This window comes from Macaca nemestrina, chromosome 9 (genome assembly GCF_043159975.1).
Source record: "Macaca nemestrina isolate mMacNem1 chromosome 9, mMacNem.hap1, whole genome shotgun sequence".
In the NCBI taxonomy this organism is placed as follows: Eukaryota; Metazoa; Chordata; class Mammalia; order Primates; family Cercopithecidae; genus Macaca; species Macaca nemestrina.
This window is the reverse complement of record NC_092133.1, coordinates 139,551,563-139,623,651: the sequence shown is the minus strand read 5'-3', so window position 1 is coordinate 139,623,651 and position 72,089 is coordinate 139,551,563. Positions and strand designations below refer to the sequence as shown.

The window sequence follows — 72,089 nt, the reverse complement described above, 5'->3', positions numbered from 1 at the left end:
TCTGACATGTCTACCATCCAGTGGTTGTTTCTGTGTCCTGGAGGCAAGAGTAATTTAAAAACTCATTGGAGATTTATAATCTAGTTCAGACAGGTTTTGTTAATATTCTTTACAGACTATACCCATTTATTAATATGTCACAAGGTCTCTTTAAGCTATATTTTTTCTCATCAATTTAATCTGACAAAACCTTCAGTTTTATAATTTCATATTATCCCTAAATCTGATTATGTCACAGATGTACAATGAACAAAGAGTCATTATACAATTTGCTGCTGTCCTGTTGCATTTGAGAATCTGTCCATAATACATTCTTCTTAAAATCATCCCTTAGTATCAGAGTGATGCCTTCCAGTTTCAGAAGGGGACAGTATTTCTGAATAGCTTTTCCTTTTGTTTTTTAATTGAAAAGTTCCTTTCATTACAGATGAGTTTTGCTTTTAATTACATGTGTGCTATAAAAACATTGTTTCCTTCCCAGCAGTTATGATGTTATGAGTGGGACTGTAGCACCTCCCTCGATAAGGTGGGGTGACCTTTCAGATGGTGACATATTGACATATTAGGGATGAAGCTGTGCATGGGAATTTCTCCTTCTTTTACAAGGTGTCTACTCTTCATTGCTACAATTCAATTATTCTGTCCCTTTCTCAAGACAATGGTCAATCTATATGGTCTGTGACTATGACCCACATTGAAAAATGCTAAAGGTATAAAATAACAGTTTTGATCCTTTGATCATCATGATGTATTTAAAGAAGAATTTTACAAAGTGTTTTATGTATTCAAAATAAAACAAACTTTTGCTAAAGACATTATCATTCTTACTGAAAAATATATTACTTTTTAATGAAAAGAATGATATTGATTTAAATAGTGAGCTCCTTTAATTTTATTTTACTTTTCTATGAGAACTAGATAAGAAAAAACTTGATGTTCAGGAAGCTATAGGAGCCTTTAGCACTTAAAAACAATTACTGAAAGAAGAAAAAATGAAAAGCATTGTAATACAGGTCTAAAATGTTGTTTTATTGAAATACTCTGCTACTTGTCAGCATGATTTTTATTATAAAATGAGACACACATGGAGTGTAGAGAGAAATGAAAAACATTTCAAGCTTTGCCTTTTCTTTTATTGCTAACATACATAAAATATGTCAGTGGAACGTTTAGCACTAGGTTTGGCATAGTAAGTGGCTGATATTAGTTTCATTCTCCATACCAAGTTTGTAAAAAAAAATTTTTTTTAAACATACATCCCAAAGTTTCTTTTATAAGAAAATATTTCAATGCAGTATGGTCAATATTTTGACTTTTGCACAGAGATTGATGGCCTGGCTCTGCCCCATGGAGTGCAGGAACCCCCAGGGAGGTTGTCTTACCTCAAAGGGGTGGGTGAGCCAGGGCTGCTGACCCTGTCCATGCTAGACCCCTGTCCAGCTCCACAAAGGGCGCTCCAGGGCTGGCAGAAGGGTGCTGGGAGAGCTGTGCTTGGGAGAGAAGGTGAATGGACTTGGGGAGTCCTGAAAATTGGTGTACCAGGTCCTGGACACTTTAAACAAAACTGCTCAAGACAAAGTAGAAGCACACCTCATTTTACCTCACTTCAGTTGATTTCACTTTGCGATAATGTGTTTTTTACAAACTGAGGGTATGTGGCAACCCAGCATTAAGCTCGTCAATTGACATTATTTTTCCAGCAGCATGTGTTCACTTTCTACCTCTGTCACATTTTGGTAATTCTCATAACATTTCAAACGGTTCTATTTTTATTGTATCTGTTATGGGGATCTGTGATCAGTATCTCTGATGTTACTATTTACTTTGTTTTGGGGCACCATGATCCGTGCCCACGTAAGACTGTAAACTTAGTAGATAAACACCATATTTTCCTACTGCCCCACTCACTGGCCATTCCCCCATCTCTCTCTGTGCTTGGGTCTTACTATTTCATAAGACACAACAGTATTGATATTAGGCCCAATAATGGCCCTACAATGGCCTCTAAATGTTCAAATGAAAGAAAAATTGTACATTTCTTACTTTAAAACAAAAGCTAGAAAAAATTAAGCTTTGTGACAAAGCCATGTCAAAAGAAGAGACAGACAAAAAGCAAGGCATCTTGCACCAAGCGGTTAGCCAAGCTGTGAATGCAAAGAAGTTCTTAAAGGAAATTAAAAGTGCTACTCCAGTGAACATATGCATGACCAAAAAAACAAAACATCCTTATTGCTGATATGGAGAAAGTGTGAGCATCCTAGATAGAACATAAAACCAACCACATTTCCTTAAACCAAAACTGAATCCAGAGCAAAGCCCTAACTCTTTTCAATTCTACGAAAGCTGAGAGAGGTTAGGGAGCCACAGAAGAAAAGTTTGGAGCTAGCAGAGGTTGGTTCATGAGGTTTCAGGAAACAAGCCAACTCCATAACATGAGTATAAGGTGAAGCAGCAAGTGCTGATGGAGAAGCTGCAGCAACTTGTGCAGAACATCCAGCTAAGATCATTAATGAAAGTGACTACACTAAACAATACATTTTCAAGGTAGATTAAGCAACATTCTTTTGGAAGCAGATGTCATCTAGGACTTTTACAGCTAGACAGAAGTCCAATGCCTGACTTCAAAGATTCAAATAACAGGCTAGCTCACTTAGTAGGAGTTAATGCAGCTTGTGACTGTAAATTGAAACCAGTGCTCATTTTCCGTTCTAGAAGTCTTAGGGCCCTTAAGAATTACACTGAACCTAATCTGCCTGTGTGTTATAAATGAAACAACAAAGCCTGGGTGACAGCACATCTGTCCACAGCATGGTTTACTGAATACTTTAAGCCCACTGTTGAGACCTACTGCTCAGGAAAAAAAAAAAAGATTCTTTTCAAAGTATTAGTGGTCCTTAACAGTACCCCTGGTGACCCAAGAGCTCTGATGGAGATGTGCAAGAAGATTAATTCTGCTTCATGCCTGCAAACACAACATCCATTCTGCAGCCCATGGATCAAAGAGTAATTTTGACTTTTAAGTTTTACTGCTTAAGAAATACATTTGGTATAGTTATAACTGCCATAGATAATGAATCCTCTGATGGGTCTGGGCAAAGTAAATTGAAAACATCTGGAAAGAATTCACTATTGATTGGTACCATTTGTAGCAATAAAATATTTTTAGTTAACCTATGTACATTTTTTAGACTTCATGCCAATGCACACTTAATAGACTATAGCATAGTGTAAGCCTAACTTTTATATGCACTGGGAAACCCAAATGCCTGTGTAAAACTTGCTTTATTTAATATTTACTTTACTGCAGGGGTCTGGAACCAAGCCCGCAAGACCTCCAAGCTGTGTCTGTGTTGTCAAACACAACATCAGAGGCTCAGCTTGCTTCTGCCCCTGAAGGGAAGGGAAGCCAGTGCTATCAGCCTTCTCGTGGGATGCTGCTGTGTCTCCATGAATAGCAGTTCCAATGGATAAATGCAAACACCCATCATACGGAAATGGACTTGCTTGCCCTGTCTGAAATATTTCATTAATCCATTTTCAGGTCTGCTGTTTCTAACTAAATTTATTTCTATGTGTAACATTCTACCACAAGAACAAGCTATCACATGTATTTGGAAAAGAAGAGAAAAGGTAAAATATGAGTAGAAAGTTTTATGTTTCTTAGCTGAAAAAGAAGCATTTACATTTTACACAGAGAAGTCCAGGCACGGTGGCTCACACCTGTAATCCCAGCACTTTGGGAGTCTGAGGAGGGCGGATCACCTGAGGTCAGTTCAAGACCAGCCTGGCCAACATGGTGAAACTCCGTCTCTATTAAAAAAAAAAAATACAAAAATTAGCTGGGCATGATGACACACGCCTTAATCCCAGCTACTCAAGAGGCTGAGGCAGGAGAATCGCTCGAACCCAGGAGGCAGATGTTGCAGTGAGCTGAGATCACACCACTGCACTCTAGCCTGAGCGACAGAGTGAGACTGTCTCAAAAATGAAAAATAAAAAATAAATAAATAATAAAAATAAACAAATAAATAAATTTTACACAAAGAACCATATCTGAAGTAAACTATAAGTAATACGTGAATTATCGCAAATAAGGAAACCTGGCATAGCATAGTTTATATTGATGGTGAAGAAAATTGTGTGTTAAAATTGTATTAGCAAGTGTGTAATACAATTTTATTTTTTGGAAGGATTTTTTTTTTAATTTCTGTTTTTGACTGCAATACAGTTGACCCTTGAACAACGAGGGGGTGGGGGTGTTACCCTTGAGCCTTGAAAACCCACTTACAAATTTTATCTCTTCAGAAATGTAACTACTGCTGTTGCTGGCATAGCTGTGGTTATGGCCTCTCCAATGTCCTTTTCTTTTTTTTACAATGATCTTTAGGCTGATTCATTTATCTTAAAACAATGGGAAACCCTAGCTGCAGACCTCAGTCCACAGTGCATATGAAGCAATTTAACTGACTTTGTAATGTCGTGAATTTTCTCTGCTTCTTGGGAGCCTTGCAACACCACCAGTGGCCCTTCGTGTGGGTTTCATGGTGCTATTCTGTGTTTACCATATTACGCTATACACGGAAAATATGCAAGAACTGCGAGAGCACTTTTTACTACGGTATACAATTAACTAGAGAGACAAACTGCCCACGTGGCAATGATCAGCATTGCAGGGCTGTATGCGGAAACTCACAACACGTGGGCTCACCACAATAGCAGTGGGAGGTACCTGTGAAATTATCACAATAGTGCAGTATGTGCCACAGTTACTTTCATGCAGTTATGATTTAATACTGCATTTTCACATTGGCTTATATTTCTTTTGCCTGTGAAGGGTGCCATGTACAAACGATGAGAGTTCGTGACCTTAGACTTTGATAAACTTTAACCTCATATAATAGATTTGCATATATTTATAGTAGTAAATGATAAAATGGAATAATATCTACATATATTTTATGCATTCATGCCATAACTGTTTCTTAACTTTTTAATATTTCTAGGCTACATGGCTCGTCTACAATATTTTTCAAACTGTTGTAAATTTCCAAAAACATTTCAAATATAGTTATTGAAAAAGTTATTGTCTAAGTGGATCCATGCAGTTCAAACCCATGTTATCCAAGTGTCAGCAGCACTGTGGTAGGTGAGGTTATAGTTATCTCCTTTTGTAGTTCTGTGGTCATATAAATTTAACATCATGCTAGATGCTTAGGTCTGTTTATGCATAAACCTCTATGCGTGGGTTCTCCTCCCAACTCAAATGGATTGGTGAATTAGTGGAGTCTGTGCCACAGTTGGGATTCAGGCAGGTCAATGATTGTTTCAGGGAATCTAATACGTCCTCTTCTCTTAATCCAAATAAATAAATGTTGTTGTTGCCACATTCCTAGCTCTCAAATGCACCTGGCGAGGTGCTGCCCATTCTTAACTGCTGGTCTGTTTCGCAGAGGGCTGCCCTCTTCACCTTCCCGGGGGGTTCTACCTCAGTCAGAGAGCGCTGGGCTCAAACTGTCCTCACATAATGATCTGGACATTGGGAGCCTTTGACCCAAAGAAACACCAAATGTGTTCAGGGGACAAGTTTCATTACAGAGACTTATCAAATAAGCCATAGTTTAGAAAACTCTCTCTGCCTTCTGCTTTCTTGGACTTTACAGTTCCCTTAAAAGTGGCTTAGCTTACCAGGCTTTGAGGTTTACATGGATCAATGCCTCTCCATTGGAAAAATGAATCTCAAAACCTTTCTCGTTGGACAACATCTTCCAATCCATTTTTTGACCAGAAAAATTAGGATTTGAGAAGCCAAATCACTACTCTTGTCACTTGCCAGAGCAGCATCCCCAGAACTTTCCACTGGCACTCTGGCAAAACACCTTCACTCACAATGAATGGGGACTTAGGTGTTAGTTTGATTGCTCTTGACAGTCTTGATTCTTCCAGGTTGGCACAGCGAAACTGTAACATGACTCCAGAGCAGCTGTTTTCCCTTTTCCTGACAGCATGTCACGTCAAAATTCTTCCAGGCACCACTACTGATCAGGCATAAAAGCACTCTGAATAATAATAACGTTTTATGTGGTTCTTATCGCAAGAGGTGGAATGTTTTTGGGGGTGAATAGAATTTACATTTGAATTTAGATTTCTGTTCGTTTGTATGTTGTGAGTGTGTAGGTTTTTTGTTTTTAACACCAAGTATATGTTACTCAATAAGGCAAAATCAGTAAAGATATTCAATTTTGAAAAAAAAAAACCCTGTAATTAAATTTGTTAACCGATATTTAATTTATGTGGATAAAATGGTGAGCAAAAGCAAACCTTAGAATTACAGTTAAGACTGAGACAGAAAGCTAACTCTTCATTGACCCTTCCTTAAGAGAAAGATTCTCTCTCTCAGGACTTCAATCTGACACGGTTCTGAAAACAAAGATGTGTTGTTTTTTGAAATTAGAGATTGAAAAATGGTTATTTTAGGAAATTGATTGAAACTATTTTAAATTTTTTTTTTTTTTTAATTTCCGTAGGTTTTGGAGAACATGGGCTATTTGGCTACATGGGTAAGTTCCTTAGTGGTGATGTGTGACATTTGGGTTCCTCCATTCACCCAAGCAGTACACACTGAACGTGATTTGTAGTCCTTTTGCCATCACCCTCTTCCCATCTTTTCCCCCAAGTCCCCAAAGCCCACTGTATCATTCTTATGCCTTTGTATCCTCATAGGTTAGCTCCCACTTATGAGTAAGAACGTACAATGTTTGGTTTTCCATTACTGAGTTACTTCACTTAGAAAAGTAGTCTCCAATCCCATCCAGGTTGCTGTGAATGCCATTAATTCATTTCTTTTTTAAGACTGAGTAGTATTCTATCCTATATATCTACCACAGTTTCTTCATCCACTCCTCGACTGATGGCATTTGGGCTGGTTCCATATTTTTGCAATTGTCAATTGTGCTGCTATAAACATGCATGTGCAGATATCCTTTTCATATAATAACTTCTTTTCCTCTGGGTAGATATACAGTAGTGGGATTGCTGGCAGACTTCATTACCAAGAACCCAAAGGCAAATGCAACAAAAACAAAGATAAATAGGTGGGATTTAATTAAACTAAAGAGCTTTTTCACAGCAAAAGTAATATCAGCAGAATAAATGGACAACCCTCAGAGTGGGAGAAAATCATCACAATCTATAAATCTAACAAAGGACTAAGATCCAGAATCTACAAGGAACTCAAACAAGTTATCAAGAAAAGAACAAACAAGTCAGCAAGAAAAGAACAAACAATCCCACCAAAAAGTGGGCTAAGGTCACAAATAGACAATTCTCAAAAGAAGAGATACAATATAGAAATGACCAACAAACATATGGGAAAATGCTCTATATCACTAATGATCAGGGAAATGCAAATCAAAACCACCATGAGATACCACCTCACTCCTGCAAGAAAGGCCTTAATGAAGAAATAAAAACTATATATATATATATATATATATATATATATATATATATATATATATAGCAGATATGCATTTTCCTTTCATCCCCGTGCAAGCTGGCTAGAAAATGAATCCCCACGGTAGAAACTCGCTGCCCTACAAGTTAATAGAAAAATGCTGTTATTGCTGGCGTAAATTAGGTTGCATACTTTGTATTGGTTACAAGTATTTCTCAAAGGCAATTTTACATCATAAATGCCAATATATATATATATGGATCCATATATATATATGGATCCAGTTAAAAGGGAACACTTCTATACTGCTGGTGGGAATGTTTCTAGTATAACCACTGTGGAAAACAGTGTGGAGATTCCTTAAAGATTGTAAATTTTTTTTTTTAATTCAGAAAAGAAATGGTCATGTCTTAGTTTTTGCCGTTATTGCTTTTGTTGCTCCTAGACCCATTTCACATTTCCTTTGTTATTAGGGTCCACAGCAGTGTTCCCAGTGTTAATGTTACCTGGAAACCTCAGCCTAGTGCAAGCCCTGAAGGCCCATAACACTGCAGACTGGCAGAGCTGCCCGCAGTCATTTGGCTCAGAGTCTTAGCACCGTGCCATGCAGGTGTGGAAGGCATGCCCTCTTACAGGTCTTCGGACAGAATTTACAATCAAACTGAGATACATTTCCATCCTCATGGCCAGTACCAAGCATATACCAGGGTTATTCTAGCATTCTAAGAAAGTAGGATCCCTTTTTTCCTTTCCCTAAAGACATGGGGGAACAATTGTCTCACCAGCCAAGGGTGACCTCAGAAACAGTCTTTACACCAAGCTTAACTTCAGGCTCTTGCCTTCCTTGTCCCTAGCAGCAGCACAGCCCGTGTGTGCATGGTCACATACTAGTGTGTCCACTGTGCCTGGGGGCTGTGGACTGGGCTGCCTGTGTGCCCAGTCTGTCAATGGAGATCTGTCTACAAGGAAGTGCGTGGCTAAGTTAATGCAGGGAGTACAAGAGAGCTTGAGTGAGGAGACGGTCCAGCGCTCCTAACCAGGCATTAGGTGCTTTTGTTTTGTTTTGTTTGTGCTGGCTTTTCAATTTTGCTACCTAGTAGAGGTACGCATATTCTATGGATGGTGTAATGGTTAATCCTTCATTCGTGATTTTTTCACATCCTGAAGTGTGGATTATTTTCTATTAACCCTCTCTTTCAGATGAAGATGTCTACCCAGTGAGTCTCAGGGATTTGCCCACGAAGAAACAGGGAGACAGCAATTGCATGAGGTCCTGCACAGGGCATCCTGACCACAATACTCTGCCTTTCCACAATACTCTCCCTCCATGCCCCAGGAAAGCGGCCAGAGAGAACTAGTGCTGGTTTAAGATGAGCTTCAGCAATATGCAAGGCTAATGTTCTGTCAGTTCACACCTGTGTGCTTTCTGTTGCTTTCAGCCAATCTTTGTGGATTATTCATTGCCTGTACCGTCATGGTTGTTAAACGTTTTGATATTATTCTTGGATCTGTTGCCTAACTTTTAAGTTGACAATCAAAGCGTGATGCAAATTAGATGAGAATTAAGATGACACATATACTCTGATTTGTTTGTTAAGATTGAGAGAAAGAGTAGGATGTTGTTAGGATAATGATGCATGGTAGGTAAGGGAGGTGTCACAGAGTTTGACATAGAAAATCACGCGTCATATCTGTATTTTTACCCGTTCTGCAAAAATCAATTTTATATTGTTGTTATAAATAAATGTACCTCGTATTTTTTTTACCCTCTTCAGGATTAACCCTCGCATTAGTTGCCCATATTCTTTGCCTGCTGTAAAATAGCAGATATGCATTTTCCTTTCATCCCCGTGCAAGCTGGCTAGAAAATGAATCCCCACGGTAGAAACTCGCTGCCCTACAAGTTAATAGAAAAATGCTGTTATTGCTGGCGTAAATTAGGTTGCATACTTTGTATTGGTTACAAGTATTTCTCAAAGGCAATTTTACATCATAAATGCCAAATTAACTGCTGTTGATTATCTTACTGATCATTCTTGTTATTTTATAACAAGAATAGATACTCATATAAAAATCCCCATATGCCAGATATAAAAATAGAAAAATTGGAAACATCAAGAACTTGGGTGGAAGGTGGGTGAGTTTGGGGAACAAAAGCCTGTTTAATTCCAAGTTATCTGCAGTGTAATTTATCTTCAGAACTGGTTTGGCCTTAAGTAGAATAAGAGAATCTATTTATGATATTTTTGTTGTTCTTATATCTATCTGTGTTCTTTATGTTCTAATAGAGAAAACAATTTGTCAGGGTCCTTAAGAGTCTATGCCTCGTATTTTTGCAGAAAATATGGTTTTAATTAGGGGCATTTTAAAATACTTTTGTACAAATGTCCAATTTTGCAATTTTATGATATGTAAATGGATAAATATTGGTAGTAAAACACTCGAATCTGCATGGTCTTTAATTTGAAGTGTGTTATTTGAAATTTTTTGCAAATGTATTTAGAAAATGATTATTGAGTCCTGGAAAGGCCCATTAAAAAGTGCCTGTCTGTGCTATATATTCAGGCTTTCCCAAAGTCAGACATGCCTCTTGTTTTATCCAGTGACATATGATATAAATTTCTCTTTAGATATTGTAACTACCACCTTCAGACTCAAACACGGGTTATGATGAAAAACAAAATTTGTCATTGAACACATTTGTCGGGAAATTTATCTTTTAGCTAGATTAAACTGTTAACTAAAGTGTCAGAATTATTTATTACAATTTCTACCACTAAAAAGTGTGTGCTTGTGTATCAATTAATAAATGGTTCAAAATAAATGAGTTTATAAAAATAGTGACAGTGTATTTGGTTAAGACTTCAAAGGGTTTTAAGCAGTAGAAAACTGCATCTTAGAATCAATAAGTTGTGATTGTTGTCATCTACAATTTGTCTTATTATCTGGGTTTATTGTTTTCTTAAAATTTACTAATTCATTCTTTAGCTTTCACATTAAATTATTTGAATTAATTTTATGTATATGCTTACAAACTTTTGGGTGATATTTTAAAAAATATCCCATCAATAGATAATTCATCCCTGTCCTGTGAATTAACCTCCAGGCATCTCTGTAACAAGAGTCAAAGATTTCTACTGCACGTGGATTAGAGTTTTCAGTTACTCACTTGTTTTTTAGTTCCCTGGGGTGGCTCTACTTGTTTCCTGGGGCCACATGTGTTTCAAGCAGTCAGCCAAAAAAAGAAAAAAAACAATCAAATAAAGTTTGAGTGTCACCTGTGATGATATATCCATGAACATGGGTATGGAGAAAGCACCACCATTTTTGTTGCTGCTTCCAGAGTCAACAGAAAACCTCATCATCACTTTAACACACTAATTCAGCAATAGAAAACGCTGCCTCATGATGTGAAATTGTTGCATTAAGTAAGCCATTTTGCCCCTAAATTAAAAGCAGATTGTAGACTCTTCCACGTTGACAATTTCCAAAAGAATTCATATCCTTACATTTTAATAGTCTGAGTTTTTAACATTATGACCGAATGTAACAACAGGAGAGCCAGTAAGGCATGATGGCATGGAGCAGGAATTCAGGAGTCGGCCCTGGGAAGCACAGATGGATTGAAGTCAGGCTGATCCACACTGAAAGAATAATCATCCAGCATTTGCCTTAGGAATAATGGGAAATTATTATGATGCAGAAAATTATTATTCCTAACGATTATACCTTTACAATGGCTAATCTGTTAAAAGATATTGCAGATGATGTCATTTTGCCTAAACTTCACAAATATAAAAACATTTCAACCTATTTTTAGAGAGTAATTCATTGTATTATTATAATGCTAAAATTTAACTGGAATTGACATGGAGCTAAGCCACTGAATAAAACATAAGGCTCTACACACACACACACACACGCATGCTACAAATACACACATGCACACATATGTCTTCTCAAAGTAAGAGTCTAAAGGTCAAAACACACTTTCAAAATTCTGGGGTCAAACATATTTCTGGAGTCAAAACATAACTTTAAAAACTGTGCCTTGATATTGAGACAAATTGTTTCACAGGTGTCAAAGCAGGAACAACCATTTTGATATTTGAACAATAAGTTTACGAGTTTACGACAGCCAAAACTTTGGAGTAGAAAGACCAAATTCTTGAATTTCACTTACTCTTTGCCCTCAAAAAGCCACAAGTATGAAAAAAAAAAAAGCAATGGAAATGTTTCCTGGTGCTATGAAAAGGGAGGCGTCTTGCTCATTTTAGGGCATTAAAAAAAATCTTTCCACCGTTTTTATTTTTCTATTTTCCTGCATCTTCGACATCATCAAAGCATGTTCTCTGTTTCCGTCATTTTGAGACAAGCACTAACTGTACTGTCTTCTGTACTCTGGCAGAGATAATGTATCTGGGTTTCCTTAGTGATATTTTAAACACATTTTTTTTTCTGTCCTCCCATACAGAGCGCATACTTTTGGTGGAATTCCTGTTGTGTGGGAGACCAGCTTAGTTCCATTCACACACTCACACTCCCAGATGTGGCCCCATGGGTTTATTCCTATCTCACTGTTTCAACAGTCAGACGTTTGTTCTTCAGGCTGCTTGCTCCAATATCCTCGTCAGACAACTGCAGGGAGCCTTTGTGCATTTATTTATTTATTTGCTTGGTATGCTTCAGTGTTTTGGGGGCTTTTCTTCCCTCTGAGTAAGTTAAAACTCTGCAAAAGTTTGCCTGCAGAAAAAGGGAGCAAACTGCCCCCTGATTACTCAAATTGTGTAAATGAAAGATGGCAGGTGTTGGGGCAGGGCAGGTGGCAGAGAAAGAAATGGAAATCATTTGGCATCCAGGATTGTCACTTCGAGTGCCCCTGTATTGAAAAATTACAAAATGAAACTGAAAAGTTGGGCAACAGAAACAGGATTATGTTTATTGTCACTACCATTAAACTTTGCCACTGCAGGTTGGTTTAATTAACCCGTGAGACAAAGTGCTGAACTCTTGGAAAAGACAGAGGCTTTCAGAGGTGCCTCAGAGATGAGAAACACAATAATATTTACGTTCCTTTTTGACTGAGGAAGGTCACTGTGGTGACAGTTTCAGGAGGACACCTGTATTTTTCTCTTTTGTCAACAGGACTTGGAATATGAACAAAACATGCAGTCACTTCCCACCAGGATGTGTCCTTCTGGACATTGGCACACGTGCAAGATGACAATTTAAGGCAAGAATTTTTTTCCTCTAATCTATGATTAAATCAGTTGGGTGTCTGGGAGTGGGTTAGAGGACATTTCTGAAGTTAAAGCTTGAATGTTTTTTAGTGTGCCTGGAGGTGAGGGCAGGGGTCCAGGAGACTCAGGCAGTAGCCACGCAGCTCACTGCCTAAGAGATCCCTGTTCTTAGGAGGGTTAACTGAAAGCTTAGGGGAAGATATGGCTCCCAAGAAGATGGGTGCTTAAAAATGAATACTGTAAATATTACTCTGCATACAATTGAGGGAAAGGTATCACTCACAGGAAGTGATCACAATTCTTTATTATCTGGGCCCTATCACTGATGAAATATTCAATGAGTAGAAGAAATCAGTCCCTCAGTCCCTTTGGAGTTTAGGCTAGTCATGATGGCTCTGTGTTTCCTTCATTCACAGCAATCACGCTTAAAAAGTTTACAGTCCTCAAGACCTGAAAAACATGTCTACACCCTTGAATTTGTTGTAGTTACACATGACGTCAATGTTATCCATCTTCATTTATCAAATAAAGAAATTGAAAGCTATAGTCTGACAGAAAATAATGGCAATGAAGATCTTCAAGAGTTCAAGTTTTACTGTCCTATTGTACTAGAACTACTTTTGTAAAACGCGAGTCTTTAAGCTTTCAGACAGAATCATGAAAACATAAACTTATCACACACAACAGCATGATATGCAATGCAGTTTAGTCTAGGATATATGCATTAGTGTCCATTTTTAATTTAAAAAATGCTGAATTTTGTTTAAAAAAAGTTTTTTTTTCCCTGACTCTGGAAAAGGAAATGCTTCTCTGGCATAAAATACAGAGGATAAAAAGTAGAATTCAGATCTGAAGTGCCTGTAGGAGATTCCAACGTGAATTAATTTCACACACTTTTACAAGCTACTTTCTTCTCCTTTCTTTTTTCAGTCATCTTCGCAGTCATTGTTTATTTTCTGGAGATGAGTAGTTTTTATTTATACTAGAAAACCCGTACTTTTTACATAGGTTATCTTTTATTCTTGGTGAGACACTGAGAAAAGGAGAAAAAGAAAACTTTAGAGATAGAGCAATGGTATAATTGATTGAATGTTACGTGAACTGTCAAGATCAGAACTTTCTCATACTATCTTAGGAATAAAAATATGTTCTGGTTAGTAATCCTCACCAAGTTTGGAAGGTTAGAGGTGACTCAGCCTCCATGAATGTGGTCTGGTCTTATTTTAAGAAGGGCTTCTGAGTCATGTGGAGTTGTGTCAAACTATGTGTTATGTTATGTTATTTTAAAAAGACAGCTTGGAGAGAGGAAATTGAACTATCTTTTTTTTCAAAAAACTCTGTCCTTTAATAGAAGAAAAGGGCAAGTTATTTCCCACAAATCTCACTCTATGTAATGTAGCCTAGGATGTATTTTTACCACAGATATATTCTTAAATTAGTTTGGCATGACCTTACTTATAGTATTTTAAGTTTGTGACTTGAATTGTTTTTGCTTAATATTTATCCTTAGATGTGGTTGAATGTACTGTTCATAACTGAATAAATTTACTATTGATCCATTATTATCTTGATTGTTCAGCTATTCAAATTGATAGCTACACAGATACAGGTACTATTTTTATCAATATTTAAAATGCATAATGTTAAGTGAACTTCAATTTTCTCAACTCAGAAAAGTAGCAATAGAATAAATGTTGCTTATCTTCCTGAGTTGCAATAACAATTAATAAAATCATTGGAAAAGTACATCAGATAATGATGGGTTCGTGATGGCTCACACTGACTGGTAATGCCACGGCTTACAATTGAGCATGACGTCGGCACTGTGGCTCAGCTGAGGGAAAGGCACATCCCGGTGGGTGAGCAGGTCTGCCACAGGAACTCACTCTTGCATCCCAATTTCCCTAAACCTTTGGGTATGTTTCTCGATGGTATACCAAGAACGTTCTGACATTTTAACCTTGAGTCGTATAGGTCACGGACCACAGGGTCCATGATTCAGCTAACCAATTGAGAAAATTATTAGTGCCATTCTTGGCCCCTCAAGCTAAGACACTAAACCAATAAATCCGCATCAAAACATATAGCATGACATAGTTGTATATTATTTCCGTCTTAATCCCTCACCCTTAAGATTGTACATTGCCATTCTTATTTCCCAGGGTTTGTTGATATTAATTGGCAGATCATGAAACTCTTTGGATGTGCATCATATCCCATCACAGGTTTGAAACTTGAGTCAACTCTGTCTAGAAGGAAGAAGACAGAGTGGGAGTAGAACTTGATGAAGATTAGCAGGGCTCTCAGTGCAAGTACTAATGGGCGGTCGTGGGCATTAGAGATTCTTCAAGCAAAGGAAGACTAACTTCCTCAGGCAGGACTGTGGACTGCTTCTACTGGCCAAGAAGGCAAGGAAGGTTGTCAGAACTAAAGTTTCCAGATTAATTAGAATTTGCTCATATATTCCCTTCCCAAACCTCAGAATCCCACTCCTTCCCAGTAAACGTCCTAAATTTAATAAAAGAGACTTTATGAGGTTTGGAACTCAATTTTGCTATAATTCAGCCACCCACAGGCTTTTGGGTTTCCTTTTCAAAAGCCTTTGTCCTCTGACTACTGGAGATAGTATTTCTTTCAGGACCAATCTACAAGCTTTCAGGATCCTTATATAGAACTTGAGCTTAGTATTTAAAGACCTGAATTCATCATTTTTCTTTCCCAACTTCTCCAGTGTAGTTAGAACTAGCCAACCAACCCAATTATATTCCTCATTTTCATTAAAATGGTCAAACTCAATAAATTCTTGGTCACTCAGATGGGCACTTAATAAAAGGTGTGTAAAGGTGATAATTTGAATTTCTCTCTCTCTTTCTTTCTTTCTCTCTTTCTCTCCTTCCTTCCTTCCTTCTTTCTTTCTTTTCTGACCTTCTCTCCATCTGATGCTAGGAACTACTTATCCCTCTTTTACCACTGGGAGTAGGGCACTTAGTGCTTTTAAATCTAATCAGATCAGAAAACCAATTCCAAACACACACACACACACACATGCACACACACACACACATGCACACACACACACATATGCGCACACACACACACACAGACAACTCACAAATTGTACCCTTAAGATTCCATTCCTCTGAAACCACTCTTACTACCGAATTCCAGGTAAGTCAGGTTTAAACCAGAAACATAGCAACTCTACAGATTTGTCTTCAGGTATTTGACCTTACACAACATTGGGAGCTGGTTAAACCATCTCTGCAGAACTGCCTTTGTGTCTAATGCTGGACTTTGAAGTCCACAGACTGGACACCTGGGAAGAAAACATGGGTATAAGGTGGAGGAGGAATTGTGAGCGGGGCCCCAGAAGCACAGGTTGAAGCCCAAATGACAGACTGAGCCCATGTCAGTTCTCGTCACCTCCACCTTTGCTTATGTGGGTGCAGAGGACGGGACTCCCTGTCATGGAGCTAAACACACTCACACCTAGCCCAGGAATAAAGGAGCTTCAAAAGGAGGGAGCTGCAAGTTCAGCTGGTGCCTCCCATCAATATCTGCAGATTAGTGATAACATATGTAAGATATATTTTTTTAAAGACAGTCTGGGCAATACAGTAAAACCTCATCTCTATAAAAATTTAAAAATTAGCTGAGCATGGTGATGCATGCCTGTGGTCCCAGTTACTCAGGAGGCTGAGGTGGAAGGATCACTTGAGCCCAGGAGGCAGAGGCTGCAGTGAATTGAGATTGCACTGCTGCAATCCAGCTGAGTCGACAGAGCAAGACCCTATATTAATTTTATTTTTTTTAAGAGGAAAGGCTGCTCCTCCATTTCCCCAGGTTAAATCTTCCACAACAGTGGCTACAAACATTAAGAAGACATAGGAAAGACGATCCTTGAGAATGTAGTTCATTCCGGCCCAGGTGTGACCTTACAAAGCTATCACATCACTCTGCTTTTCTTTTCCATTTTCTTTTGCAACTTTTTATCTTTCTCTGCCTTCCAAACTTTCCTACTGCAATGCAGAGTATATTCTTGTTTTTCTTCATATTTATTTTTAGGATGCAGCTATAGGGAACGTTGATTAAATGTCTGAGGACTTTCTTCTAAGGTTTTCTAATTGCTTCAGCAAAACTGCTTAATGGCTATTTTTAAGTCCTCTAGAGGCATTCTTAAAAACCAGCGCACTGCTATCAAATTCCACTTGCTCTTCCACAAGCGTTTTCAGAATATTTCTTTATCATATCATCACCATCCTCAACAACATCATTGTTGAGTAAACTGTGGCACACGTGGCCATGAGCTGCACCTCTAAGTTTCTCTACCGACCTTCTATGATGAGTGCAATTTCACTGTCAAACAAGTAATTTAGGGATCCTTGTCTGTTCCCTGTTCTGATCTCAGGGGTACTCACTACATGATGAGCAACACAAGAGGATGAGATGAATCATTGCACCAACATAGTTTAATTTGGGTTGTCAGAGCTTTACTGGCTTGGGATTGGGAGAACACAGAAATAATGAAATTTGAGGTTAGAGAAGCTCGGGCTTCCCATGGAAGGTATGGGAGGAAAAGAAACCTAAGAAAGAAAGAAGCTGGGCAAACAAGGTTCCATGCACCCTAGGCTTTCCCTTACGCTGGTTCTGCTTCGAGGATGAACACACACAAGGGTCAGGCATGGGAGAGGGCATGGAACAACTGTCTAAGTGATGATCGAATAAAAATGAAGCATTGCTTATTCAGGATGGACAAGTAAATACAGTGGGATCAGGATTGCTTCTCGCTGCCAGCATTTTGATGAAGAAAGGGTATTTAAAAATCTGCTTCTATGGAGGTACAATTTCACACAGATTTATGTTGCCAACTTTCACTTGACGGAAAATTTGTGGACACAATGCAGAACCTCTTCTCTGGAAGCAGATGACGTCGGCAGGACTTTAGTGTGTTGGTTCAGGGAAAGGCAAAAAGCGATGGTGTGGAAATAAAAAAAAAAAAAATAGAAAAAGGGCCCACACAGAAAGTCTGAAACTAATTGTTTAGAAGATGATTTTGTGGAGTGGCATGAAAAGAGTTTGGATGAAACATCTTAACATTCTAACATTCATCACCTTCCTATCCTATGATAAATATCTCTCTCCCTTACACTCATCAGTTCACTCTTATCTGGACCATCCTCGTTAATCAATGCGCCCACATCTTCCCCATTTAGTGAGGTTCCCAAATTCTGCACATCATGTTCAAAGAGCACATCACATACAAAGAAGCTTATTTATTAATTTAAAGCTGATTCAAACTTCCCTTTAACACCCAATCCGGAAAGTTAAGACTGATTCTAAATGCTAAAATGTGTTCAGGAAACTTGGTCTTATTCATCAACTCAGATTTCCTCTGGGTTCTCGAGCAAGGAGGAATCGCCTGGGCCCCGTGCATAGTTCCTTCTCCTAGTTCATGTTCCTTGTGTGTCCCTGAAGATGTTCCTTGTCATTCTGGTGGCTGGATGCCCTAGTGACACTTGATTCCAGTTCTCTGAGTGGTGAATTCAGTGTGTTCTCATGACTTGGTGGTTTAGCTGGACTCTATCCGTCTAATGTCAGGCATTCTGGTCAGTATGTATACCCTCGCATCTGGATCTGACCCCATTCAGTCCCCAGCCAGTGCAGCTCTCCCTGCAGACTTTGGCTGGTTTGTTGAAACACCTTCAGAAAAGTTCCTTGACTCTGTACTCAGAACCCTCCTAATCCTTTGGGCAAAGGAAAATATATTGCAGAAACCCTAAGGATACCTCAGGAAAGATCACCCCAGGCTCTCCCCACCTCTCCAAGCTGCATGCTCACAGATACTGCATTGTAGGTAATGACAGCAGCATCGTAAGTGGGTAAGTGGGCACCCTGTTCATCAGTCTTCTCTCTCCTCCCAGAAAGACAGCCTTTCCTCCTACCTGCTGCTCAAAATCCTTCTCCTTCTGAAAGAGGGTTGGAGAATGTGTGCCCCAGCATTGCCCCCTTCTGTCTCCATCTCTCGTGCTTCCACCTTTCTGTCCAGGTATTCCCCCATTTCTTATCTCCTCCCATCTTCTGGCGGCTTCTACTCTCCCTCTTTCCTGGAGCAGTGGTGATTGAACAGCGCCAGAGAACATGTTTCATTGAGAATATATAGGAAAGCATATTAGTTTAATATTTTTTAAACATACCTCTATTAGGTCATTTGAAAGAAACAATGGGCAAACAAAATCCCTCCCTACTTATAGACCCACCTTTCCCCTCTCCCAGGGAAGTGTCTCAAGAATATAGACTATATTTTGCCACTGTTTGCTGACCAACTTCCCACGTCTTAATCCCTCAGCCTGACTGCCACTCCTTTCACTCCACTGATATATTCCTGGCCGCCAATGATTCCCAGGCCAGCAAATCTAATGACAACTTCCATGCATCTTCCTTAACTGTGCAAGAGCATTTGTACTGCTGATCACTCCGCACTTTGTGAAACACTTATGTTTTCGGTTTCAAATAGATGACCTGCACTGATTTTTGTCTGATATCAGTGACATAGCCTTCTCAATCTATTTTTTTTTTCAGTGTCACCTCTAAACATAGATCCATCTGTGTTGGCGTTACTTAAGTGCAGATCATCTTCATATTCACTCTAGATTCTCTTCCTATTCACTCCTACGATTCCCATTGTCAACTCAACATCAATGAAACCCTAAAATATCAAAGTAGCGCTACAGCTCTGCTGAAATTGGAAAACCCATATCCTACTGAACACCTACAATCTCCCTGTGATGCCACTGGGTCATTCCCATCTCAGTTACCATACCTTGGGCCAACCTGCCATCGTCTCTTGCCGCAGATACTGAGAAACCTGTTAGCTGTTACCTTTGCACCCATTCTAAGAGTCCTCTAAGAACATCTCCATGCTGCAGCCAGAAGGGTTTTTCAAGATAAAAATGGTTTTTACATGACCCTCTCCACTATTTCAAAATCCTTCTGTTTTTGTTTCCTCCTTTCCTTTTTTTCTTGTATCTTGAGACAGCCTCGTTCTGTCACCCAAGCTGGAATGTAGTGGCACAGTCTCAGCTCACCGCAATCTCCACCTCCCGGGTTCAAGCGGCTCTCCTGCCTCAGCCTCCCGAGTAGCTGGGATTACAGGTGCCCAACACCATGCCTGGCTAATTTTTGTATTTTTAAGAGTGTCAGGGTTTCACCATATTGGCCAGGCTAGTCTCGAACACCTGACCTCAAGTGATCCACCAGCCTCGGCCTCCCAAAGTGCTAGGATTACAGGCATGAGCCATTGTGCCTGGCCTCTCCCTTGCCTCCTAAAAAGCAAAAGCCTACTCATGACCTCTCTGTGGGCTACCTCTTGTCTGATATAGCTGTGTCCCTCTGCTGTCCCCTTGCTTTTTGTGTTTCAGAGACATTGGGTCCTACAATGTGACAATTTTTATCCTGCCAGGGACTTTTGTACATAAGATCTCGGTCTCACTCCCACTGTCACATCCCCCCGAGTCCCTTTTTCTCTGGCTAACTGCTACTCACTCTTCAAACCTGAGCTCAAATATCATATCCTCAGGGTAGAGACTATTGCCATTTGGTCCCACTCAGTCTTTTGTCTTCCTTGGCCTATGTTGCTGTACTTCCCCACAGGTTCTACACCTCGGTCTTGAAATATCTGTGTAGTATGTGTCAACAGTTCCTCCCTTTTGGAGGCCAAGTAATATTCTATTGTATGTAGACACCACATTGTGTGTCTTCATTTCTCAGTGGAGGGACTGAAGAACACTTGGATTGCTTCCACTTCTTAGCTATTGTGAATAATGTTGCTATGAATATGGGTGTACAAAAATCTCTTCAATATTCTGTTTTCATTTCTTTCAAGTATATATGCCCATAAGTGGAATTGCTGAATGATATAATAATTCTATTTTTAACTCCTCAGGAACCACCATACAGTTTCTCATAGTGGCTACGTCATTACTTTATGTTCCCACCAACAGCACGCAAGATTTCCAGTGGCTTTACACCTGGCCAGCTCACGTTACTTTCTCTCTTATTTTCTGTTCTTGTTTTTAATACTAGTCATCCTAATGCATGTGAGGCAATATCTCATTGTGGTGTTAATTTGAATTTCCGTAGTGATTAGTGTTGTTGAACAAGTTTTCATGGGTTTATTGGCTTATTTTATGCCTTATTTAGGGAGTTATCTATTCAAGTCCTTTACCTACTTTTAATTGTGTTACGTGAGTTTTCTGTTGTTCTTCCTTTGTCATATTTTGAAAGTCCTAAAATTAAAACTTATTTTAACGTGCATTGTCCGTGCTCAGCAATAAATTACTTTTGCAGTTTTTAGATACCATTGCTGATAAATGTCTTCTATCTAAAAGTACATAAAAGACTGTCATATTTGTAAACAGCTCTTTCATCGTGATTCTTTTATTTTAGCTCAAAAAGTTAAACCATCGTTTTTCTATGCTCTATGGTGGGGGTACAGGGATAGTGGAGCAGTTTTCTCTTCTATTGCAGATACAGAAATCCCAGATAATTATTGTTAGACGGTTTTGGAACTAACATTTTCTTAGAATGTTTTCGGTACTTCTACCTACGGTAGAGATGCAAAAGGGAGGGCCTATAATGGATTGATGGGAGCTAGCAAATAGGCTTGAGAGTATCAAAGAGGTGAGCTTGGTGGAGGAGACACTCATTTCTCTGCACACATCAGTTTCTCATTCTTCCTGGTCAGAGGTGTCCAGGAAGACTATAATTCCCAGCTCCCTCATGACCATGGGATCCAGTTCTCATCAGGAGACTATGAGCACCCATGTTATGCTCAACTTGAATCTAAAAAACCTCTTTCCTTCCTGCTAGATGTAAGTTGCAAAGATTGGAGCATCTCAGGATAACGTGTTTTGAGGATGGTGAGCTGCCCAGGTCACCTGGTTCTGGATTTGATACCTTCTGGATGGACCTACCTATCCACCCTGGACTACCATTGGTCAGAAAAGGAAACTTCTATGTGGTATGAACCATTGCATTTGAGGTCAATTTGTTAGAGTAGCTTTTTTTTTTTTTTCCTACTCATATGTGCTTCTCTGTTTCTTGTTTTACACTTGCTTGAGTCACTTCTTTGCAGATCTAAATACCACTTATTTGTAGAACTGAGTAAGGCTCACAAGGCAGGGGTACAAAACAAAACAACATAAATCTTATGGTAGGCATTCTCCATGCCTAAAGAATTTATTCAATATTTTTTTCTAAAAAGTCAAAAGAATTTGTACAGGAAACGCATACATAATAAAATATCTAATAAGTGCCTATTTGAATAGTATTGGCAGTTAGGGTTCTAGAACTCTAACAGGAAGCCTACTTAGGACCTTCTGGAATGTCAGAACCAACTGGAGAAACGAAAAATCAAAGCTGGAGTGGAGACTTCCAGGAGGAGAGAACTTGAGTCCAATCTGAAGGACTGTGAAGCATGTGAAGGAAAAGGGACTCGTCTGCACCTGAGCCAGGAGGGGGTCATTCTCACCACCATCCTCCTGGAACGTGCTCTTCCCTTCTGTGTTCCCCTAGGACAGCGGTGAATCTTCCAGGCTAATACGCCAGGCATGCCAGTCCTGTAGCTACATGTGAGACCACAGAGTAGCAATTCCTTCATGATGTGGGGCTTGCATGTGCCTCTGTGTAGCACGATCTTCCTTGCCGTTATCTTGCCAGGGTTTTCTTATGCCCACAGGGATCCTTGCATGGTCCTGGGTCTAGGTTATATGCTTTCCACACAGGAGCACCCTGCATTCCCCACCAGAGCCCTTGTAGCATAAGATTTCAGTTTCCAGTTAGCTGAATGTATCTTCTACGGAACTGTCAGTCTTATGCAGGCTTTGTCATGCCTTTTAGCTGAAGAATCATTCCCAATGCTTAGGATAATTTTGGTAACAAAGTAGTCTCAATAAAAATATTTTAGATAAATTAATACACACATATGAATGCTTTGGATGAGATCAAAATTGGGACAGAACTGCACTGAAATCTGTCCAGTGGCAGATGATACTAAATATCTTTTCAGAAAAGTGGACATTTTAAAAATTATAAGTTGTTCTGTTAGCAATATGTGGTCACATGGGAGTTTGTTAAATTCTTTAGTCTTTTTTTGGAGCTTAAAATATGAAATGAGTTCACAGAGGTGGAATGGTTTCAAGCAATAGAAGACCAAGATTCAACTGCTTCTTATGTTCCCTCTGAGAAGGAATCATTGATCTCTAGTGGAACTATCAGAGTCCCAGATAAAAATAAAAATGTGAATTTTTAAAACAGGGCTCACTTTTAGAAATACTCTTCCAACATGAATCATGCAGTTTGGCCTTTTTATATGAACTATTCTGATGCAATTTTCCCCACAAAGACACATTTTGTATTAGAACCAGCCTCTCTGTTGTGGGATTTAGTACCTTGGGAGGCTCTGTTGGTGGAATCGCTTGCTAAAACTCAGCCTCACCTGCTCTGTGTTGAATGGATGAATAGACAGCTCTCAGCCCTCATTTTCTTTGAAAATGGAGAGATAATTTACTGAAACATGAATCCAGTGGATTATTTCTTTGGGCTGCATGGCAGCAGCTAATTAAAAAGTTGAAAAGTAGGTAAGAGTTATTGTCCTATCCAACACCAGTCCCTGTAACATTAGGGGCATCTCCTATACCAGTCGTTCTCACAGTGGGGTGATTTTTGTGACCCTTAAATCCTCACCAGGGAACATCTGGCAATGTCTGGAGACTTTTTTTGATGATCTCAACTGGGATATTGCTGCTGGTATCTAGTGAGTCAGGGCCAGGGATGCTGCTAAACATCCTACAATGAAGAGGGCAGCCCTCCACAACAAGGAATGTTAAGACCTAAAAGTATTAATAGTCACCTGGGGGCCAGATGCAGTGGCTCACGCCTATAATCCCAGCACTTTGGTTTGGGAGGCTGAGGCGGGTGGATCACCTGAGGTCAGGAGTTCGAGACCAGCCTGGCCAACATGACGAAACCCCATCTGTACTAAAAATACAAAAATTAGCCGGGCATGGTGGTGCAAGCCTGTAATCCCAACTACTCCTGAGGCTCAGGAAGGAGAATTGCTTGAACCTGGGAGGTGGAGGTTGCAGTGAGCCTAGATTGCGCCATTGCACTCCAGCCTGCTCAACAGGAGCAAGACACCATTTCAAAAAACAAAACAAAAGGAAAAACAGATAGTCACCTGGGAGGTGGAGAGACCCTGGGAATCTGTCTTCCACGTGGTTTTTGCCCATGTCCCTTCAGTAAAGACCCTCCCAATTCTGGTGCCATCCCACACACAACGCGAGAGCCTATGGCCCCAGTTCAGTGGAAGGGCAGGTCCTGGTGACCCATTTGTGTCCCTTCTTGGGTTCAAGGATCCCCAGGGTGGCTAACCCACCCATGTGCAGCTGAGAGAGGCTCATGTCTCGGGCAGGAATAGGATACTGAGAGAAGCTGTTCCTAGATGTGCATCCTGTAGACTAGTGATCACGTTTCATCTTCCTCAGCCCTGGGATCTGCAGCCCTGGTTACAGAGGGAAAACATTTGTCTGAAACTGGATCTGGGGCTGTGGTCTAGAGTGGCTCACTCCAGCGGTACCTTCTGAAGGTGGTGCTGGAGGCTTGAATTCTCTTCTGTCAGTAGCTACGGAAAATCAAAGGAGGAAATATCAAGTGGCCTGTGTTTTCAGGGCCACTGACTCTGTGGCTCCCAGTGTCTGGCCTTCATGAAGCCAGGCAGTCAAGTGGGACACATAGAAACTCAAATCAGTGAGTCCTTCCTCCTGGCCTGAAGCCCCAGCTTGATCCCACAACAGGGAAAGTCTGGAGTTGAGGAATGACTTCATTGTCAGCCTCTGCTCACCCTTGGAAGGAGATCAAAATTAAGTCACTAAAATTTTCGTTTCTTTTGTTTGAGTAACTGTAAAATGGAAAACAATTTTTTAAAACTGAACTTGTGGTGATTTTTTTAAAACTTAGCTTAAAGTGTTTAAAGCTAGTGGTTGAATGTTTAAGCAATGATGGTAAGTTCTAATCTTGTAAGTGATGATGCAGCAAAGTAACATGAGAAGGGCCCCCTCTTCCCAATCTCCAGGACCAGCATGACTTAAGATCTACACAAAGGAAGACATAAACCAGGTTAGGAATGTACAGTCATATCCTAAAACATGTATCCCAATTACAACATGTAAGCATTCATTTTTTTCCCTAGTTATTAGCTTTTATTTATTAGAGCAGGTTTAGATTTACAGGAAACTGGAATGGAAAGTACTCAGGGTTCCCAGACGCTTCGTCTCTTCTGCTCCAGCCTCCACTATAATGAACCCCTTCCACTAATGTGGAGTATTTGTTACAATGGATGAGCCAATATTATCGATGATATGTCATTATTAACTAAAGTCCATAGTTGACGCTGGGGTCCGCTTTGTGTTGCACATTCTATGGATTTTGATAAATGCATCCTGTGTTGCAGCATCACACAGCGTTGACTCCTTGCCCTGATAATATCCTGTGCTCCACCTCTTCATCCTTCCCTCCCTCTCTCCACATCCAATCAACCACTGAACATGTTGTCTCTGTGTTTTGCCTTCCATTTTCTTTTCAGTTACAACCAGATCTGGTGAATTCTCTTTCCATGAGTGATGACTCTTTTATCCCTCTCTCCCACCTATCCCCTTATCTTTTGCTACTGTCTCAGCTCATGATCTCAGAGCCTGGTTTGAGAAGAGATTAGAGGCAGCTCTTGTTGCCTTCACCTTCTAGTCTAGTTGCATATACGGTGATCATTTGGAAACACAATCATATCTCTTTCCTACCCAGTGATTGTCATTGTCCCTCTTGCTCCAGCAATAAGCTAAGACTTCACAGTGACAGAGGACATACATGAGCTCACATTTCTGCAAACTGCTTTCATCTTGTCTCCTCCCTCTCAGGGCCTGTATCTTCAATGCCCTCCCCTTTCTCCCAACAGTCTATATTTCCATCATGCATGCAACTTAAAATCCCTCACATGAATGCATTTTCTTTTCTACAGGGTGAATGCTTCCTGCCCGTTGGGTTTGCCACTGGCTGGTATGTGAGTGACACTGGCTGCTGTAACAAACGTACACCAACGTTCCAGTGGCTTCCTACAACAAGAGATTTATTCTTCCTCATGAAAAATTTCAGGCTGCATTCCTGGTTGGCAGGAAGTTCCCCTCCACATGATGACTCAGGGACCTCATTTTGTTCATCACAGCTCTGCCCTGTCTTGTACATGTTGTTGGTGAAGTTGATAAAGGAACATAGAAAGCCATTTTCTGTAGAGGAGTAACCCAAGTGATGCCTGTCTTATCAGCTCCTATTCCTTTGGTAGGAATTTACTCACACGACCGCCTCTATTTTAGAGGGAGGCAAGGAGACTTGGTGTAACTGTATGCTCAGAAAAGAGGGATCAGCTGAGGATTTTAGGTATCTATCAATCTCTACTTAAGTGAATATGGAACATTCTAAGTGTAGAAAACTAAAGAAAACAGGGACAGAGGAACAAAGTAGGTGAAGGTTGCAGAGCACAGAATGAAGAAGCTGGGAATGGCAAAGACATTCTATACTAGAGGAGAGGATGGGATAGTTTCACAATGCATGGAAAATCTATTCTCTCTGAAGACCTGGGGTTGACATGCTACAGGTTTCTCCGTTGACCTGGGTGGCGGTTATGCAGGGCTGTTCCCTTTGTGACGATTCATCAAACCATTCACAGAATGTGTTGCCTTTCCTGTAGGTATTTTTTTCTTCAATGAAAAGTTTAATAAACACAAAAAAGAAAATATGGTCATCTTATCTTTGGACAGTTTCTCAAATGTTTTATAACTAATTAAATTCCTTAACTTATATATTTAGGTGGCCTGTTTTTTCTTTGAATATGCATCCAGATATCCCAGTTCACAGGAATTTCCACTTATATTTAGGGTACAAAACCATGCTGATGCACACATTTGAATTTTGTTGATTTACTTTTTCTGGTTCCCTTTCCCCAGAGTTTCCTCTTTTTCCTCTCTGTAGCTGAAGTCAACCTATTAATTTTAAAGTATTTGATTAAACAGAATCTTCTTTATGAAGCCCTTCCTGGGCCTTCCATGTGGAATTGGCCATTCTATTGTTTATGTTCCTATGGTACAAAGCACATCTTTCATCTGATCCTACAGCATTTTATGAACTTCTTTGACTCCAATTATGAGATAATAAGCTCCTTTGATGCTAGAGGTTATGCTTAATCATCTTTTTATCTGAAGTCCCCAGAAAACTTAGTAAATGCCTAATAATTTCTTGAAGGAATGTGCAAGTGAATGGAAATGTAGGCAACTTGTAACTGTGTAATGCAATTTTCAATCATGACTTAATGTTTGTCATAGTTTATAGTAAAAACACATTATTTTAAATGGAGAGTCTAATATCATTTAAATATTCCACAGAAATAAAGACAGTTTTAGGTCTCTGGTTAAATTTTTTAGTAAATGAGGGATGAAATAACAGATTTCAAAGACTCGGTTTCTAGGTAGTCTTTTTTCTGTCTCTCATTGTCTATTTTCCTTCCCATTTGTTATTTATGATGGAAATAATATAAATTTAAAAGTGCAGCTGCCATTTTAAAAGTAGGAAAATCCATATTTGAATTTCAGCTCATCTCTTGCCAACTAAGCGACTTTGCACAAGTATTTTACTTAGAATTTAGTTTGTTCATCAGTAAACCAAGAGCATAATTTAACCACAACAATAGTTGTGGAAATAAAATAGGTGATTTCTATATTCTAACTCAGATAATTTTCAAAAAATGTTAAGTTCTTACTCATTTTCTTGCATCTCCTGAATAAGAGTTATTAAATTAACCACAAATACCAAATTATAAAAACCTATGACCAGCTATTTATGTTTTTTTCCTTTTGTTTTAGAGAAAGTACTCAAATTCAACTTTAATTTGTGGCATTAATTTATTATAGTGGTGTGGCTAAGGTAATATAAACAGGATAACTTTTCTCCCTTTCTTTCCTTATTTTTCCAATTGTCATTACACATTTCTGGAGGCAAATCTTCATTTAAAAGGTGCTGCAAACTCAGGTGTCCCTCATGAATGGCATGTGTTAAATGCGAGATACTCTGAAAGAGTTCTCACACATCACTGCTGTGCATAGTAAACTACACTATCATGAAGGCATTGATTAAATAAATGGGCAGAAAGTGAATGAATGAATCAGTCAACTTGGGAACCTGGAAGAGCAGAGCTGTAGCAGGTACTGCTCTCACCCATCCTGCCCTCAGCTTCCACCAGCAACGTGTGCAATTTCCCCCCTGTGCTCTGCTGCTAAAGGGCCTTTGTCAGAGGATCACCTCCTCCAGGAGGGCTGTTCTCCTGCTTCCCTCCTGGGACTCAGCTCTGATTCCAGGAGGAGCTAACCACAGTGACTTGCTGTCCTTGTCTCCCTGCAAGCTCAGGCTGAGTCTGTGGTTGTGCCTGAACCTTCTGCTGCTGAGTGTCCTCACTTTCTGGCCAGTTGGTTTCTCCTGGAAGAATTTATTTCACAAAACTCTTGGACTCAAACCCTCATCTCAAAGTCTGCTTCTGGGAGAACTCAACCTAAGATGGAAATGTACAGATAAAATCTAAGGAAAGAAAGAAATGTCAGAGCACAAACTTAATGCCATTGAGAAGGAGAGGCAGTATGAGGAATTCAAAAAAAGAAGGCAGATGAACGTCTAGAAATTGTAATAATGAGAGCTTCTCTCTGATACCATGCTCAGTAGATTGGGTGCGGAGTTGGGATGGATGAGGACTTGATTCTGATGAGCTGATCATATGAGCAGTGTCTAGCAGAGCCCAAGGTCAAAATCCTTTAGGAAGCTCTTTAGAACCACAAGTGAGTTTCAGCAAATTATGACTTCCCTAGGTGAAAATCTTATGAGAGGACGGGAAAATAGAAGGAAGAGAATTAAATCATGCAAACACAGTGTATTATCAAAGACTTCAGGGTGTGAGGTGAGTGGCCAGTTGTCTATATTTTTCACAATAGACTTTTCTAAGGTGAGAGGATTTTTTATTGTGTAAATATTTATGTTCCTTTGCTTTTGACGATGCTCGCATATAAACGGTGTACGAGAAAAGTCAAATACATGAGATCTCAGTAAGAATGATCATAGAATCTCACTTTATTTTCTATTAATGTTTGTTTCTGTTGTGCTGGAAAAAAACATGCCTTTATATGGGAATGAGAAGGGAGAAAAGTCATTATATTTCTTATTCTTTTCTTTTTCTTTTTTTTTTGAGATAATTTCATGCTATTGCCCAGAATGGAATGCAGCGGCACAATCATGGTTCACTATAACCTTGACCTCCTGGGCTCAAGTACTAGGCTCAGTAGCTGGGACTGCAAGTGCATGCCACCACAACGCACTCGTTTTGTTGTTGTTGCTGTTGTTTGTTTGTTTGTTTGTTTTACCTTTTTTGTAGAGATGAGAGTCTCACTGTATTGCCCAGGCTGGTCTCAAGCTCCTGGCCTCAAGTGATTCTCCCACTTTGGCCTCCCAAAATGCTGGGATTACAGGTGTGAGCCACAGCCCCTGGCCTTACATTCCTTCCTGTTTAGTTTCACAAGGACCGAAATCTACCCTCTTATTTCAAACAAAGTCCCATTCTGACATACAGAAATAACAATTTGCTGCTAGGTATATATTTAGAAAGAATAAAATCTCCCTTTTAAGGTGAATGAAAGTAAGCTTTATCTTTCAAGTGATGGGAAAGGAGGTCCACGCAGGTGGATATGAGTGTGTTGGTGTGTGGTATATATAACATCTAGTGGGTACGATGGTGTGATCCTAGGCATGTAAAAAGAACCCTTCAGAGCAGTGGCCATATGGTATTTTCTGCAGATGGTTGGATGCTTTTGAAGACTTAAAATCTTCAACCTAAAATTAGAATTGGGTATCTATCTGATAAGGTGGTTATTTCATTTATTATCAAAGGTTAAGTAAACATTTTCACTAGGGACATCATTAACAAAAATCATTTCTCAGAGAAAGGAAAATCCTTCTTTCCAATTTAATTTTATTCCTTTTTGCGACAGGAGGGAAGGCTGGGATCCACTGGGTTTATTCCAGGGACTGTCTCTGGGCTGGGGGTAGAATGGTAAATAGTAGATGCATCTCTTTGTCTTCCACAGTCTGATGGACACCAGTTGCCAAGTATGAAATATTTTTAGTTTCAGGCCAGTTGCTACTGAAGTCAAAAGTTCTAATTGTTTATTTATCCACAGTCTTCAGGCTGAGGAAAAGGGCTGAATGGGAAGCGAGAGATGCCTTCTCTCACGGGGGTCATTGTCCTTGACAATGGTGAATGCCCAGAAGAGATAGCATGGCCACTGCAGTAAGACACCTGGGAGCAAGTAAGCACAACCGCCTGGCTGTTCTTGTCATGGCTGTCATCATGACTATTATTATTATTTGTTAGTCTTTATCCCCAGTGCCATGAGGTTGCTTTCTCAAGTAGCAATTTCTTTATTTGAAAACAAGTTTCAGTGTAATTCACTTCACTCACAAGGGTATTCTAGAAACCAGTGAGTTGCTTGTTGCCCTTTTTAGCTGACACACCGAATAAACCTTGACACGTTCCCTTCCTGGTGTCTCCCTTCCCCTTGCCATCAGAGCGGGATTGCTGCTTCGAAATATATTACACCGACAGTGAGCAAATGTGCAGCAGTAAATATTATGGTTTCATCGAATGCTTCAACTGTGAAAACAAAAGACAGAAAATGTAGTTCACATCACAGATACTGAGGTCAAAAACTATCGGTACAGATATTCCACATGGCAAGTATTACACATTTCATGGAGGGCTTATTTATGGGAACGTATTATGAGTCATAGCAATTCATAACATGATGTGCTATGGAAAATTCCATTCTCTACTCCAACTACATAGTAGACACACAGCACTCATTTTTGATTAATGAAAGTCATAAACATATTCCACCAGGTATAATACGGTAGTGTACAGCTCTAACCTGAATCGACAGATATATTTTTTTCTTCATAAAACAAGAAAAATGGGACAAGTAAAATTACTGCAGTTTTCAGCAGGACAGTTAACTGGCTACAGCCACGGCAGGGCCAGTGTCATCACCCACTTAGCAGGATTTCAGCTCCTCCGGCATCATTTATTCATTACCTATATTGCAGCATCTTCGTCTATCCTATAAATATCTTTCTAATTTGAATTAAGGTAATGCGCTATCTGCGCTTGTTAGATATGGCATAACGCAGTTTGTACTCACTTCAAATCTCCCCAAGTCAGAAAGCATTTCTGCATTCAAGATAGAGCTAAAAATATTCACCCATTAAAATAGTAATCATCATTAAAATTCGCTCACTGATTTTGCTGATTAATTTTTCAGTAACAAGTGTGCTTTCCGAAAAGTTTCAATTAAACATTTTTTGACAAAACTAGATTTTTAAATCGTAAGAAGAAAAAGATAATTAAGGAAATAAAAATAGAAAATTTAAATCTACTGTAATTTTTAAAAGACTTAAAAAATTCTCTGACAAAAATAAAGAGTGAAGAGGATGGGGATGGTTGCTATTACTAGAATGTAGGACTGAGTTAGTTTCCTACATTTTCATTTTGGGGCTGTGATCATCACACCTTGGAAAGGTTGTCTATTTTTGTCTGTATAGAAAAAGTACAATCTAGCAGACGTAAGGATTCAAGGGAAGAGGGCCACTTTGGAGAGATTTAAATCTTTATTTGCATGAGTTCTATTTTCAAATGCAACAGGCATGCTTCCAGTTCAGAAGAAGGTTGGAAATCTGTCAAGGTGCAGCTTTACATGCACGGGATGAAACCAAGAATGGCTGCTTATAAGGCAGTCGTCGTTACTTTTTTTCTCTTTAGAATCTATTTTTGTTGAAGTTAAAGACTTAAGCAGTTTTGAAAATTATGGCAGAAGAAATGATGGGTTTTTATTTATTTATTTCTTTTCTTTTTTTTTTTTTTGGTTTTTGTTTTTTTGTTTTTTGAGATGGAGTCTCACTCTGTAGCCCAGGCTGGAGTGCGGTGGAATGATGTCAGCTCACTGCAACCTCCACCTCCTGGGTTCAAGTGATTCTTCTGCCTCAGCCTCCCAAGTAGCTGGGATTACAGGTGTGCGCTACCACACCTGGTTAATTTTTGTATTTTTGGTAGAGAAGGGGTTTCACCATCTTAACCAGGCTGGTCTCGAACTGGCCTTAGGTGATCCACCCACCTCGGCCTTCCAACGTGCTGGGATTACAGGCATGAGCCATCACACTCGGCCTTTATTTCAATCCCATAAGAATATCAACCCATACTGTAATCTTTAAGAAAGCAGACTAGTACAAATGTCTCTGGTTTTAAAACAGATACACATATTTTAAATGGAGAATAAGAATATTAACTATAAGACAGAAACCTGTTAAAAAAAAGAGGTATAGAAGATAAATAGTAGGAGAAGGGTATAATGTTCACCAATGTTAAAAATAATGTTTGCATATAATTTGGTACTAATTAAAGCAATTAAATACTCCCTAGCTGTGAATATTTGATGTGACACAATATTTGTAATGGACATACGTCACAAAGCAATAGTGATGTCCGGCCCATCACAGATGACCAGCAGTAGTGATGTCCAGCCCGTCACAGATGACTATCAGAGAGTATGTGTCATGGGAACATCTTCTGACCTTTTTCATATAACGGGTGGCAGCAGACCTCAAGAGAGACGAGGACTCCTGTCAAAATGATCTGGGATATAGCAGACAAGAAGGAGCAGCAGTTAACTCAAAGATTTCCGTATTTCCATAGAAAAATACGAACACACACACACACTTATTTTCTTTTCAGAGAACACAGATACTGTGTAGTTATATATTTCTTTGTTTCCAAACATTAAGCTGTAATGGAAGTCAGCTTGTTTTAATAATGTAATTTAGCTTAATCTTCAATGGAGCTTTAGTGAGCTCTTTTCTAGAATTTTTAGAAAATAAGTCATTTGCTGTTTATGAGTCTGATTACACAATCTCTGGGCCATTTGAAGTGCAAGAGATATTAAATCAAAATGTTTATAAAAGGTTATCTATGTATTCTATGACAGGGTATGTCTGAGATGGCTAGCATTTGAGAAACAAAGATGTTCTTATTTGTCTCCTTTAATTTGAAATGTAAATTTAGTTTGGTTTAAAGTGGAATGCCATAGATAACTATCAGAATAAAACAATGTGTGTATTTGTGTGTGTGAGGGCATGTAGATTGGTAGATAGATAATAGATGATAAATGATAGCTGTACAGACAGATGATAGCTACATGGACATTAAAAGTACCTAAATTGTCATATACTGTCACATCTTGATTCCTAATTACATTCGGGTACATATAAAAATAAAAGATTTGAGCTATTTTAAGTACCGTGTGTATGTTTGGTATTTCCCAACATTCACCTTTGCCCTCTTGCAAACTATCTTTCCTATAGTAGCCAAAGGGATTTAAACATAAAATGCAAATGTTTTAGGCCTTCGAAAGGGCTGGCATCACACTTAGAACCAAATCTAAATTCCCAACGACAGCCTGCTTCTCCCAGCTCCTACGCCATGACTGCCCCCCACCCACCCCAGGTCACTAAGCTCCCACCCTAGACCCCACTGGCTTCCTGCCAGCCTTAGGACACAGGCTCCTTCCGTTTCTTCAGCCTGAGATGGCCACTCCCTGGGGCTGGTCGCCACAAGCTGGCTCCTTCTACACTGCTGGGGCTCCACCTAACCTCCCACAGACCGCTTGACCAGATCTGTGTGCTCTGCTCAGCTTCTGGGGAGTTGCATCCTGGCTCAGGGCATCTTCCTACAGCTTGTAGGCCTCCCACAAGGGCGATGACTGCCAGGTGAATGTGCGAAGCCCAGCTCCCTTCCCTCCACAGCAAACTGCAGAGGTAGCATCATCAGCAAGCATCGTGAGCACACAGAATGAGGCTGAGACCCCCTGAGAAGCTGTCCCCGCCTGGCATCCTCTGCTTCCCTCTCTGGACCCTTGCATTGCCAGATTGGCTTCTCCTGGAAGCAGTTCTTTAATCAATTGCTTACAGGTGAATCCTCATCTCAGCGTGTACCTCGGGGAAGTCTGAGGCAAGACAAATGGCAGCTCCAAAGCCACCTCCAACCCCCTTCCTACAAAGACAGCCCATTCAGGGACCTAGCATTTGTTTCAAGTCCAGGGCCCCCCAGGATCCCAAGCATAGGGTCCCTGGGATTGGGGGCACTGCCTCCAGCCTGGGCAACATGTTTTATATCTCCTCTGTTTATTCCCTTGATGAGACTTATTACTATCTGCAATTATGCATCCTTTGTTTATGTGAACATTGGTTTCCTCCAGTACGTCACACTCTCTATGGAAACAGCAGCTTCATTTGCACCCTTCACTGCCACACCTTGGCTGCCATGATGGCCCACAGGGAAGGCAGGTGCTGCTGGCTGCTGGGGGTATGAGAATCTTGCTCCCAAAGAGGAAGATCCTGCCTCTCTTCACCAAATTCTCTCGTCCCCATTTCCATAAGCTGCGTCATTGTCTCTGCTGACCCTCAGCTTCTTGGCTAAGGCCAGCAGGGCTGGTGGCTGCAGGAATTTATGAGGGCATGTACCTGTGAAGAGTGAACCGTGGCAGTGCCGGATGGCCAATTTTTGGGATGCCTAAAAGCTTTCCCAGGGGGCCTGGGCAAGACCATTAGGAAAGGAAAATGCATTATGAAGAATGTGGTCCTATTTTAGCTCAGGGAGATTTACTTCCCCAGGTGGAGCTGGTAAAAGCACAAGCACCCTTAGTAAACCCTGAGGAGCTCAGGTGGTTGCCCAGGGAGTGGAGCCTGGTGAGGACATTTCCCTGGAGATCAGGCACCGGAATGTCTGCTTCCTAGCTTTTTCTGGGATTGGGGGATGCAGAAAGCAGACGTGAATGGAACAAGGTCCTCATAACCTTTCACCATTTGGCAAAGGTGCGTGATAGCATATGCAGAATGGACCAGGCAAGGTGGTTCATGCCTGTAATCCCAGCACTTTGGGAGGCCGAGGCAGGAGGATCACTTGAGCCCAGGAGTTCAAGACTAGCTTGGGCAACAAAGTTAGACCCCAACTCTACATATATAAGAAATTAGGTGGGTGTGGTGACGAGTTCCTATAATTCCAGTTACTCAGGAGGTTGAGGCGAGATGATTACTTGAGCCTGAAAGGTCAAGGCTGCAATGAGCTGTGAATCATACTACTGTACTCCAGCCTGGGTGACAAGGCAAAACCCTGTCTCGACAAACAAACAAACAAACAAAGAAACAGATTATGCAGAAGAATGAATGTAACATTTAATTTTTTAAAAAATATGTATCTAGTGAGACATTTAACTTAATGTATCTTGTGAGACATTTATTAATTCAAGAAATCTTTATTTAGCTAGGCTAAATATGTGCTAGGCCCTGGTCTAGACATTGGGAGCACAGAAGTGACCAAACGTGGACATATTTTGCCTTCCTGTAGTTGATATTCTAGTTGGCTGAGAGAAGCAGTAAATGAACACTCGAAAGGTTGATAGCTTGGCAAAAGTGAGAGAGACGACTTGGTGGGGAAGCTTGGTGGTGGTGGCAATAAGCTTTTAAGCAGAGATTTAAATAAAGCAAGGAAGTAGTCCGTGCAAGCATCTTCAGGAAGTGTGTTTCAGGCAGAAACGCTGTGGGTGAAGGCTCTGAGGCTTCAGCAAGCTGAGGAGGAACCAGAAACACTAAAATTCTGTGAATTCCAGCAGCATCAGCCAAATGTTAATTATGGCACGTCAGGTACTTTCCCTTAGCAGCCAACAGAGTAAAAGGGAGTCAGTTTACGTACATAGATGATTGCTTTTGAGGTGGCACTTAACACCTGTGTTTCCATTATACCCCAGTGGTAGACTAGTAAATGGCAGCAAATAATAGAATTCGTGTTTTTCTCATAGGAGCTTTTTAATAAGTTATAGATTCATCTGAGGGAGTGCCAGACTATTGGGTTCTAGAGATTGACAGCAAAGAAGAACTTAGGCGTGGATCTTCTTAATAACAGCTAATATAGAAATAGAAGAAAAAATCATTCTCACAATACAGATAGATTAGAAAGTAATCGTTTATATTCAACAAGTATTTATTGCATAACTAAAAGATTCTATGTGAGAGTACTACATGTAATGATTTTCTAAGCAGTTAAAATACAATTTGTTCCTCTAAGAAGGAAAACAGGATGTATGCATCTATGCTCTCTGCCAAGCACACTAAGGCTTTTGCTTTTAATTCACAAACATTATGCAATACAATGGCATACAATAAAGTTCCTCTTTGTTCAGTAGAGCTGAGGGTGTCCCAGTTGGTTGCAATATATATATTTAATAACTAGATTGTGTGTGTGTACACAAGTGTGTGCATGTACACATATGTGTGCACGCATGTGTCTGCATATATGCACACATGAGGGTGTGTGAGTGGGTATGCATGGGTGTGTGTGTATATGTGCACGTGTATGAGTGTGTGTGAATGGACATGCTTGTGTGTGTGTGTTCATATTGTGCAATCCAAATGCCCTGCTTTATGCATCTGTATTCAAGACTCAAGTCCTGTGGGGACAGAGTAACTTGTTTTCAAGAGTGTTTGGCACGGCATCCTGCAGATGTGGGAACTTAGTAATTGTGTGCTGAGGACGATGATTAGGTTGATGACAAATTTGTGTGTTGAGTAGAAAGAGCTTACTGATTAGTTTCTGGAATTGTTGCCCAGTTTTAAACAAATGGGGTTTTGCTTTTGATTTTTTTTTTTTTTTTTGAATCGTGGGTTCTGTCGTGTATTTAGTTAAACTATGAATGCTGCATTAAAATGAACACCTTCTCATCTTCCTGGAATATGTGTGGGCATCTTGCAGGGATTACGAGTGGACTCTGAGCCTTGCACTTCTCCCACACCTTCTCCTGTGTCCTAGGCATGGCCAGGTGCAGAGGTCCCGGGAGGAGCACCAGATGTTCTGGAGCTTTTATTTTGGGGATTTGTATGTGTATTTTTTTCAGAGGTTTCCTGAAATTTCTCAATCCTATGCCCCAGAAAATATCCAGGTTGGCACTAGGTATTGTTCTTTGGTTTGAGACTCTCTCATTAAATCTTGCTGTCACGTGTGTGATTTTAATATATTTTTAACGGATATGAAATATGCATCCTTAGTAAGCAATAAAGGGGAGCCGCACATGGATTGGAGCCATGATGTGCTCCACCTGCTGGAAACATTTCCAGGGATCCTGTCTCCTTTTACGAACTTTGTTTATGATGGCAGCTCCTGTGATGATGAGTTGTGTATATTCTGTTCTCTGTGCTACTCAAATAAAAAGTGGTAGCTGTTCCATTTCGCTGGTTCAGGAATTTAAGAAAGAGCAATACGAAACTGGAAGATCCTTGCTCTAAAGAGTAAAAATTCAAAAAACAAAAAAGGTTTTCAGTACTGTGACTAATGCATTATGAGTTTTTCTAAGAAGTGGTATTATCTATGAGGACAATAAATATGAAGGTCCCGGTGAAACTTAAATTTTTGGGAAAGTTGCTATCTTAATCAGGTTGGATTTCAGACAAATGTCTGATGGTAAAAATTTAAACAAAATAAGAAAAACAAAGAAAAAATAAGCTTACTGAAACAAAATAAAGTGACACAAGGAGACATTGAGAAAATACAATGGAGACTGAGTGTTCAGGATCAAAAGACTCGGTGTTTTATTAGGACTTCCTATGGAAAAGCCTTCATTAGATGAGACAGAGAAATTTGACTCCACTTTATTGAAATGATCAAGGGGTATGAGCAAGACTTCAAGAATCCTAAGTGACGTTTAAAGCGTTTTTAAGCCGTGGGAAGATCTGGTGTGACTTATTGTATTTGAAACTTCAGAGCAATTCCAAAGGCAAACCCAGCTCAGGGAAGACAGATTGTTACTTGTATTCAAGAAGTAGATGCTAAGAAACATAACATACTTCTTACCTCTAGGCTGAGGTTAAGATGTTCAATTGAGTTTTCAAACGGACAGTAACACAATGCCCATCACAGCTGTACCTAGACCCAGAGCCTGATAAAATCTGCCGCTCCAGCCCCACCACGCCACGGGTCTCAGCATGTATTTGTCTGTTTTCACACTGCTGATGAAAACATACCCAAGACTGGGCAGAAAAAGAGTTTTAATTGGACTTACAGTTCCACATGGCTGGAAGGCTTCAGAATCATGGCGAGAGGCAAAAGACACTTCTTACATGGTGGCAGCAAGAGAAAATGAGGAAGAAGCAAAAACAGAAACCCCATCTGATAAACCCACCAGATCTCATGAGATTTATTTTCACTATCATAAGAATAGCATGGGAAAGACCGACCCCCATGATTCAATTACCTCCCCCTGTCTGGGTCCCTCCCACAACATGTGGGAATTCTGGGAGATACAATTCAAGTTGAGATTTGGGTAGGGACACAGCCAAACCGTATCACCGCATTAATTATTCCTACCTCCCTATACTTGCCACAAGCTTCGCCATGGAAACGAGGATGGGAAAAGAGATAAAACTAGAAAGATAGGAAAAACAAAGTGGCTTGGGACTGGCCATCCACTTGGAGAAGGGAAACATGAGGAGAGATGAAAACTTTCCATGGGAGTTCAAGCTCCTTCCTTAGGGGAGGTGGTGTAAAGAGGAAATTTAGGAGATGCATAATGAATGCTACTTCCATGCCAGAGAACACTGTAGGAAATTTCATTTCCTTAGTTTAACAGGATTCTAACTCATGCTTGAACAAATGGATATAGAAAAACGTTATGAATGATAAATTATTTTGTACTCCTTTGTTTTAAAATAACCCATATCATTTTATCACATGAATATTCACTCAAATGTTGAAGCTATCATAGGTCTTTAGCAATGAGCTTTCTCCCAGGGAAGAAAGTGAAGAAAACGTTTCAAAGGTAAGGCTAAAGGTGGTCCAAGATTTAGACCTGGGCTCGTCGGACTTCAGATTCCACACATGACTAAGTCAGAGCCAATGCAGTCTTCACTTCATGTCAGCAAGAGCCACTCTGAGTGCCAAACATGGCAAGATATTGCAAGGTTTGCATGACATTCATGGCTCAGGAACATAATATAGTCACAAGCAAACTTAAAAAAAAATCAACTACTTTAATTCTTACCTTCCAGGCAATAAAATATCTAAAAATCACAAACACAGACTTGACTCTATAACCACTATTACTAATGATCTCCAGCTAAAATGAGCATGTGAGCCAGGCATAGTGGCTCATGCCTACAGTCCTAACAGTTTGAGAGGCAGAGGCCGGAAGATTGCTTGAGGCCAGGAGTTCAAGACCAACCTGGGCAACAAAGTGAGACCCTTTCTCTATAAAAATTTTTTTAAAAATTAGCCAGGCATAGTGTCGCACACCTGTAGTCCCAGCTACTGGGGAGGCTGAGGCAGAAAAATTACTAGAACTGAACAGTTTGAGGCTGCAGTGAGCCATGATTGTGCCACTGTACTCCAGCCTGGGTGACAAACTGAGTCCCTAGCTCAAAATAAATAAATAAAAATTTAGAGGTTAGCATAGGATTTTTTTTTTTTTTTGAAATGAAATTATCTATTGCTTTAAAAAAAATGCAAATCGATTTGTGGTGGTTCTGTGATGATCCCCGACAAACAGGTATTCTATATTTCTTTTCCCTTAGGCTTGGGCCACCCTAGCTTTAGGAAAAGTCTGTACATTTTCCCTGTTTTAGCTACACTTTGTAAAACTGTTAGAAATTACTGAGAGAGAAATGGGAAGAGAGCAAACAGGGACTGTGTAATGTGTTTGTTTCCTTTACATTCCTTTGTTGCATGTTTGCTAAATTCCTGTGAGTTTAGCCTTGGTGGTTTGAGATTCGGGACTACTGGGCAGGACCTGCTTACCTGCTGCACATGACCGTCACAGTAAGAGAACACAGACAGCCACAGGAAGTGAAGTAATGTCAACTCGGTTACTACACATGTGTCTGTGTTCTTCCTTAGCCTGGAGAACATTTGGGGAAGGATAAGAATTATGCAGAGGATAGACAATGGGCATAAAGTTTTCTAAGGGAAACTGTTAGTGAGCAAGAATTCACATGAATATCTAAGCACAATGACGTGTCAGTTTGGTACAGGGTGATACAGTGAGTTTTGAGAAGGAATGTTAATTTTAGTCTCCAGTTTTGCTGAGGTCATAATTTTAGTTCATTTTTTTAAGTTTTCATTTTATGCCAGTAGATGAAGCAGGTAATCAGCCTTACCTTCAGGCACTCAGAAGGTATTTGCCCAGGGCTGCACAAGTTGCACCAATGATGACAATAAGAGAGGCATTTACATTTTACATAGTGTCAGAGATTTTAGAATTTATTATGAAGAATAAAAAAAAGGTATAGGGAATAACATAATGAACCGCCAGCTTTCTTAAGTCTTCATATTTTGGCATATGCATTTCACACTTTTCAAAGAAATTAAACTAAATATGAGGTCCCCTATCGAGCGCTGAAATACTCCCTTTTCTCCCCTTTTGGGATAATCAGTTACTCTTAATTTGTTGTCTGTCACCTTATTCATATTTTATGCTACCTTTATGTATGCATATTCATGAATTTTTCATACAGTTGCTTTGCCTATTTTAAAATTTAAGTGTCTCACACTGCACATTCCATTTCTTACCTATTTTTGTCACAAAGTTTTTGGAAAATTTATTCTGCTACCCGAAAAAACTTGTTAACTGTTTTGTAGTATTCTATGGTGTGAATATTGCAGTTATTTTTATTTTCTTCTGTTATGCTCCTTAAGACTGATTCTAATAACAATGCAGGTAGTGAAGGATCTTATATTTATTTATTTTTTGCTAGTCTTTTTTAGGGGCATGTGTCTAGGATTTGCTGGTGGCATGCAGCTCCTTTTGCAGTTCGTTTGGCAGGCACAGACGCACTGAGCTGCTGCAGGGTACCACAGTTATTCAGCCTTGGTCCCAGAAGAAGACAGGAGGAGCGTAGGGAGCTGTAGTCTCCAGCACACCCCGCAGAACACCAACAACACCACGCAGGGGCTGCAAGTCGCTGAAATGCAGGAGCTATTTGTTGCTGCAGCTTCCAATTAAATCTGACAAAAGTGAGGAGGCAGTTGCCAGTGTCACACACGTGAGAGCTCAAAAAAAAAAAAAGTTCTCTTTTTTTCAGAAAGCAATTGAATGTATGTTCCACTTTAATTTTTTTAAGTCAGTGTACTTAATGAGTTGACAATATTTTAATGTGTTCAGTCAGAATTTAGGGAAGAATGAAATTTTCCCACAGGGAAAAAAGATATTTTTGCAACAGAGCAGCAACCAAAGGGACATTTACTTGGGTTCCCTGGGGCCTCTGCCTCTGCTGCAATCTGAAGGTGGCTCCAGCACTGGTTCCCAGTGGCCAGCCCAGGGCTTCTCTCAGTTGTCATCCTGGAAACTCTCTTCTGTTTTCCTCAGTGCTGATTACCTATTCCCAAATCTGATAGTTCCCTTCCTTGACCTAACCCCACATTTCCTTTGTTCTACTTTCTGGGTTCTAGGATATTTCCTTTTCATTGTATTTCACATCAAATCCTATTTCTTGGCTATCTGAATGTTCCTTTTATCTTTTCTTGATTTTTTTATTATTTCAGGAAGGTAATATTTTATCATATATGTTTATGGATAGTATAGGTTTTTTTAAGTGAGATTTCTTTTTCTTTCAAGTTGTTTTCTAATATTTTTCTTTTTTTCTTTTTTTTACACTTCACCTCATCATCTCATTTAATGTAAGTTTGAGGCTTCCTTCAGGTATCTACAAATGTGATTACTTGGTAAAATTACATGTCTGTCTTCAGTTTTACTTAATGCCACCAAACTGCTCTTGAAGGGCCTGTGCCAATTTAGTGTCATGAGCAGAGAATGAGCATTTAAGTCACCCACCCACTCAGGTTTTTAACATTCTGTGACCAAGATACAAATATGGCACCACCTTCCACTTCTCTAACTTTCTTAGGTCTCAGGGGACAAGCTTTGGAAATTTAATTTCCTCAATAACCACCTCCTTCAAGTATTCTGAGTTTTGAGTGGTTCTTGACTGCTGTACTGTTGCATTAAAAGTGCATTCTGTTTTCATGGATTTTTTAATAGAAGTTTTTGTTTTAGACTTAATATATATTATACAGGGTATAGCATTATCACAATTTGTTTTGCTTTTGCTTGTAGAATTCTTTATTTTTTAGATCTTTTGAAATGAAATGTATGAATGTTGTTCTGCAAAAGATTTTGTATTTTACTCTTACTTGTAAACTGGACAGATCTATTTATTCAATAATATAAATGGAAACATTCTGTGTTACAATGGCTTACTTCAATCTACAGTTGCTTGTGGCTTTTTGTCCTTGTAGAATGTGACATCTATATTAACAAATATACTGATGGGAAAGTAGAAATAGGTTTATTGACATTTCAAAGGGAGAGTTTTATGACATAATTACTTTATAGGACTAGTATATTCATTTGAATGACTAGAACTAATTAATATGGTGAATAAAATTTAACTTCCTTGAGAAAAATCATTAATGGCCGTTTTTAAAGAAGATGATGAAATAATTTGTGTTATTTCAACATAAAAGAGGATTAAATTTTTAATCTAGATTTCTCAATTATACCAAATCAGAAACATCTATCATTATTCTCTTGCTCTGAGATAAACATACATAAACACGCCAAAACTATTTCATCAAACACTAATACTAAGGCACTCAAATGGAGTACCATTTTCATCAGACAAGCTTGTGACTAAAAAACAATTTAAATTTTTGTTAACTATATTAGTACGTACTGAATGGAAGAAATTATATTTGTAATTATTGTAGAAAATTACAGAAGGAAAAGTGAGATTTTGTTAGTTTTGCTTTTTATAGGGATATTATTGGAAGTGTATTTTGTTGACTACCATATAAGCCCAAATGTCCACATATTTAACCATAATCTTGGTTGCTATGAAACAGGAGATTGTGTTTTTAAAGAATATTTACTAGCAAAGACATTTGTGCTTTCATAGAATATGCATACCAAAAAAATTTAAATTCTATTGAGAAAAGGGTGCACTATAGTAAATCCATAATGAAAAAAAGAATTACTCTAACAGTGTTACAGTTATACCTGTACTTCTCTACTTAGACAAAGACTTTCTGTAGAGCTGTAATGGTTAATTTTATGTGTCAATTTGACTGGGCCACAGGGTGCCAAGATATTTAGCTAAACATTGTACCTGAGTGTGTCTGTGAGGGCGTATATGAGGAGGTTAGACTTTGAATGGATGGACTGAGTAAAACAGGTTTGCCTCCCCAGGGTTGGTGGCTCTCAGCCAACCCAGGGAGGGCCCCAGTGGAGTGAAAAACAGAGGAGGGCAAGCTCTCTCCCCTGTCTGACCGATTGAGCTGAGACCCTGGTCTTCTCTGGCCCTTGCACTGAAACTTGTGTTGGCTCTGCCGATTTTCAGACTGTGAGACTCTGACTGGAATTTACACCACTGACTTTCCTGTGTCTCCAGCTTGAAGATGGAAGACCATGGGGCTTAGCCTCTATAGTCATGTGAGCCAATTCCTTATTCTACATATACGTCTACATATGGAAACATCTTGTGGTTTCTGTTTCTCTGGAAAACTCTGACCAACACAAAAGTCATACCATTTTAATAGCCAAAATCTGTAGACTATACACTTTTGAAATGTCCAGGACAACTTTAGATGAGAACACAAATATTACCTTATCTTAGTACATAATAGATTTTTAGTCTATAATGAAGCGAGCAAAATTTTAAAAAGTAAAGACTGAAAGAGAAGTGTAATGTCTTTGAGGAATAGCCACACCGTCTTCCACAATGGTGGAACTACTTTACATTCTCACCAACAGTGTGAAAGCGTTCCTATTTCTCTGCAATCTCGCCAGCATCTGTTTTCTGATTTATTGATGATCGCCATTCTGACTGGAGTGAGATAATATCTCACTGTGGTTTTGATTTGAATATCTCTAATGATCAGTGATGTTGAGCTTTATTTCACATGTTTGTTGGCTACATGAATTTCTTCTTTTGAGAAGTGTCTGTTCATTTCCTTAGCCCACTTTTAAATGGGGTTGTTCGGTTTTTCTCATAAATTTGGTTAAGTTCCTTGTAGATCCTTGACACTAGAGCTTTGTCAGATGGATAGATTGTAAAAATTTTCTCCCATTCTGTTGACCCAGCAATCTCATTCCTGGGTATATACCCAAAGGAATATAAATAATTATATTACAAAGATACATGCATGAGTATGTTTATTGCAGCACTATTCACAATAGCAAAGACATGGAACCAACCCAAATCCCCCATCAGTGATAAACTGGATGAAGAAAATGTGGCACATATACAACATGGAACACTATACAACCATAAAAAGGAATGAGACCATGTTCTTTGTAGGCACATGGATGGAGCTGGAAGCCATTATCCTCAGCAAACTATTGCAGAAACAGAAAACCAAACACTGCATGTTCTCACTTACAAGTGGGAGCTGAATGATGAGAAAGGACACAGGGAGAAGAACAACATACACTGGGGCCTGTTGGGGGATGAGGGGAGGGAGAGCATCAGGATGAATAGCTAATGCATGCTGGGCTCAATACCTAGGTGACTAGTTGATAGGTGCAGCAAACCACCATGGCACATGTTTACCTATGTAACGAACCTGCACTTCCTGCACATGTACCCCAGACCTTAAAATTAAAAAAAATTTTTTAAAGTGTAACTTGTAGTCATGTGTATCTTAAACAACTTTAAAAACTAATGTACTGTGTTCCCCCTTTTCCTTCAAGGACATCTATTATAATATGATCTTGTCAATAATCAACATTTTGTAGTCAGGGAACTTGATAACCTTATCAAAACTGTTTTTCTGAGAGAATACAATTTTAACAATTTCTACATTGAGTCAAAACTTCTGTGATAATTAGTTTTAAATTGACCTAGGCTACTTTCTTACTGTATTTAGAAAAAAAAAACTGAGATTATATATAACCTACAAAATATCAACATACAATATCTGTTCATTGTTTAAATCTTGGGATATTATTTTATTTTCTATTACCTCATGAATTGAAAAATTTTGCTCACATGACTTTTACCTCAATCAATTGTCTGAAAATTAAAATGATACTGAAACAGTAAGGATTAAGATTCTTAGCCTAATGTTAACAATAGTTCCCACCTTATCTTTGGGGGATACAGTCTAACACCCTGGGTGTGTGCCTGAAACCTCCAATGCTACCAAGCCCCACATACTCCATGTTCTTTCCTATACCTACAAATCTATGAAAAAGTTTGGTGTATAAATTAAGCAGAGTAAGAAATTGACAATGATAACTAATAATAAAATTGAACAATTATAGCAATATATTGTAATAAAAGGTTATCTGAATTTGGTCTCTCTTATTTCACTGTACCACCAATAACTAAAACTGTGAAAAGTGAAATTGTGGATAAGGCAGGACTATGGTATTCAATAACTAATTCATATAAAGCAGATATGTTTTAAAATGTTCAAAGAAGAAGGGTATGTACTTTTTCCCTACCTTAAACCTGCTTACCCTGAAAAACACTTTCAATACTCTTCAGCATAAAGGAGATAAGTGAGTAAATGGGGCGGCTCACAGCTGAAGTGGATTCTACAATTTGGGTGCCAGAGGTGGCAGGAGAAAAACAACAGAAGCAATAACGATACTCAGTGAATTTTATGGAGCAGGTATTATCCTCAGAGTTGTTTCCTATGCATCCTTATTTTGTCATCACGGTCATCCTGTGAAAAGCCAACCCTCATGATTCCTGTTTGATAGGGGAGGAGGCTGCTGCTCAGAGGACCATGTGGCCTGCACATGGCTGTGGCTCTCACTTGTGGAGTGTGCACTTAGATGGCCAGGCCCACAGCAGACAGATTCCACGGCTTCTCTCTTTTTCTCTCCCCTGCTCATCCAGGACTCTGCATTAGACCTCGCATGAGAAGTGCGCAGTGCACAATGAGAAGCCTTATGCCCTCTCCTCTGCAAGGAATTATGATGAAAACCTCGGGAAGTTGCATTCTCCATCCCTGCATTTGGGCTCAGAAATGTACTCAACCTAAAACTGTTTCAACGTTTACTTCTCAATGACATGCGTGGTATGGAAACAAGAAGTTCACCTCGAATCCTAAACTAAACTCTAGCCGTGTTTATTTCTTAGGGAAAAAAATCAACCCTCTAAATATCTCTACTTCTTTGCCTGCTTATTATCAGTTGGCCCAATAGTTTTTCTAATAGCTTATCTCTTTCATTATTTTGTTTTGCTTCGTTTCTCCTGTTTTTAGGGTTCAATACTTTTGTAAAAGTTCAGGATGTACCTGATTTGATTTGCTATAACTTTTTAACTTTTCAATTATCATTGAAGAATAAAAACATGAACAGTTTGCAGAAAATCCCCAATCATACCTTGTTTGAATCAAACATAGTTCAGTGCTAAAATGTTGTCTTTAGGTGACGGCCAGTGACCTCAGACTCAGGCATATCATTTGGACTGCACCAAATGTGACCACAAACCCAACTCAAATTTGTTGAAGGAAAACTGGAAAAATCTTGGCTTCTGTAACAGAGATGTCTACAGGCAGACTTGTTTGGGATTTGACATTATTCAGGCCTTAAACAAATGATAGTACCAAAGGCTCTATCATATCTTCCTTCCAGCTGGTGTTTCTTGGACCATCTGATGTCTCCCACTCCCACACCACTAGGTCCAGAGGACGGAAGAAAGCTTTCTCTTTTCCTGAGCTCCAGCAACCATTTTCTTATATTTCTTTGTCTCTCATTGGGTTACCTGACAGTCTCAAAGCCCATGACTAGGTTTGAGGGAGATGAGATACACAGAGGATCAATTTAATCCAATTAATTCCATGAGTGGAGATAATTCTGGGGTCTAATTCCCCACGAACTGAAAAGAAGGAGTGGTTTTCTTAAAGAAATTAGAATTTATTTTGTTACCAGCAGTGAAAGAGTGGATGTTGGTCAGCTAACAATAATTGCTCTGTAATTGGAGCTCCAGCACCTGGGGGTTTCATGAATAGACTTAAGGAGTCTCAAAAATGCTTTGAAATTGTGTCAAAAATGCATAAAAAATATGCATACACTTAGTGGCATTTAACTTGCCTAAAATTAATAGCCACTAGAATAGAGTCTGCATATTTGAACTGTGTCATACTGTGTTAGAAAGGGGCTTAAATGCACAAACAGCTCTCCTGTCTAAAGGTATATTATCAATTATCTAGATTTTCTCTTTCTTTTTTGAATATTGTTTCTTTTTTTCTTGAATATTCCATTTGTTAACGAGTGAGGACCCTTGATAAATATGACTTGATTTAGATAGATATGTAGATAGATATTTAGAAAGAAAATTAACTACATGTTCTTCTTCGGTTGTTGTAAGAAATAGGCTTGTTAAAAAAGGGATTACTGAATAAACATGTCTTTATATTCTACGAGCATGTGTTTAATAGATTCTTTTCTTCATTACTGAGAACAGCTAAGAGATTATAAAAGGAATCAAAAGCCCTGAAAAGACTCGAAAAGAGAAATGCAAGACAGTTAACTTGTAACAAACTGCCTTTTAATGAGACAATTCTGCAAATACTTTAATAATAATAATAATAATAATTACAATAATAGTCATTTGAGTTTTCAGTCTGTAGTGTCTTTCTATCAAGGGTATAAAGCATTTTGACATAATGAGATAATATTCATGACAAGGGAATAGTCATAGTCGTAGATGTCCACAGCACTTGAACACTGATGAGGAGCTTTGACATCTCATGACTTGCAAAAGCCTTTCCTCTAAGTGCTTCTCAAGGCAGCTGCACTCTCAGGCACAGCTGGGAAATGGGGGTGGCAAGGATCCTGAGAAAAGGAGTGGGATTTTTCACTGGTGATGAGCGATTGTGCTAGCTAGCTATGCGGCTGGGGAGTTCTTACTATAATCCACTCTTTAATGCATACAATCTAAAAGTTTACTGACCAGCTGTTCAATGAGACAGGGTGGGTGTTCGGAAATACACAGTGTTTCATGGCTCTGCGTATCTCTTGCCATACTCAGAGGTTCTCAGATGAGTTTCGGAGGCCTTCCTCTCATCTGCTTTGTGGCTCCATTGAGCAATGAACCTGGTCTCTTCAGTACATTCATCCTCCAAATTCTATCTCCAGTGATATTTCTAAAACACAGAGTGGATCGTTCATGAGTTAAGAATCATCAGTGGCTTTCATTTGCTTTCAGGGTGAAGCTCAATGCCCTACATGATTCTGCTCCTATCCAGTGGTGTTGAGGGCCCGGTTCTGGGACCAGGCGGATTTTGGTTCAGCTGTACTAAGAGTGCTGGAACCTTGAGAATCTTTACATCTTCATGCTTCAATGTTGTCACTTATAAAAATGAGATAAAATAAATCCCACTTTGTTGATTTGCTCTGAGAATTAAAAGAGAAATCAGAGGCTGAAGGGTCTGGGCTATTAACTTGAAATGTGTGATTTAGATTGGCCTCCAGAAGAGTTTCAGGGAAACCTGCTGTAACTGGTGCTAAGACGATCTGTCTTCATAGAGTGCTGAGCTGATGGATGGGGCTGGAGGCACTCATCTCCTGCACGTAGACCTGAAATGTCGAGGCTTAGATCCCGGCCCCAGTCATGCTAGAAAGGAGACCAGGATTCCCCCAGCAGACACACTTTGAGGATTCGGGTAGGATATTGAGGTTCTGTTACAACCCACTGCTGGAACGGCAGTTCCTGAGGACGTAAGAGGAGAAGCTGGTTTTTCCCCATCATTCATCCTGAGTGCCCAGGACCACGGCCCCAGGCTGTGACACCTGTGGTCCTAAGGGTGAAGCACAGCCACTCTCTGTGAACCTCCCCCAGTAAGCGCCATTCAGGAAGGTCTTGTAGGAGTGAAGAGAAAAACTTACCCTTAACCCTCTGAGGGTTCACTGAAAAATCACAGACAACAGGTGCATTCATAGGAGAAAAGGCACACAAACTTGTTTGATCACAGTTGTATGTGATACGGGAGCTTTAGGAATGAAGCCCCCGAGATACAGGGGAAATAGTCTATTTTTATGTTTAGGTTGAACAAAGTACAAATGTGAGAGAAAGCTAACATAGCCAACTTCATCTTGCTTCTAACTTCACAAGCAAACTGCCAATGCTCATTCCTTTACATAGGCCAAGCTAAGTATGGGAGGAATTTAGTTTATACTTAAACTTTCAGGCAAGGAGAATAGTAGTCCCTTGCCAAAATTAACTCGAGGACATAAACAGGGTGTACACACAAGTAGCAATGTTTAGTTGACAACGTATAGGAGCACTGTGACCTGGTCAAGGACAAAGAAGTTTTGCAACCTCCTCAAACTCCTGCTGATGTCCAGATGTCTGTGTCAGCAGTCACCTCCTGACCTAAACCCACTTCTTTTTCCCCCTTCCCCAGTCGAAAAACAAGCTTGAGATTCAGGCCTTTTAAGATGGTTCTTCTTTTGGACATTAGTGTGTAATCTTCTCAGTTTGCTGACTTTCCAAAATCATGTCACGTTCCTTGCCTCAACTCCTTGTTTCTTTGACTGTTCATGTGCCGAATAGTATGAGCTTTGGACTCAGTGTCATGGACAGCCATGTAGAAATGTAATTGAAAAGGGGGGCCTGATCTAATGCAGATGGATGCAATAGGGAAACCCAGTGGGTCCTGTCTGTCTAGGTCATTCATGGACTCTCTGAGCATGCATTTCTTTCTCCTGGGTGTGGGACAGGAGCCTCTCTGGAATGGGGTTCTCATGACCTATAATCAAACAAGTTAGGTCAGACAATTTCTTTATGGTCAGATTTTACACAGAAATGCAGGGAGTGGGAAGTTGGAGTTAGAATGATATTTTAAGGTTTTATGGCTGGCTTTGGGGAAAAGGGATTCTAGTTTCTATGACTCACCTTGAGGAAAGGGATTCTAGTTTCTGTGGCCAGCCTCTGGGGAGAATGGGGCTGAGAGACAGCGGGGCAGGAGAAGGTCAAAGAAAAAATGTTTGCTTCTGAGGCCTTCATTTGGGGTATTATTTTCTAAGTCCCAACAGTCTGATGTGTGTTCTGTCAATATTCACCCTCCTTTGCTTGCGACGCTGGCATGCAACAGTACTAAGTAAATAGTCCCATATTTTAAAACAATAACACATTTGACTGCCTGACTCATCCTAACTTGGACTCCAGATGCCAGCTCTATTTTCTGACCTGAAACTCTGGCCTTTGCCTGTGCTCCTTCTGACAGGACACTCTGTCTTCATTCACTAACCCATCTCACTCCTGTGGCCCTCCAGGACTCAGGAGGATGAGGGACAACTCCCTCCCACCACCTGCACCCCCATCCGGACAGACCACGAAGCCCCAAACCTTGGCTCTGCTCTGGTACTCACCCCATAGTCTATGCCCGTGGATATTGTAGGGGAGGAAAAGAGTCATTTTCTCTCCACCCTTCTGGCTTCTGTCCACCCTCCTCACTTGGGCCCTGTAAATGAGACTGACAGAAGACAGATTAACAAGATTAACGAGAGTAAAGCAAACAAGTTTGTTGCTCGGTGCATCCTGCACGCACGCAGGATAACTCAAGGATGAGGAACTCTGAGGGGTGGTTAGAACTTGGGCTTCTGGAGTATCTTAGACACAGACCAATACACTTTTTAGAAAAGTGACAAGACAAAGGAAAAGGGCTTTGAGTTTTTAGGGGAGAGAAACTGCCTGTATGCAAATATTTAAGCAAGTCAATGGAAGACAAGGGCTAGTGAGTAAGGTTTGTTGGGTAGATTCCTCTGGCTCCTCCAGGCTGATAAAGGTCTAGAGTAATCTCAGGTGACTGACTCCTCACCCTCCTGGTTTGGAGGAGGGGAGACACCTTTACAAACACTGGTCCTGCTGTAGCAAATACCAGGAAGGCAGACTGCTTTTCTAGTGTCTGCTTCTTCTTAACCATCTTCAGCTCAAAGTAACCCTTCTGTGAAAGCAGCACATTTGGGCGGTGATTCGTGCTGGCTGTCACTCTCCTTGGCTCTTCCTCTCATCTCACTGTACACTCCTCCTCCTCAGTGGGGGTCTGCATCTCAGGGGCTCCACTCATCACTGGGGAATTCAAGAACAGGAATACTTCCTACCACAACTGGTCATTCTTTTGTCTTTAACTTCACTTCTGCTCCTGGGCTTTTCCCATCCTTCTGTTTGCCTCCTCTGTTTTCTTTGAAGTTGTTCTCTTTCTTCTCTTCCTTTCAGCTGTAGTTTTCCCTTAGGATTCCTTCCCTGCCTGTCTTCCTTCTAGTTCTGCCAAGTGATTACTTCCCCTCCCGTGTTTTTAACTCGACTGGGAATCCACCTCTTTCTTGAGTTTTGGAGCAGTGAATTCCTACCAGAGATAGTCCTAGCGTCCAAGCAGAGCTCACCATCATTCCAAAGTCCCACAGAGCTCTCCTCATGCTTTAGGAGTAAGCCACAAGACCCCCCGGTCCACATTCCATGGTTGGTTTCCATTCCTCCCCCTGTCTCTTTCCCTCCTTCCCAATAATATTCACATTTCCCTTAATTCTGACTCCGTGCTTTCATCAGTCACCTTTCTGTTCTCCGGCCTTACTGTGTCTGTTTGGCTTCTCACAGGTGATCTGACTCACCCCAACACCCGCAGTTTGGCTCGACCCTGACCCTTCTGCCATCTCCCAGAAGCTCTACCCTTGGTCTAGACCAACTGAATGTCATAGCATCTCCCCCACTTTCCTGGCCCTAAGATGCAAATTTATCCTGTAGGAATGCATGTCCTCCTTCCTTAGGGAACACTCTTCCTTCAGAAATGTTATTTCCAGTTTTAACTGGATCTTCAGGATGCGGCAGGTGTTAACTTGTGCAGAGGCAGAACCAGTGACCATATCTGGCTCAGAGATCTGGGGACCCAATGTGCCTGCAAGCAGAGACCACAGGCCAGCAGCCTGAGGAGAAATAGGCAACCGTGGCTCTTTTTGGCTGCACCTTGTTTTAGGGGGTCTTTTTCTAATATGGGTAAGTCCACAGGGCAGCGAGGGGTGAGCACGATCAGCAAGATTTTCAAGATGCGAGTGTGTGAGGCGATGGATGCCCCATTTACCCTGGCGTGACTGTTCCACCTTGCATGCCTGTATCAACACCCTAGTGTGGCTATTCCACATTGCATGCCTGTATCAAACTACCTTGTTTATCTCATTAATGTATACACCTTCTATGTACCCACAAAAATTAAAAATTTTAAAAAAAGTAAAAGATCGATCATCTCAAACAAACACACAACAACAAAAAAAGCAACTGCAGCACCTTGAGGGCCAAAGGCAGGGCCCTTCTGCTCAAGGGACCCAATTTCCCTGGATAAAGCATACACGCTTTGTGACAATAGAAGGCAGCACTTTACCATGTGTCACCATGATGCTGTCCAGTGGCTGTCAGTTTTCTATGGCAAATCTACAATTTGTTTTTTTATTAGTGTCTAGAGAAGCAAGTAAATATTAACTACTATTTTAACATGATTGGATGCACTAGACCTCATGGAAGCATCGAAGATTTCAAGTTAGATGTAGACTTTAGTATAAAGAAGAAGACTTATTTAAAGTACTATCCAAGGGAGTATAATTACTAAAACCTTGGAAAAAGAAAAATAAAGAGAGTGTCACCAGAGGTTCCAATGAGAATCCAAGCGGTGTTAGAGTGCAGTTCTACTGGGATATTTCTGAGCAGTTTGAAGAGAAGATAAAACTTCAGTGCTAGATTTTATGACCCTGCCGCCTTTCACTAAAATGAAGGCATCACTGTATTACAGGTATACTTAGACCTTGAACTACATACAATTGATTTTTACTGTATGATAATTTAAATATTGCTAAAACTACAAACAACATCACAAACAGAGAAGTCTATAAGGTTGCACAAAAACAGAATGTGGGTATAAAATATCCTCTGTTTAAAACCTCAGATTGGTCAAAATTCTTCCTGGGACATTGATGTTTTCACATTCTCAGGTTTGGGGTATGGAAGACTCAGTGTCCCACACAGGGTGTGCACAACTTGGAAATATTAATTACAGTTCAGATATTTTTTCTTTTACTTTAATGGAAGCCTTATGTATGTGAGATTTTCCAAAAATGTGAGACTCTCCCTCTCTTCCCTTCCCCTTCCTCTCATCCCATTTGGAATCCATGCAAAAACACTTCTAAGTACAGAATGTCCTTTTCTTCAGCACAGTCAATTTTTCCTAATGACCATTTATATAAACCTTGGTAATGTTGAGAACAGAGAATTCCTGCAGTATTATAAATAGCTCGCGAGAACTCTGCCCTCGACCCGATTGCACCGAGGGAGTAAGTGTTTCTAATTACTGCATACGGCTGGTGACCCACAGCCAGCACACCCTAGCGTGGCCATTCAGGTTCCACGCAGCTGGTCAGCAGCCACAGCCTGTGTCACACACAGAGCCTAGCCCCGGTGCCCCACCGTTGATGGTGGAAGCCCAGATTTTCCAGTAGGAAAAGTGGTGTTCACCAAATAAGTGAATTAACCAGGGTAAAAATGTCCACAAGAAAAGCCGCATTCATCACCACATTAGGATACGGAAATGAGAAAGTATCTCTGTAAAGTTGTCTTTCTAAAACCACATTTGCACAAAGAACTAGTATATTTTCACTGGGCTGAGGATGCCTTAATTCTTTAGTATTGGGCAATGATGTGGAGGTGTCCCCCGGGGTAACAAAATATGTTTCCAATTCTCAAATTACAAGCTCAAAATAAACGTACGTTTTCTAAAAACTTGATAATAACTTTCTGTTTCACTGCTTTCTCTTTCTCATCAGAACTGAGTCCACCACAAATACAACACTGTCATGCCTCAGCATTCCCATTCCATTCTCTACACCGTCTTATCACCATACCTACCGGTTAGTGATATGTATTAGCTTTTAAGCAAACACTGGGCATGTCAAGAATTCCTACTGCCTTGATGTGAGCAACTGAATATCAATGATCTTTCCACTAACATAATAACAAGCAGGTTATTCAAGGCCTAACGATTCTGCCAGAAGACATTAGTCCTTTGCCATGATGAACTGCTCGTGTAGTTCCATTGTACAGAGTCAGGGAGCCATTCACATCTTCAGGTTTAAACACATATTAATATACACTTAGTTGTAGGTTGAATTATTACCATTAACTTATTGTGACACATGTACTTTGCTTTTTTGTTGTTGTTGTTGTTTGTTTATTTTTGTTTTTGTTTTGTTTTGTTTTGTTTTGAGACAGAGTTTCGCTCTGTCGCCCAGGCTGGAGTGCTGTGGTGCCATCTGGGTTCACAGCAACCTCCGCCTCTCAGGTTCAAATGATTTTCCCGCCTCAGCCTCCTGAATAGCTGAGACTACAGGCACACGCCACCATGTCCAGCTAATTTTTGTATTTTTAGTAGAGGCGAGATTTCACCGTGTTGGCCAGGCTGCTCTTGAACTCCTGACCTCAAATAATCCACCCACCTCAGCCTGGGATTACTCTGGGATTACAAGAGGGAACCGCTGCCACTGTGCCGGGTGACACATGTGCTTTGAATGTCTGTTAATAAACATCCTGGACTCACACATGCTGTCTTTATGACTACAAAGGAGAGAAGAGCTTTGAGATGCTAACCACACATTATGTGGTTTTTGTGATGAGCACAGCGTTGTGGCAGCAGAATTGTGTTCAGTGTTGGACAGAACCGTGCCGACCATCAGCCGCAGCCCAGTCAGCGCTGCCACCTGTGATTTGCACACACTATTAGGCAGTGACAATTTTCTCAAATCAGTAAAATAATTTCCTTCCTAAGTTTAATCCGGAAGAACACAGGTCTCTCAGCAATTTGAAGCTTTCTCTCATTAGGAAAAAAAAAATACTCGTGGAAAGGGACTTTGGAAAAAAAAATTGATCCTAAATCACAGAACCAAATTGAAGGCACAATTGTAATCTCTAATATTATCTCATGTAAGGAAAGAATAACCCCCTTAGGTTCTTAGAGGTGAACGAACCTCAGTAATAAAAGATAGGTTAACAAGAGAAAACCACCGCTATACAATTCATGCATGAAACCAAACACCACTTGTACCCGTAAAGGTATTACAATAAAAAAGGAGAACTCCATAAACAAGTTTATGAACATTTATATTTTATACGTACATGGGAGACACCCAGATAATGAGCAATCAAAGAGGTGGCTTTGGGTTCCAGCTTACATAGCATCTTCAACACAGAACAGTAACTTTTTAGAGGGGCAATGAGACAAAGGAGAAGGACATTGAGTCTCTAGGGCAGCAACTTGTGGTGAGGAAAACAAGTGGCAGATAAAGGCTGGTTAGTGAAGCTTTTCCACATAGATTCTTCTGGAACTATCTCCAGGTCCACAGGGTATAAAGTGGTCTTCAGTGGTTAACTTTGTTCTCCTTGGTAGCATGGTTGGGGCTACTGAGCATCCAAGATATCTTTTGTTGTCATAAATGTATGTCCGGCTTTTAGACAAATAGAGGGAGGGCTGAGAATCTTTCTGCACCTACCTCTCCCTAATTGTCTTCAGGCCAACAATCCTACACATATTTGAGTCTCCCACATTCATCACAGGTAGGAATCTTATCCTTCAGCTGCTTCTAGACAACGTCTTCGCTCTTTGCGAATCTCCAAATGACATGTTTAGCTGTTTTGCATTTTCACTTGTAAACTAACTCAATCCCTTTTAGAATTGCAAAGGGTAAAAAACCTTCAAAATTAGACAAGTCTACCATTTTATTTACGCCGTGGCTGGATGTCAGGCCCTGCCACGATGAGCACAGGACCAGTCTCTCCTGCCCAGGCCAATGCTCAATCCACACTCAGACGAAATCTCCCTCCTAGGCACTGGCCACTCGCGAAGGGTCAGGAAGAGACATTACTGAAACAAAGACAGTGGTGATGTGAAAAGCAGAAAGAGAGGAAATGGAAATCCAGCACACAAAAAACGTGTCTCTTCTTTAGTCCTACCATCTCCATCAGCCTGGGAACAGCGCTGGGGGCTCATGCTTGCTTTCGCTCCCCGGTGGGATCATTTTGGGCAACCCTGATGGCAAGCTGGCTTTGCTGTTTCCTTGTTTTCAGCAAGGTGTGGCTTCAAGGAAAATGTTTGTTCCTCACTAGGATGCTTGTTTACACACTCTCTGACTTGAGCTCTTTTCAGGTGTTTTTTTTTTTTTTTTTTTTTGAAACGGAGTCTTGCTCTGTTGTCCAGGTTGGAGTGCAATGTCACAATCTCGGCTCACTGCAACCTCTGCCTCCCGGGTTTAAGCGACTCTCTTGCCTCACCCTCCTGAGTAGCTGGGATTACAGGCACCCACCACCATGCCTGGCTAAGTTTTGTATTTTTAGTAAAGATGGGATTTCACCATGTTGGCCAGGCTGGTCTCGAACTCCTGACCTCAGGGGTCTCACCCCCATTTGCATAGCCCCTCTGGAGGACTAGGTCACTGACTCCCTCTTCACAGAACTGCCTGGGTTCCCGCTTTGCCCCGTGGTGTAACCACATCACTATTCTTAAACATCTCCGGTTTCAAATGTAGGCCGTGCTTGTGTAGGGGACAGTTCTCTCTGTGTCTTTCTGACAAGTAAGGGAATCTGAGAGATATGAGGATTGCATTCTTCTTTTTCCGACCCCTGCCTCTTTCATGGCAAAGACGACTACAGTGATACCTCTTTTCTTGGCATGTACTGGAGTCTCCTTAAATAGAATTACTACTCTATACAACTGAAGTTTTCTCCCATTACGACAGTGCAGCCACTCTGCTGTCATAGTTAGACTACGTGTATATCTCATACATAAAGTGTAATTATTGCCTTTTCATGGGTTCAAATTCTTCTGCTCCTTGTTCTGCTTTTTCCTCCTGGGCTTATAAAGAACGTGTCCTTCCTTATCCACAGTTAAGAAGGAAACAGCCCCATGCTGGGAGCATCCTGCCTCCGGGTTTTATCACAGGCACCGTGTGAAATGTGTTCTTGAAGTCCTTCCTTGACTGTGTGCCTGCCCTTACCACCACACTTGAGTGGCCACAGCCATCTCTAGGGCACTTAGCATGTGCATGGTGCCTAAATACAGTAAGCAAGAATCTATACTCCACCCCAGAGAAAGGTATGGAGTAAATCTTTAAAAATATCCTTCAAAAACAAACAGGAGCACTGACTCTTTTTATCCTAGACATGTCCAGCCAGGTGCCTGCCTGGTTCTGCCAAGAGAGATGCCCAGAGCTACCCATAATTGCTATGTATGTGGGATCTGGGAGAGCTCATGATCCCAGGCAGCAACCTCCAGGCGGTCTTGTAACTTCCAACTTTCAGGGCAAAAGGATAAATTGAATGGCAGGATTTCCTCCCAGGAATTCAATCATAGCCCATAGTGAAAAACATTAGCCACGGAAGCTGGAAACACTAACAGAAATGATAGTTAACTTTTTGAAAGTGCCATTAACTATTCTTGTCTTAACAAATATTATTTTCCTCAATGATCATTTCTTTTTCTGAAAAGAAAATTGCTAAAATAAGAATACCATTTTTAAACTGTGTGTTATCTTTCAAGGTGTTTGAGATAGTGATCTTTCTGTAAAATTTGGCAAGAAAAAGACAGATACTAAGAGAAAAAAAAATCAGCTGCTTTCAATGGAGATACATCTAAGGAACAATTGGTTAGCTAAAGCAATTTTCCTCTGACATTTAAGGCCTACCTTGAACAAAGGGATTCCAAACTACTCCCCCAGCTTTTTCTGAATGAGTTCAATGCTTAGTTTATCTGAGGGAAGGTGCTCCCTGCTCCATGATGTCCTCTGCAAACAAAGGGAAATTGATTCTTCAATATCACTGTTTTCCTACGTTAAGTGGTATCACAAATGATTCATTCATAATTCCCTGTGCATGAACCTCTAGACTATGGCAGGTTATTGAAATACCTTAGGCTATTTATCATGTTCTTATCAGCTGTACCCAGACAAAGAACTAATCTTACAAATTCTATAGTAGAAATATAAAACCAAAACAAGGTGACTTTAGTTTGTCTGCTGGCTGCATAAAGTATGGCTGTGTCTTTGAAGGAGCCACAGTCCCCCAGCGTCCTCATGTTCTGAATCATGCATCCTCACAGAAAGTTTGCCTCATCCAGCTCCATGGCTGATGGTGGTGGGCTTTGGCTTTGAGGGGCTTGCCTGCTGCACCGTGGTCTTAACTACCAGAGCTTCAATGGATGCTTGCATCAGATAACACATATTTTTAAAATGTGTGTGCTGTGATAGGGTTGTAGTGACGCAGTGGGTTGAATCGTGTCCTCAAAAAGATATGTTGAAATCCTACCTGCACCTGTGAATCTGACCTTTTTGAAAATTGATCATTGTAGATGTAATCAAGTTAAGAGGAGGTCATACAGGAAGTAGGATGGGCTTGTAATCAATCCAGTATGACTGATATCCTTCTAAAAAGAGAAGAGACACAGAAATACAGAGAAGTAGGCAGAGGTAAAGGTTGGGACGATGTGGCTGTAAACCAAAGAATGCAAGATTGCCAGCAAACCACCAGCAGCTAGGAGATGGGTCAGGAACAGTTCATCCTTCTGGGCTCTCAGGAAGGAGACAACCCTGTACAAGTCTTGATTTAGGACTCTTGGCTTCCAGAACGTGAGATAATGTTTCTGCTGTTTTAAGACACTCAGTTTATGGTATCTTGCTATGGCAGCCCTAGACAATGGATATATGTGGGAATGAATGGCTATTTTTCTTTCTATTTGAAGTTAAGAGATGAAGCAATCAGAGTTTTAAAGAGAGAAACAATTCCTGGAATAGAATTAGGATCACTGGGTAGCTGTGTCTTGCTCTTTGTTTCTGATGGGCATCCTCATTTTGTGCACGTGCACACCCATTTTACTAAGGAGTTTCGAGTGGATCTTTAGTGTGGGGCAGACGATGTGACATATCACCCAAGCCAGGTAAAATAACACGGAACAAACATAGACAGATCAAACAACACTAAAACACAGAATGTAAAGGTAGATTCAAAGTTGTAACTCACACTTGCATGTCTTCTCTGTCCCTTTCTCCCTGTCTTCTTTGTGCCATTTTGCTTTCAAACAACCATGGAATGGGATGCCCAATTTTGAGTCATTGTATACAATGAATTCTAAATCAGTTCCTAAAATCTGTTTTATTTTTATGGAAAATTGTTGTGTCTGTGACTGCCAACAAAAAGGTTTATTTGCATATTTCAAAAGAATCCTGAAAGCAATTTATTTTTTGTATGCATGTTTATATGCATATGCAGAAATGCTATTAAAATGTTAAACAACTGATCAACTCAGGTATTAGACTTTCAGAACAGCCACTGACAGAAACTACTGAAATAGGGAGGCTGAATGGCTATCAGACGTGTTGCACATATGTTAGCCTATGTGTATGTATTAGATGTGTTTCAGATTCAACTATAAGTGAAATATACTTACAGAACTAATGGAATGCTGAGGTTGTAGTTTATTCTTTCAAAACACCAAATACTGTCTCTAATTTCTTTGCCATTCTGAAAGCTCCTTAAAAAAAGGGATTGAGGCCGGGCACAGTGGCTCATGCTTGTAATCCCAGCACTTTGGGAGGCTGAGGCAGGTGGATCACGAGGTCAGGAGATCGAGACCATCCTGCCTAATACGGTGAAACCTCATCTCTACTAAAAATACAAAATTTAGCTGGGCATGGTGGCAGGCGCCTGTAGTCCCAGCTACTCAGGAGGCTGAGGCAGGAGAATGGTGTGAACCTGGGAGGCGGAGCTTGCAGTGAGCCAAAATCAGGCCACTGCACTCCAGCCTGGGCGACAGAGCGAGACTCGGTCTAAAAAAATAAATAAATAAAAAGAAGGAAAGAAAGAAAGAAGGAAAGAAAGAGAAAGAAAGAAAGAAAGAAAGAAAGAAAGAAAGAAAGAAAGAAAGAAAGAAAGAAAGAAAGAAAGGAAGGAAGGAAGGAAGGAAGGAAGGAAGGAAGGAAGGAAGGAAGGAAGGAAGGAAGGAAGGAAGGAAGGGACTGAGTGCTGATCAAACCCTATTGATCTAGACTTAAATTCTCTAGACTGAATGCAATAGCTACAAAGGTGATAGATTAATAAGTGTTGATTCTACAGGAAAAAATCATGATAAATAATTATTTTAAATAAAATCTTTATAAAATCATTATTTCCATTTAGGTTAGTAGGCACTCTATTCTTGGTGCATACAATGTTCTGTATTTTAGAATTTCTTTTTTCAATGTGAGATACTTTTAGAAAAAAATTAAGAACAAAATCTACATGGTATATATATTTTCAGAGGTGTTATTGTCATTGAGCCCATATGTATTTTAAAATATTGAAAGTACAGAAGTATCAATGTCTACTGCCAGCCTCAATGTCTTGCCAAGGTCTGCCTGTCCTCATTGGTTGTTTGACAGGCCAAACAGAAAGCGTCCCCATGGTCATTCTAGCATCTCTGAACATGAACTTGAGTAATGGTTGTGAGACTCTAGGTTTCCATGTGATCTAAACAGGGCAAACATCAGTTGTTTAGACAAAGGCATGCTATTCTAATTTACTGTTAATATCTAAATATTAACTACCAAATTTGCAACTGTAACCTCCAGAAAAAAATCTTGTATGTATTTTATATACAAAAACTGCTTCGAGCACTTGAAATATAAATATGTTTTATTGCTACATGAAAACATGTGCTTATAATAATGCATGTAAAAGCTATTAATTGTATATATGTGCAATTTTAAGAACTTTTATATAGTTAAGTAGCAAAATAGTTAAAGCAATTTAAATATTAAGTCTGTGTGGTATATTCCTTTAATAAGACCATTTTAACTTGCCAAGTTATAATGTTTACAAAAATATTTAAATAAAAATAGTAATACAATATTGAAAAATAAATATTGAGTTAAATCATAATTCTAATCTCTTTAAAATATTTGGTATATTGGAATTTTATAGCAGAAAACAAACTTTTACTAAGTATATTGAATTCTACTAATGTAATATGTATGTTTTTTAGAAAACCTTCTTCAGACAATGTTTCACATTTTATGAGGATGAGTTAAAAACATACCAATTGTGACACATCAAATTTTCTTCGATGAGATAAAATTCCAGAATTATTTTTAGTATTCATAAGTCAGTCTCAAGTAATAAATAAAAATGTTATAAGGAGTACATACTTACAAAAATATAAAGAAAAGAAGATATGGCAGAGAAAGAGAAAAAGGAACACACTTTATTCTCTCAATCAATCTTCTTTTAAAGACATTAAAGTTATTCTAAGAAGAATTGTTTTCATAATTTTAAGTTAATGAAATAAGTTTTAAATTACTTGGATGCAAAGTAATTTAAATGGATGCAAAATCATTTTTAGTAAAGTGCTTTTTATAATGGTCAAGCAGTACATTCTCAGCACAAAGTTTCTTCTGAAAAATACTTCTGAAAATCTTTGCCTGAATTATATTCAGCTGTGCACCAAAAGGCTCATAATATCAATACATGTGCCAGTTGGAACTGAGCCTCTATTTGGGGTTGCAAATGTGAGAAGCGTGTCGGCGCGAGCAACTCTGCAGCTGACAGGGCTGGGGAATTATCCTTCTTGAACTAAAATATCTAACTTTGGAAATTCGGGTACAAAATTATTATGAAATTGCAATGGTAATTATTTTGGGATGATGCAATTTCAGACTCATACTTGTGTACCAGGGACATATTCTCTCGTCGTGATAGTCAACTTCAACCATTGCATTAGCTGTCTTTTCATTTCCCATTGTGCCCTTTAGTGAGTCTTAGTCAAATTGTTGTAACAAAATGCCATAGATTGTGTGGCTTAAACAACAAACAGTTACTTCTCACTGTTCTGAACACTAGAAAGTCCAAGTTCAAGGAGCAGGCAGATTTGGTTCCTTGTGAAGGGCTCTCTTTCTACTTTGCAGATGGCCACCTTCTAGCTGTGTCCTCACACGGAGGAGAGAAACCATTTCTCTCTCTGTCTCTTCTTACAAGGGCACTAAACCTATTCATGACAGCCCCAGCCTTATGACCTAATCATGTCTCAAAGCCCCTACCTCCTAATATAATCAAATTAGGGATTAAGGTTTCGACATAGGAATTTAGGATGGACATAAACATTCAATCTATAGCATAGTGTTAGGACAAAAGACCTATGTTATTTGTCTTCTTAAAAGCAGAAAATTATCATCTGATTTCAGTGTTTTGCCATGCAACATTCCATACTCTTGACAGATTCTCTTGCCCAAATTTAAAGCAAGGGGATAACTAATCTCAAAGTAAAATTTTAATTTATTTATTAATTTAAAAACTTCTCTTTCTGCATCTTGGGAAGAATTTATACCTTCCTATCACACTGTCCTTATAATGTGAAGAAATTATAGGGAAGTAACTAATTTAACATAAAAAAAGAATATTCTGCAGATATTAGCTCAGTTCCAAGACGAAGCTTCACTTACAAATGAATTTGTCATGTTCCCGTTAAGTTTTACAATGTCTGGTAAACGATATCATAGAGGGGAATTTGTGACAGTAGAAATGCAACCAGGAAAAAGAAAGCCCCCCTTCAAAGCTAACATTCTAAACTTGCAGTTTTTATTTCACAATCAGCTTTGCCTTTGCAATGAGCCACTGATCATCATCAATTTGTCTTTAGTCAAATCAACCAGGTGTTGAATGAATATTTTGTGTTGTCCCAACCACTGCATGAGCTTGTATTCAAGTTACAATGTTGTTTGTGAAATATAATGTGCAGAGACATGTGCACAATGGGGACAGGATAAGAGTTTCAAAGCAAACTCCTGTGTAACCTGCTCAAGACAGGTTGCAATTCCACCAGGACTCCTACCTTGTTTCTTTTTCCTGGTTACCGGAACACCTCATTACATTATGAAAATATCTCCCTGGCTTTACCTTAGCTTTCCTGCCTGAATAAGCATTCCTTACTTTTGCCTGTTTTTTACCTTTATATAAGTGGAATTACGTGGTATATGCCCCTTCATAGTTTGATTCTGTCACTCCATATTATGTTTGTTACTTTCAACCAGGTCGCTGCCTGTTCCATTATCATTACTGTGTAGTATTTCATTATTTGAATCTTCTGTAATTTACGTATCTGTTCTGCAATGCTTGTACATCAAGGGTTGTTGAGCATTAGCCTTGCTGGTGCAAATGCTCTTCTGCGTGTATCTGGCTGCACAAGGTCAAGAGTGTGTCCAGGATCCAAACCAAGGATGGAATCGCTTGGGCAAGAGGGTGTGTGGATCTTTTTAGTTCTAGATAATATCCAGCTATTTTCTCCGGTGATTATGCCAGTTTGCATTCCCCTCAGTGGTGTGTGAAAGTGTTCATTGCTCCACGTCTTCGCGCACTTTTGGTATTGCCAGTTTTAAAAATTAATCTCACATCCTAGAATCCTGGTCATGGACAATTTTAACTGAGTTAACTTAAAAAGAAATTAGCACTTCTGGAAATTAGAGACAATGATAAGAATAACATGTTTATTGTGAGAAGTAAATTATTAAATAAAATCATATAAAGTGTTTAGAGCAAGGCCTGGCATGTAGTGAGTGACAAAATTATGTACAGTGTTTAGAGCAAGACCTAGCATGTAGTAAGTGCCCAGTAAATACAAGTATCAAGAAGTGGTTTTTCTAATAAATGAATCATACTACAATTAATTTTCAAAATGAAGAAAAAGTAGACAATAAGTTATGCAGGTATTTATATAGAGAGCAGCATGTTGGCAGGACACGGTGGCTCATGCCGGAAGTCCCAGCACTCTGGGAGGCCAAAGTGAGTGGACTGCTTGAACCCAAGAGTTCAAGATCAGCCTGGGCAACACAGTGAGGCCCCATCTATACAAAAAATACAAAAATTAAAAATTAGCCAGGCATGGTGGTGCACACCTGTAGTCCCAGGTACTTGGGAGGCTGAGGTGGGGAGTATTGCTTGAGCCTGGGAGGTTCAGGCAGCAGTGATCTGTGATTGCACCACTGCACTCCAGTCTGGGGGACAGAGTGAGATCCTGTCTCAAGAAAGAAAATAGAGGACAAGAGAGGAGAGAAGAGGAGAGGGGAAAAGAAGAGAAAACAAAAGAAAAGAAAACAAAACAAAAAAAAAAGAACAGCCATGTGGCAGTGGAGGAGAGCAGTGCAACAGCCAGGAGGGAAGCTTCTTAGGGAAGATGTGGCTTAGTTCCACTTTATAAATAGGTTTTCTATAGGGCAGATAGGACACTCCAAACTGGTGTAAAAATATGAGCAACTGTATTTGAGGACATCTGTTCATTATTCAAGGCAAGAATGCCACTTCTAAGATTTGCTCTGTGATCATCTAACACATTGGCTGAACATATACTAGGCTGTCAATCCGTTTTTGGTGGTGAGGGGGATTCTAACCAATCACTGCCAATGAAATTCTCTTGCAAATGTAACAATCAGAAAGCCAGTTGTTTGGTATATTGAAACTAGGTTTGAGTCTGCCTTACTTGTCAAGAACTAATAAAGTATATGATAAACCCTGCAAATGGATTACAACATCAGAGTCCATGCTGCAGGTACAGCATTTCAATCCTTTCAGGGGCCATCAATTATTTCCCCAGATTTTGGAATAAATTACATATTAGCCTCATGTTTTAAACCCATGAGGTTAAAATAAGTATTCAGGTATAAATAAAACTTGTTACTTTTTAAAATGTGCTTATCTGTATGTTAAAGTTTCAGTTGTGAAATGTAAATTCACAAGGACACTTTTTTGTCTGTAATGTTCTCTACTTTGGCCCTAGAATCATCCAATACCCTTAAGTGAGCACACGCGCACACACACACACGCGCACACACACACACGCACACACACATGCACATGTGCGCATGCACGTGCACACACATTTCACACATGCACGCACACACGCACATGCACACACACACATGCACACATACGCACACGCATGCATGCACACACACACGCACACACAGGCACACACATACACACGCACACACACATGCACAGGCACACACGTGCACATGCACACACATGAACACATGCACGCAGGCACACACATGCACATACACACACATGCACACACACATGCACACGCATACACACACACACTCTAAGTTTTATACTTATCCACCTCTATACTGCCTACCATCCCCCAGCTTGGGACTCCACCTTAGATCTTCCCATTTTTAACCTCTGGCTTCCTTTCACTGTCTTCAATACTTTTCAAGTCCTGATTACTCTTGATTTCTATACACATAGAAATAATCTTAGCAAAACCCGGGCCTCTAATTTTTAAAAACTTTTTTCCTCAAAGATATCCATCCTTCACCTCCTCCACCCATTCGCCTCTAAGTTTATATTCTAGGCCTGTCATTAACGATAATTCCAGTCCTTTCACAGTCTTTGGTTTCCACATCCCAATTCCTTGACTGCTGCTTCTTTAGTTCATTCTGCTCTAGTGTCTCCATGGCAACAGTCATCCTTCGTCTTTCAAAGACCTCACCCTCTTTATGTTACCACGTTTGTGGTCCTCCTCTCCTTGCCACACATGTCCTCATCTCCTTCCTCATCCTGCTTGAATTCCATACCAAGTCCTTGGAGTCACACCCCTGCCTCCAGCCTAAGCCCTTCTGCCACTCTCCTTCAACATGTTTGCTGGATGAAAGCCTCCCTGCTTCAAGTCTGCTCCTTACTCACTTTGCATCTGCACCCAGGCATTTAATACAGCTGGAGAAAAACCTGCGTCCTGACCAAGTGATCTCGTCTCAAATTCATGACCATAAACTGCAGGTACATGGAAGGTTGCACAGTGATTATGTTTCCTGAGTGCATTCAATCTCCTACTCTTCTTCATAACATTTGATAACTTTTTTCTTTCTATCCAAACACCAAGCACCTTATTTCCCAGTCTAAATGAATTCCTTGTTTTTTATTTCAATAGAAAAAAAATAGCATTTTAAAAGACTAAAATAAAGATACCAAGTAGAATATCCAGAAGTTCATATCACCATATACACCTAACTACGAGGATATTATCCATGTATCTGCCTCCCATTCCATTACTGAAGAATATTAAAGAATTCCTTCTAATAGATATATAGTGAAATGTCATTGTGGTTTTAATTTTCATCTCTATAATGACTATTAATGTTGTGTGCCTTTTTATGTGCCTATTTGCCATCTTAACAGTGTCTTTCCAAGAACCCAAGTTCTTAGTTCTGCTGAAGTCTAAATTATCGTTTTTTAAAATATTTTTGTGGATTATGCTTTTGATTTAATATTTTATTTATTTATTTATTGTTGAGAAAGAGTCTCACGATATTGCCCAGGCTGGTCTTGAATTCTGGGCCTTAAGCAATCCTCCTGCTTCGGCCTCCCAAAGTGCTGGGATTGCATTTGTGAGCCACCGTACTCAGACTGTTTTCGATCTAACATCGAATAAATTTTTGCCTACCCTAAGAAAACCTTGAGTTCCTTTTATGTTGTAGTCTAGAAATTTTACAGTTCTAGGTTTTCTTAGGCCTATGACATGTTTTGAATTAATCTATTATTTTTTAACATTCCTTTTTTCCTCCATATGGATATTCAATTGCTACAACATCATTTGTTGAAGATGCTGTCATTTCCCCGTTATACTGCTTTTGCACTTTTGTCAAAATTAAATTCACCGTACTTATGTGGATCTGTTTTTGGACTCTGTGCTCTGATTCATCGATCTATTAGCCTATCCTCTGAAAACTCTGTTTTTTTCTTGTACTGTCTTGAGTATAATAACTGTATAATAATTTTTGAGTTCACTTTTCTTGTCTTTTTCAAAATTGTTCTGACTATTCTAAGCCCTTTGCATTTTTACATGAATTTGAAAATCAGCTTGTCAATCTCTATCAAAACATTAAAAAAGTCCCTGCAGAAATTTTGATTGAGATTGCATTGAATCTGTAGGTGAATTTTGGGAGAATTGATATCTTAACAATATTAAGTCTTTCAATCTATGAACACAGTGTGTCTATCCTTTTATTTAGGTCTTCCTTAATATTTTAGCAGTGCTTTGCGAGCTTCAGGATACAGGGCTCATATATCTATTATTAGATTTATATCTAAGTGATCCATAGTTTTGATTCTACTGTCATGAAATTGTTTTTATAATTTCCATTTCTGAAAGTTTACTCCTAGTATTTGGAAATACAATAGATTTTTCAATATTTTTATTAATATTAATATTTTTATTGTGGTAAAATACACATAACATAAAATTTACCATCCTATTAATTTCTGTGTATAGTTCTGTGGAATCAAGTACATTCATATTGTTGTGCAAGTATCACCCCCATTTATCTCCAGGACTTTTTTCGTCTTGCAAAGCTGAAATGCTGCACTCATTAAACCATAACTTTCCATTCTCCTTCTTTCCAGCTCCTGACAACCACTATTCTACCTTGTCTCTATGATTTTAACTACACTAAGTATCTCTTATAAGTGGATAATACAATATTTATCTTTTTATGTCTAGCTTATTTCACTTAGCATAATGTCCTTAAGGCTCATCCATGTTATAGCATGTGTCGATATTTCCTTCCTATTTAATGCTGAGTTATAGCCTATTGTGTGGTGCCACATTTTGCTTAATTATTCATCTATCCTTGGGTTACTTCCAATTTCGGCTACTGTGAATGATGCTGCTCTGAGCATGCGTGTACAAATATATCTTTGAGATCCATCTTTCTATTCTTTTGAGTCTATACCCAAAAGTGTCATTTATGAATCATATGGTAAATCTATTTTTAATATTTTGAGAAACCATCTGATATGGTTTGGAGTTTTGTCTTCACTCAAATCTCATGTTGAATTGTAATTCCCAGTGTTGGAGGAGGAAGGGCCTAGTGGGAAGTGATTGGATCATGGGGGCAGATTTTCCACTTGCTGCTCTCATGATATTGAGAAAGTTCTCATGAGATTTGGTTGTTTAAAAGTGTGTAGCACCTCCCCCTTCTTCCTGTTCCTCCTGCTCCGGCCATGTAGGACGTGCCTGTGTCCTCTTTACCTTCCACCATGATTGTAAGTTTCCCCAGATCTCCCCACCCATGCTTCTTGTACAGCCTGTGGAACCATGAGCCAGTTAAATCTCTTTTCTTTATAAATTACCCAGCCTCAGGAAATTCTTCGAGCAATGCGAGAACAGGCTAATACATCACCATACTGTTTTCCATAGTGGCTGGACTGTGATCATTCCCACCAATATTACCCAAGGGTTCCAATTTCTCCAGATCCAGACCCATACCAATACTTGTTATTTTTTGCTTATTTATATATATTTTTATATAATAGTCATACTTTTGGATGCGGACTGGTATTCCATTGTGGTTTTGATTTGCATTTCTCTGGTGATTAGTAATGTTGAACAGTTTTTCATGTGCTTATTGACCATGTCTTCTTTGGTGAAATAGCTATTCAAATTTTTTGCCCATTTTTGAAGCTTCTTCCTATTGCTAGTTGGCTGAGAATTTTTATCAATACTAGTGTTGAATCTAGTGAGATGATCCTATGATTTTATCTTTATTAGTCCGTTCATACGAATTTGAATTCCTAGGATAAATTCCACTTGATTATTATGCATTATCCCTTTTGTATTCTATTTAAATTTAATTTACTTGATTTGATTAAGAATTTTTGTATTTCTAATTGATGAGAGACATTAATCAATAGTTTTGTTTCCTTAGAGTGTTTTTTGTTTGGCTTCAGACTCTTGGTTTCAATCTCCAGATAATCAGTGTGATGCATTTTTATATTTTGCATGTCTCTAGTTAGCATCCTCACTCTTTTCTCCAGCTTCATGAGCATATGGAATACAATTATGGTCATATATTGTTTTAATAGCCTATCATCAGTGTCATTTCTACATCTATTTCTATTGATAGATTTTTCTCCTCAATATGGGCCAGATTGTCCTCCTTCTTTGTAAGAGGTGACAATGTGCTAGCAGCCCTCACTCTCAGCGCCTCCTCGGCCTGGGCATCCACTCTGGCATAGCTTGAGGAGCGCTTCAGCCCACCACAGCACCGTGGGAGCCCCTCTCTGGGCTGGCTGAGGCCAGAGCCACCTCCCTCTGCTTGCGGGGAGGCATGGAGGGAGAGGCTCTGGCAGGAACCCGGGCTGTGGTGCGGCTCTCGCGGGCCAGTGCCAGTTCTGCGGGCGTGGGCACGGGCTCGGCGGTCCCCGCACACGGAGCAGCTGGCCAGCCCCGCTGGCCTAGGGCAGTGAAGGGCTTAGCACCCAGGCCAGCAGTTGCAGATGTTGCACCGGGTCTCCCAGCAGGGCCAGCCCGCCGGCGCTGCACTCAAATTCTGGCTGGGCCTTAGCTGCCTCCCTGTGGGGCAGGGCTCCGGATCTGCCCCGGACCTGCAGCCCGCCATGTCTGAACTCCCCTACTGCGGCAGGCTCCCGCGTGGCCCGAGCCTCCCTCACAGGCGCCACCCCCTGCTCCATGGCGTGCGGTCCCATTGACAGCCCAAGGGCTGAGGAGTGCAGGCGCAGCTGGGGACTGGCGGGCAGCTCTGCCTGCAGCCCAGGTGCAGGATCCACTAGGTGAAGCCAGCTGAGTTCCTGAGCCTGATGGGAACTTGGAGAACTTTTATATCTAGTGGGAGGATTCTATGTACACCAATCAGCACTCTGTATCTAGCTAATCTGGTGGGGACTTGGAGAACTTTTATGTCTAGGTAGAGGATCGTAAATACACCAATCAGCACTCTGTGTCTAGCTGAAGGTTTGTAAATACATCAATCAGTAGTTTGTGTCTAGCTCAAGGTTTGTAAATACACCAATTGGTACTCTGTATCTAGCCAACTGTGTCTAGCTAACCTAGTGGCGACTTGGAGAACTTTTCCGTCTGGCACTCTGTGTCTAGCTCAAGGATTGTAAACGCACCAATCAGCACTCTGTCAAAACAGACCAATCAGTTCTCTGTAAAATGGACCAATCAGCAGGATGTGGGTGGGGCCAGATAAGAGAATAAAAGCCAGCCAGCGGCAACCCATTTGCTTTCCACACTGTGGAAGCTTTGTTCTTTTGATCTTTGCAATAAATCTTGCTGCTGCTCATTCTTTGGGTTCATGCTGCCGTTATGACCTGTAACACCACAAAGGTCTGCAGCTTCACTCCTGAAGCCAATGAGACCACGAACCCACCACAAGGAAGAAGCTCCAGACACATCTGACGGTCTGAAGGAACAAACTCCGGACACACCATCTTTAAGAACTGTAACACTCACTGCCAGGGTCCGCGGCTTCATTCTTGAAGTCAGTGAGACCAAGAACATACCAATTGCCAACACATTTGTGTGGCCAGTATTTTTCATTGGATGTCAGGCATTGTGAACTTTACTTTATTGGGTGCCATATGTTTATTCTTACGGTATCCTTGACTGTTGTTCTAGAATGCACATCAGTTACATGGAAATAGTTGGATCCATTTGTGGTCTTATTCCAGGTTCTATGATATGGGATGAGGCAACTGTTAGTCTAGTAAAATTTCACTTTGCTGCTGAGGCCATACTTTTCTGAAAGCTTTTTCTGAGGTTCATGGAGTAGGAAGCTTTCTGCTCTGGCTGGTGGGAACACAGTCTATTCCTGAGACTGTGTTAGTCCCAGAGCTTGTTTATTTTTTGTGCCCTTTAGTTGGGTCTCTGCCTTCTTTTGTGTAGTTTTCTCACATTTATGAGCTCATCAGCACTCATGTGAAGACACAAGGGAGACTCTGCCGATCTTGCAGCCTCTTGTGAACTGCTCTGTCTTCTTCATGACTGCCCTGCAGACTTCAGTCACACTAGCCTCCTGGAACCTCAGACTTATATCCCCGATGCAGGGACATGGCTGAGCGCCACTTGGATTCCCCTGCGCTGCTCTGCGGCCAAGAGATGAACCCAGTGTAGAAACCAGGGCAATGTCAGTGCTCACCGGATCTGCTTCTCTCAGGGAACAGTTTCATTTATTTAGTAATGTCCAACATTCATGTAAATCAGCTGTTCGGTTTTTAAACTGTTTCAGGAAACTGAGGCAAGTCTGGTCCCTGTTACTGCATCTTTGCCAAAAGTGGAATCGTTCAGCTGATTTAATACTAAATTTATTCTAGGACTCAATTTTTTACCTCTATCTAAAGCCTATCATACTGATGATATTGCCTGCATATATGAGTTTTTAAACCCATAATTTTGTTCTCCCCAGTTTAGGCATAGGTGGCTGAGAAACAGACTATTTACATATAGGAAGTTCTTCTGGCAACTTTGTTGCTGACTTGCTTCCTCCAGGATTGTCTTTAGAGCAGCCTCACTTGCACAACATTGTCATTAAATAGTTTTCTTTTTTTCCTGAGGTCAATAGAGCCAATTTCAGCATTATCATTAGCAAATTTTGTCCCATTCATCATGGTCTGTGTTTTAGAAAGGGGTATCAGCTCTCCAGCACAGATAGTATTTCAATCGTTTCATGTTGACATGATTGGTGCAGTTTTAATTATTTTCTTGTTTGTCTTTTTAAACTAGGAGTTTAAAATGACCTAATAAAATGAGGTGTAATTATACATACCGAACTCTTATTTTTTGCTTGCTTTGGCTTACTTATTGATTATCAATTTGGGTGAGAATGAAGAATTCTACATTTGAAAGTGTTGTAGACTCATCAGAAAATGTATTTTTTATTCTGTCAGTACTTACACGATATCCTTTGGGAATTACTTAGTAATCATATAAGCTTTTGGACTTATATTGAAAGTGGATGGCTTAGAAAAAGATAACTTGAAAACTGTCTCATTGTTGTATTCTTTCCTCCTGCTCGTGAAGGTGAACTTATTTTGGAATGAATTAGTAGTGTGCTGTCATTAAATGTATCTGCTCTGTTAATCATCCTTCCCAAGTCTAGCAGCATTCTGGCAAAACCGTTGTTGAGGATGAAAAATCATAAGTCATCCACTTTGAAGGCTTCACAGCTTTAATAAATGTGATGTGTCAGCTACTTCATTTCTGAGGGATTTTTTTCCTATAATTTTCTCAGAAGGAACCAAGTTATAAAAGAGCCTACTTTCATGCAAATAAATTGCACGTTCTGGTTCAGGTTGCCCTGATAAATTTT

The 72,089-nt window shown here is 39.9% G+C and overlaps 1 long non-coding RNA gene across 1 annotated transcript; it reads right to left on the bottom strand.

Annotated features, from left to right (window-relative positions):
• Positions 1-29,837: 29,837 nt before the first annotated feature.
• LOC139356134 (uncharacterized) lies at positions 29,838-70,339 on the bottom strand. Its single transcript, XR_011607534.1, has 3 exons — positions 70,235-70,339; positions 57,642-57,740; positions 29,838-30,484 (listed from the first exon to the last, which is right to left on the bottom strand). It is a non-coding gene; the product is annotated as an uncharacterized lncRNA (long non-coding RNA).
• Positions 70,340-72,089: the final 1,750 nt, after the last annotated feature.